Source organism: Anabrus simplex, chromosome 1, assembly GCF_040414725.1.
Source record: "Anabrus simplex isolate iqAnaSimp1 chromosome 1, ASM4041472v1, whole genome shotgun sequence".
Classification (NCBI taxonomy): domain Eukaryota; kingdom Metazoa; phylum Arthropoda; class Insecta; order Orthoptera; family Tettigoniidae; genus Anabrus; species Anabrus simplex.
The window spans coordinates 564,655,348-564,727,436 of record NC_090265.1 but is presented as its reverse complement, the minus strand read 5'-3'; positions in this window follow the sequence as shown (position 1 = coordinate 564,727,436).

Sequence of the window (72,089 nt, the reverse complement as noted above, 5' to 3'; positions counted from 1 at the left end):
ACAGCTGCTCTATTTTGTGACATCGTTGTGTGGGACCAAGGAACTTCGAATACTCAACGGTGTGGGACCACGTGTGGGACACACATATATTACCTCAGCTACTCAGCGGAATTTTTCCTCTCCGAAAGTCTCTTCTCATGAATTCCTCTCACTCCCTCTCAGGATCAGGAATAGAAGCAAATAAGTTATAACCTATTTGATAGAAGGCAGACAGAAAGTAAAGCCTGAGACGTGCAATGGCATGCAAGGAAAGTCAGTATTGGGTAAAGGATATACCGTAATGTCGATAGCGTGAATCATATTGGCAAGCATGTAAAAAATGCGCGATTTTTATCATCGTTTTTATTCAGATTTATGGTATTAGATTTTGGGTGGATAATTAAATTGACTACTTCAGTCTCAAAGGAATTCTTTAACGAGATTAATCCCATTTTCGCCTGACTTAAACAACCTTCACATCACATGTAATTTGAAGTGATCTTATTTGAGGAATATTAAATTAGGTGATGAATCGAAAGCAAGAGTGTGCAAATACCTGTTAAACTACTGGGAGGTTAATATATATTCCTACATACTGATTAAAACTATAACTTGATTCTTAGGAATTATTGAGATCCACTGACTAATTGAATCATAACGGTGACAATTAATGGCACGTACTGGAATATATTTGCATGATGAGAGCAAACTCTTCTAGTTTATTTATATTACTAGCTGATGTACCCGTGCTTCGCTACGGAATTCTACATTGTATACAGAATTCTAGGTTAGATAGTGTACACATTGTAAGATTGTATTAAATTGCATCCTGGTAGCTCTTATCGTTACTCTAGAAACGCGACGGGGAAGTCACCAAATGTATTTCTTTTATGAGAATACTGGGTTAGGGAATTTTCGTTGTAATGGTAGGCCCTCTTGCCTACTATCAGTCACAATCAAGTTGGGGAATTTTCATTATAATGGCAGACTCTCACTCTCCACCTGCCCTTTTACATCCTCAGAAAGACTCTCTTAGTGGTTTTCCGAACTGATATCAACATAGGTCATTACAATGTCACCATCAGGAATGTCGCGATTAAAAGCAATGTTATCATATGAAATACACGATCAATAAAAATCCACACATTTTCTCACTTTTAACGAACAGTAGTACGCTGCCGACCTAACAGTCCAAAGTTCCAGAGCTGGAATGACCAGGCCGCAGACAGCCGTAAACAGTCCTCTACCATTATTCCGTTAAAAAAATCTGCACACTGCTCATTCCGATCACTGCCTCAGAGGAGGGATTGAATAGCTGGAATGCCATGATGAACCAGTGTGTTACGTACCAGTAGTATCAGAAAATGTATGCACCAGAGGAATGGGATCCTAGAGAAGAAAGTTATCTAACTCCCCAGCCACTTCCCGCCAATATTCAGGTAGGCTGTTATACTCGGTACGCATCAGTAATCCCATCTGTCGGAGATGAGTGGCAGCATAAGAGACAAAGAACGTCACAATAAACAATGGTCAACGTAATGCTATTGTTGATCAATTTTATGAGATTTCTATATTGTAGGCCTTCACATTTAGTTTTCTTCCGGCTCTGAAATACCACTCTTATCATAGTCGGTACGGTAAAACTGAACAAAACATAAATGATCGGAAATTGTATTCTCTACATATTCTGTTATGTAACTTTTCCATAGGACCAATAACATAGATACTGTATTTAAAAATTAAATCTTAGGCGCCTTCCCCTAAACTACCATTTCACCCAGGGTGAATAAAATTGTTTAAGTTTAGACTATAGTTTCTTATTTCCCGACACTGTATATACCGATTTTCATTAAATTCTGTTTACCTATTTTCTCGTGGCTCGGCGTTGATATGGACTTGGCAACAAAAATACAAATTCATGAATATTTCTGTTATAATATCCGGTACGGTAAAAATGTATGAAACAATTTAATTCTAGATAACTTTAGTTATGCAGTATTTATCGATAGGACCACTAATAACATAAATATTTGAGAATATATTTGAACTACCTTTTCACTGAGCGTGAATAAAATTATTTATAGCCTAGATTGTAGTGGCTCATACCTCGACTTTACACACCGATTTTCATTAAATTCTCTTCAGCCGTTTTCTGGTGATGCGTGTACAGACAGACAGACAGACAGACAGACAGACAGACAGACAGACAGACAGACAGACAGACAGACAGACAGACAGACAGACAGACAGACAGACAGACAGACAGACAGACAGACAGACAGACAGACAGACAGACAGACAGACAGACAGACAGACAGACAGACAGACAGACAGACAGACAGACAGACAGACAGACAGACAGACATTACGGAAATGTAAAAAAGTGCATTTCCTTGTTACTGTGGATATGACCGATACAGAAATACCATTCTTTTTAAATTCTGAGCCATGTACAGATAAAACTCTTATTTTATGTATATACTAGCTGATGTACCCGTGCTTCGCTACGGAATTATATATTGTATACGGAATTCTAGATTAGGTAGTGTACACGTTGTGAGCAAGATTGTGTTAAATTGCATAGCTTTTAACGTTACCTAGAAACGCAATGGGGAAGACAGCAAACGTCTTTTCTTATGTGAAGTGGGTTAGAGAATTTTCATCATAATGGTAGGCCCTCTTGCCTTCTATCAGCCACAGTTAAGCTGGGTAGTTTTCATCATATTGGCAGACACTCACTCTCCACCTGCCTTTTTACATCCCCAGAAAGATTGTCTTAGTGGTATTCCCAACTGAAATCAACATAGATCAGTACAATGACGCCAGTAGGAATGTCGCGATTAAAAGCAATGCTATCATATGAAATACTTGATCAAATGAAAGGCCACACATTTTCTCACTTTTAATGAACAGTACTACGCTGCCGATCTAACAGTCCAAAGTTCCAGAGCTGGAATGACCAGGCCGCAGACAGCCGTGAGTCGTGAACACTCTTTAATTTCGGGGGGCATGGGGGCGTGAAGGCGGAAAGGGGGGCGAATAGTGTCGAGTCCCAGGGCAAAAACTATGCCCTCTTACTCATCTGTTTAATAGGAGTACCCGATGAGTCGGAAAATCTCAATTCACTACACTGGCGGCGGAAAAATCTATCTATCCAAGCCAGAGAAAAAACCGGCTCTTCATTGCTAATACGGAATAAAATTAATGTAGAATTTAATAAAAGTGACGAGGAAGAAGCTTTTCTTAAGAAACGTTTTTTTTTTCAGGGTTGAATTATGAGTTTGTTTCGTGAATCGTGGTGCTATAATTTGGAATAGGCCTAATTCTAGACCATGTCATACTACTACTATTACTACTACTACTACTACTACTAGACTTCAGTGAGCCTCTGCCTTAAGTGTGCACACGGCTCATTCAGAACGGAGCGTCAGAGTAGGGATGGAATAGCTGGAATACTGTGATGAACCAGTGTGTTAAGTACCAGCATATCAGAAAATTTTTGAACCGGAGTAATGGCATGCTAAAGAAGAAAGTTTCCTAACTCCCCAACCATTTCCCGCCAATGTTCAGTCAGGCTGTTATACTCGGTACGCAGCAGTAATCCCATCTATCGGAGTTGAGTGGCAGCATTAGAGATAAAGAACATCACAACAAACAATGGTCAGCGCTTTAGATATTGTAGGCTTTCACAATTAGTTTTTTTCCGACTCTGAAATACCACTCTTTTTCATACCGGTAGTCGGTACGGTAAAACTGAATAAAACATAAATGATCGGAAATTGTATTCTCTATAACTTTTAATCAATCAATCAATCAATCAATCAATCAATCAATCAATCAATCAATCAATCAATCAATCAATCAATCAATCAATCAATCAATCAATCAATCAATCAATCAATCAATCAATCAATCAATCAATCAATCAATCAATCAATCAATCAATCAATCAATCAATCAATCAATCAATCAATCAATCAATCAATCAATCAATCAATCAATCAATCAATCAATCAATCAATCAATCAATCAATCAATCAATCAATCAATCAATCAATCAATCAATCAATCAATCAATCAATCAATCAATCAATCAATCAATCAATCAATCAATCAATCAATCAATCAATCAATCAATCCTGATCTGCATTTAGGGCAGTCGCCCAGGTGGCAGATTCCCTATCTGTTGTTTTCCTAGCCTCTTCTTAAATGATTGCAAAGAAATTGGAAATTCATTGAACATCTCCCTTGGTAAGTTATTCCAATTCCTAACTCCCCTTCCTATAAACGAATATTTGCCCCGATTTGTCCTTTTGTAGTACTTTTCGATAGGACCAATAACATAGGTATTTAAAAATTAAATTTTAGGCTCTTCCCCTAAACTACAATTTCATCCAGGGTGAATAAAATTGTTTGTGGCTTAGTCTATAGTTTCTTATTCCCCGACTCTATATACCGATTTTCATTAAATTCTGTTAACCCATTTTCTCGTGGTTCGGCATTGATATGGACTTTGCAGTAAAAATACAAATTCATGAATATCTCTGTTATAATAGGCGGTACGGTAAAAATGTATAAGGCATAAATGATCGGCAATTTAATTCTATATTACTTTAGCTATGCGGTATTTATCGATAGGACCACTAATAATGTAAATATTTGAGAATTAATTTTAGGTCTTCCCCTAAACTACCATTTCACTCAGCGTGAATAAAATGATTTATTGCTTAGATTGTAGTGGCTCATCCCCCGTCTTTACATACCGAATTTCATTAAATTCTCTTTAGCCGTTTTCTCTTGACGCGTACATACATACATACATACATACATACATACATACATACATACATACATACATACATACATACATACATACATACATACATACATACATACATACATTGCCTGCTGCCATTTCTTGATGGATACAGTACTTTTGCATCCATCTCTTGGCACAGGCCAGAGTAAAGTGTAGCTTCCACCGAAGTCCCAGTCTCATCCATGGCTGTGACAATATGGAAGCTGCTGGGGTATGGGTGGTGCTGAGTAATGACATTCAGAGCACGACTAGTGCATCTGAGTGTTATGAAAGGTGTTGCTCAGAGGGTCAGTCGTGCTGCAATAGCACTTTCTGACCCAGTGAGGAAAGCAATGGCAAACTACCTCAATCCTCGTCTTGCCTAGTACGCCTCATTTTGGTGCTGCCATTGGTTTTTGCGGTTTCCTTATAGCCGCATAACCTTTGGTGGTGCTATTTGAGGATCCAACCATCCTCTCGGCTGATGACCTAACAGACAGACAGACAGACAGACAGACAGACAGACAGACAGACAGACAGACAGACAGACAGACAGACAGACAGACATTACGGTGAAGTAAAAAGTGCATTTCCTTGTTACTGTGGACATGACCGCTGCAGAAATACCATTCTTTTCAAATTCTGAGCAATGTGCAGACAAAACTCTTATTTTATATACGAGGTTTGGGGCAAAAGTCATGGCAACTACTTTTTTTCGTGAACATACCAGTCCGGTTGGAAAATCCGACATATACAGACAAAAGGACAAGGTGTTAACTACATGTATGGACAATGAATAGCACTGAAATATCGTAAAACACTAATTTATTACGGTGGTATACAGGGCAATATGGCCTTCCCGGTGCAAAAGAATGACAACACGGTACACATAAAAAGTTGACATGACAAACCTGGGCCTAAAGACCCTCAAAGTAGTCCCCTGCTACTGACACCACACGCTGCCAACGATGTATGAGGCGCTGAATACCATTTGCCTCAGCATTTGCCGCATAATATGTGAATCGGGTCACCTGTTGGCGCACAGCATTAGCAATGTCCTCTCGTGTTGCAAACCACCTACCACGTAGTGGTTCCTCAATATTTCGAATGAGATCAAAGTCACAGGGCGAAATGTTGGGAGAGTACGGTGGGTGCTCCAGTTCTTCCCATCCCCAAAGTCGCAGTAAGCTGCCGTACACACTGTGCTTTATGTGGTTTTGCATTGTCGTTCAGGATTATTGCACTGTCCACAAGATCCAGACGTTCCTCCCGAACGCCACGTCGTACCTGTCGCACCAGGAAATCCCTTTAGTAGTACTGTGCGGCCACTGTTCTGCCATGTGGAACAAAGTGGCAAACAATGCCACACCTGACGTCATACGTGACGATCACCATCAATTTGGCTGAGAAAGGATTCAGATGGACCTTCTGCCTCTTGCTGATCCGGCATGTCGCCACCCCGCGGGCTGACTTTTCAGTTCTGGTTTGTATGCCCTGGCCCAAAATTCATCGATGGCGATTATTCGTGACAAGAACTGATCGCCGTCCTGTTGCCAGCGTGCAAGGGGGTCGCAGCATATTGCATAGCGCACCCACCTTTGAACTTCCGTCAGCGCATGCGGTACCCACCGCGATGCGAATTTGCTCAGTTGCAGCTCATTACGCAATACCCCGTGGACGGTGCGTTTCTCGATGCCAATTGCCCTCTCTAACTCCAGTAGCGTCCATCGTCTGTCTTCATCCAGGAGCTGCTCGATGACGGCACGTGCCACGTCGGTCCGCACACTGACAGGTCGTTCCGAACGTTGCTCATCCCTGGTTGACACACGTCCTTGCTGAAACTTCCCTACCCACCGTGCTACTGTACGGTATAGTAGGGCATTATTCCCAAGGGCTTTCACTAATTCACTGTGACTTTCCATCGCATTTTTCCCTCGGAGAACGGCTATTTTGATTTAAGCGCGCTGCTCAACACGGGTTACTTCCATCTCGCACGACACTCACCAACTGACTGATTTCACAGCCCTCGCTGCGCTACTACCAGCTATCACAGAGCCATCTGTTGTTCTGCATACACACTATGCCTGCAGAACTTCCACACGACACATATACGTTTGTGATCCGTTCACATATCTACAAGAAAAAAAAAATAGTTGCCATGACTTTTGCCCCAACCCTCGTATATAGATATATAGATAGAGACCGGAACTGTAATCAATGGACAGATAATAATTTCTAGTGTAGTCAAGAGCTTAGTCAAGAGGTTCAACATGAAAGTGCTTCAGTATTAATCATGATATTTAACCGTACATGGTCTCAGTTTGATACTTAAAGCGGACTGTCGTAAATACAGGCTACTCGAGTGTATTGGGAAGTGATTGTTTATTATGACTTATTTATTTAAATACGAGTAAACTGACCCTTATGCCGGGCTATTTGTTAATACAGTAGAATTCCATTAGTCCGGCATCCGACAGTCGGAACGCCCGATGGTCCGGCACCATTCCAGGATTTTTTAAAATGTTATTATCTCTTAAAATGATCTCTCGTGAACAATTTGATGCATTATTTGTCGAAACCAATCGAAGTGTATTTTTTATTATTTCAAATTTAATAGTGCAAATGTATCTGATAAAATCCATTTGTTATGCATTGATTTACTTAAATATCTCTACAGTATCTCTGGAAATATTCACCCTAGAAGGCTGTGTGCTATACTGAGTACTGGAAAGCCAACCATATGATTAAAAAAAAACAGATTTCAATAATTGTATGTATGGGCCACGTTCAAAAACGGATGGGAACATGCCTTCAAAAATTGAAGCGGACAGAACGAAAAGAGAAGTTGTAGATGGAAAGACTCTTAAATGTTAAAGGAAGACTTACAGATAAAAACATCGACGAACTCCGACATTATTATGGAATGGCAATAAGAAACAACACGTTTGAAAAGAGGAGTGTGTTATTAAACTAATGATTCTACTGATCAACATTTTACTGCAAAACGTCATGTTACAGCTGTTTTCGCTGTACGCCTTAACCTATATCGTAGTAAGAGGTACCGCCCGATAGTCCGGCATTTTCGGTAATCCGGCACCGGGCCGGTCCCGAACGTGCCGGACTATCGGACTTCTACTGTAATACTATGATGCTAATAAATGAAGACGTGAAGACATAAATATAAGTCGTAAGTGAGAGTGTTAAACGCTGGTTTTTAAAAAAAGTACCTGCGTACTATATATTTCAACCGTTACATTTTATACTGTAATGAAGTGGCGTATGAAGTTTAGTGCCGAGAGTGTCCGAGGAAATTTTCGGCTCGCCAGGTGCAGGTCTTTCTGATTTTAAACCCGTAGGCGGTGACCTGCACGTCGTGATGATGATGAAGACACATACACCCAGCCCCCATGCCAGTGGAATTAACCGATGATGGTTAAAATCCCCGACCCTGCCGGGAATCGAACCCGGAACCCCTGTGACCAAAGGCCAGCACGCTAACCATTTAGCCATGGAACCGGACACATTTTTATACTTCCAGGGAAATATCGCGGAACGCTATTTGTTACTTTTAGAAAACTGCATTAAACTATTCATTTTACTTGGTAGCATTCTGATATTTTTCAATCATCTGCCTTACTTAAAGAAAAGTGACTGAATTGTTGGTATACACCTATATAAAAATATGGTACGAGATAATATTGAAAAAGCGGATTGTTGTTTCGTTTGGAAAGCTAGTGTATTTGAGTGAATAATGTTTCATGCGTGTGATTTATTGGATAATAATGACACAGAACAGTGACACGCGAAACCATCTCGGGGCCACTATCTTATGGTTTTTGTAAAACACAGCATATGCTCTAATAGATAAAAAAAAACTGTAACCATTTAAGGAAATAACCATGCCAGGAACAGAAGACAGCTGCTTAACTACAATTTGTGGAACAGGCGACAAGAAGGTCAGAGATGATGATGTATCGTTGCAATGGAACGGAGCTTGGGGGAGTGGGCACCTCAAGGACTGTACAGGAATGACAACAGGGGAGTTCGACATGTTAAAGCGAAAGAACTGTAAATCCATATGGATGTGCGAAATGTACAAATGTAAGATCATTAAGAAAAATGAAGCAGATGATAAGAAAATTGAAGACTTGTCTCTCACAGTGGATTTAATTATAGTCTTCCTCAAAAACCAACTAGGTGCAATGAACGGAGAGAAATTTAGACAACCCCTCGTCAATGAAAACCCATACGCATTACAGAGGCAGCAAACAAGAAAAGAAATAGCAAGACTCCCAGAAGACCCCAACGTAGAGGAATTAAGTAAAAATCGGAAAATACCCTAGGTTCCAAGAACACCGGACTATGGAACAACGAACAACGTAGTATTGGAGGATTGAACCGAAAAAGAACATCAGGAGGAACGAGGAAACTCCACCCATCGATCACGAGTAAAAGGGAGACGACAAAGTAGTCAGCAGCACTCACCAAGTCCACAGTAATAATCGGCACAAAACAAGACGATTTACATGCTGGAAACAAAATTGAGTGGCTGTACTTACGACGATTGAATAAGAATGCCACGAAAGAAACCGTGATCCATTTCCTTATTGAAAATGGTATTGGAGACGATATCAAATGTGAGGATCCCAACACCAGAGGTAATTTCAAAGCGTTCAATTTTGTAATCCATTTGAAGGACTTTGATTTCACAAAGAAGCCGGAGTTCTGGCCAAAGGGCGTAATTGTGAGGAGATGCCAATTTCGGAGAGGTTATTGCAAAAGAGGACAAGAAGATGGAGGATATCTCATGTAAGACCATTAAAGTCCTGTTGTGGAACATTGAGGGATAAGAAACGCACTGCTATTCGTACCACAAGAGACATTAAAAGACAATGGCGCAATACTTCTTACTGCAAGGATTCTACGCCAGCCATGCATACGCCAGATCGACGGAAGGAAGACCTGCAGGAGGAGTCACTTGCTTCCTGAGAGGAACATTAGGAGATTTTGAGGTAGTGCTCAAGGAGAGAAATACGATAATTATCAGAAATGACCCGATCACGTTGATAGGTATCTACATCCCTCCAGGAGTACCCGCAGAAGATATAATAGAGACAGTATCTAAGGTTACTGATCGAACCAGAAATGAGAAAATTGTAATCCTTACTGGAGATTTAAACGGCCGAGTCGACAAACCTAACACTAAAACGGACTTAATCATGGAAACTCTAGGTTTCAGGAAGGTTTCAGACTAGTGAACAGGAAATAAATACCAACGTACATAGCACTAAATGGAATGAATGTAATCGATCTCGTTTTCTACACAGGAATCAGACTAGACATAAACGAAAAAAAAGTTTCCATGGACATCTAATGAAGCCCCATAAGAAAATACATACCAATAGTCACAGAGTTATTCACACACATAACTCATGCAACAGAAAAAAATTAGTATGGAAAACAGACCCTCCAAGAAGTTGGATCAAGACATGCCGAAACAAGCCACCGGAGAAACTGAAAATGCAAGAGAACTAATAGAAAATGGAAACCTTGACGAATCCATGATGGTGCCAATAAAATTAATTCAATCAGCCACCAAACCAAGGAGGAGGCACCATGCACAAATAGGCTATGGTTCGACAGGGAATGCTACATGGAGAGAAAAGAAATACCACGGGCTGTAGATAAAGTCAAAACAATAAACGGCAAGAAGGCCTAACCTACTACGTAGAGAAGAAGAAAAGCTACAAACAACTTAAAGAGGAAAATAACAGACCCACATGGCGAAAGAGGCAAAGAAGTTGGCAGAAGGAGTTAAGGCCGACCCCTTCATAGCACTTAATAAGAAAACCCCACTCACTACAGGAGAAACACCAGTGCAAAAAGGGGAGGCATATTTCACAAGTATTTAAAATGACTAGCAGAGAGACGAAGCATGTGCCATCTCTACAACAGACTATATGCACAACACAATAACTAAAAAGAGGTACAGATAGCAATACGCAATAAAACATGGGAAATAAAACGGCTACAGGACCAGATAACATCTATGCAGAACACCTAAGGGATTTCATGGATGTGATGCAAACCGAGCTCGATAGTGCAGTCGCTTAAGTGCGGCCAGTATCCAGTAATCGGGAGATAGTGGGTTCGAACCCCACTGTCGGCAGCCCTGAAAATGATTTTCCGTGGTTTCCCATTTTCACACCAGGCAAATGCTGGGGCTGTACCTTAATTAAGGCCACGGCCGCTTCCTTCCCATTCCTAGGGCTTTCCTATTCCATCGTCGCCATAACATCTGTCTGTGTCGGTGCGACGTAAAACGAATAGCAAAAAAAAAAAAAATGATGCAAGATCTCTGCATGGATTTAATGAACAAGTGTCTTGAAGTAGGGGAGATACCTGAAAGCTGAAAAACAACAACTATGAAGATCCTCTATAAGGAGAAAGGAGACACTGAAAATCTAAACTCGTTCAGAGGCGTAGTATTGGAAAATAGTACACTTTAACTGTCCACGAAAATCTTCAACAGGAGACTCCTATCGACGACCGACCAGTATATACCAGAATGCCAGTTCTGCTTCAGGAAAGGGAGAAGCATCCTTCAAGCTGTTGTATACCTATTGGAGCAAATAGGGGAAGAGCTTAGACACCCCAGAGGAAAGTACTACGTGGTCTTCGTAGATTCTTGAAAACTTTTGACCTGATAAACAGGAAAATAATGATGGGAGAATATTATAATACTAAAAAAAGTTCTGGCGTATAATCACGTACAAATAAATAACAACGTCGCGACCTCAAGGAAAGTCACTCGAACACATGGCGTGCTGCAAGAAGCCTAGCCAGTCCTAAACTGTTTATTATTTACAGTACATGACATACGTCGCGAACATTAAAACAGCAGAATCGAAGGCAACTCTAATCTTATATACAGACGACATGGTGATCGTATCTAAAAGCAAGAAGGAAGTACAAATAGCAATTGACCGAGCTCGATAGCTGCAGTCGCTTAAGTGCGGCCAGTATCCAGTATTCGGGAGATAGTAGGTTCGAACCCCACTGTCGGCAGCCCTGAAAATGGTTTTCCGTGGTTTCCCATTTTCACACCAGGCAAATGCTGGGGCTGTACTTTAATTAAGGCCACGGCCGCTTCCTTCCCACTCCTGGCCCTCTCCTGTCCCTTCGTCGCCATAAGACCTATCTGTGTCGGTGCGACGTAAAGCAACTAGCAAAAAAAGAAAAATAATAAAAAAAATGCAATTGACGAACTCGAGAAATGGGCTTCGGAAAATGACCTCCCGGTCAACCAAGAGAAGACTGTACAGGCGACCTTCAGGAAGGAGGGTAAACTGCAGCTGGAGACAACATATCACTCATTGGTAACCCACTAGAAATTGTAAAGAAATATAAAGACTTAGAAATCACACTGCAGACAACTGCAACATCCTAGAGAGTAGTGTTGGCTACTGAATGCATGATTCGAAGCAGTGTATCGATTCATTCAAGTGTCCGAGTGAATCGATTCACAGGAACGGCGAGCTCACGGCACACGATTCAGCTTACTCCCAGCAGACAGTGTTGAGTGGCGCACTCACTGGACGTTGACGGGGGAGCCGAGCTTCCGCTGCAGCGAGACAGTGAACCATGGCACATCGAAAGAATCGTGAATGAACGCGGCTCAGTGAGACACATGATACACACGGCTCCTTATCGGCTCACTGGACACGCGGAGAGCCGAGCTTCCGCTGCATCGAGACATACAGTGAGCCATGGCACACGGAAAAAATCGTGAACGAGCACGGCTGAGTGAGACACAAGATACACACGGCTCCTTATCGGCTCACTGCAGCCAGACATGCAGTGAGCCATGCTACACTGAAAGAATCGTATGCTATAATGGACTCTCGAGCTCAGCTCATTTAAAAATAATACCCATTTGCATTCACTGTCCTCTTCTTACAGGGAGGTTTAAATAATAGGTGGATTTATTTGCAGTGTTAAAAAGGTAGTCACAACATAATTCTGAAGTAGCTAGTAAGTAGGTAGGCTATTAGGTTATACTATTTATTAGTTTAATGAATCTTAGTATTATAACTTAATTGACATTTGACAATTACACTCGACTCTATCCTGCCCTATGACTATGAGTCATGCTCATGACCACTCTAAAGTACCTGTTTTATATTGGGAAGAACGGCTCAGTATTTTCCCAGTTCATATGTCACATCGTTGCACAAGACTTCAATCATATGTGGACAGACGCAATAACAGTATGTTGAATCAGAAAACCAGCGGGTTACTGTACATCTCGGGTAGCCTATACAAAATATGACGATTTAAAAAATCCTCAGCTGATAGAAAAATGCATATTTTCAAAAATGACTGAGCGAGTTGTCGTGCGGTTAATATCGCGTGGCTATGCGCTTGCATTCGGGGGATGGTGGGTTCGAATCCCACCGTCGGCATCCGTTAAGATGGTTTTCCGTAGTTTCCCCATTTCCACACCAGGAAATGCTGGGACTGTACCTTAATTGAGGCCATGGCTGCTACCTTCCTGATCCTAACCTTTTCCACCCTGCGTCGCCGGAAATCTTCGATGTATTAGAGTAACTAGCATTTTTTCTAAGAAAGGAGTTCATAGTATGAAGACCAGATGGCAGCTGAGAGCACTGAATGCTGTTGCTGCTGTCTTAGCAGCACATACTACACAGATGCAGTAGGAGCGGTGACCAATGAGCCGTGAATCGGATCACTGTATCGATTCAGTAACGTGAACGGAATCAAATGAATCGATTTAGTGAAATGAATCGAATGTCCCATCACTACTAGAGAGGCCAGCAGCATTTAACAGAGCCACGTACAACTTAAAAAGCATAACCAATCCCTCTATCAGCAAGGCAGTGTCACTATTCACCACACTGATAGCTTCTATCGTAACTTATGGAATTCACATCTTATGGTAAAATCATACAATCGATGATTTAATCAAAATTGGAAAGGTCAAAGCAATGTTCATCAAAAGAGCAACGCGGGTATGAAAAACAGCACCCCCGTGCCTAGTAATCGAGCGTATGAGAGAAACCTACTTCCTACACCATCTACCGTCCACAAGACCATACCAGCACGTCTGCTGTGCTGGAGAGTGCCTGGACCAGGAAGTGCCAAGAACAAAGATATGTGACTAGACGACTGGCCATACACGGTTTTCAGCATAAAATCTGCGTAAATACAAGATACCACAAACCCGACAAATACTGTGTTTATGTGCTGTGCGGAGGGAGATGTGATAGGTATCATATAAAAAAGTTCAAAAATAGACTACAGAAAAATCAATAACTGTTGAGAATAAAGAACACAGCCTACACCGACTACCGTACACACACGCAATAAATATGGGTATGCATAAAAACAGAACACATTTTACATTGTTATTGAACAATTTCCACGGGCTTCGTAGATGTTCTGTCCCCTGTTTCAATTCATTTGATAATAGTCCTTATATTTGAAGAATATCTAAACATATTTTAGATATTGGATAGCCCAAAGGTGGCGCACTTTAGAAAAGAACCTTTATGTACCGAATAAGAAGACTGAAAAATACACTACCAACAAAAATACATATATAAATAAACACATGTTTTAAATTAGGAGACATGCACTTAAAACCTAGGCTCTGCTCTTTAGCTTTCTTGAAAACACAAAGACATATTCAAATTGCTCCTGTTTACAACTTAAGTATGTTTTACAGATCGTGAGGGAAAAAAGAAAACAAAAAAAAAACTGTCACTCAGGAGAGTGGAAAGCACATTAATCAAATTTAGAGTAGTTACAAGCTGCTGCACCGAAAGCAAGAACCTTCAAAATCGTATCATTTCCTGGATATAAAGTAACATAACTTGATTATTAGGCTACCTCTGTATGATATTGCAGGCCTAGATAATTATCTAAAATATGTTTAGATATTCTTCAAATATAAGGACTATTATCAAATGAATTGAAACAGGGGACGGAAAATCTATCTATTGTTTCATAAAGTGAATCGATTTAGTTAAATGCTGCCTGACAGTCTTTACACTGGTGCTAGTCTACCTCTTCTACCTCTATTGTAAGTGTGTTTCTTAAAATGGAATGTATATCTAGCTTAGTTTGAGTTTCTCTGAGTTAAAAATTATTTTAGCAGTGGTTTAGACTTATGTAAGAATGGCATAATTTAAAATGTAAAACCCTCCTCATAATAATTATCTTCTTACAAAACCCATTATATCCCTGTAGCCCTGTAGGGCAAGGTCTTCCTACCATCTGGTAGAGGTAGCTCAGCTGAGCTCATCGGGTGAGCTAGTTCCTGTGAGTTTATTTCTCCTTTCTTACGTACCAATGTTACTGCTTTTACAAACTCAAACTGAAAGAAAATTATCTGAGCACAAGTAAAAATTGAAAGTGTGTTCTTATTTTTCTAAAATAAGAGGTATATGATTCACATAAGGAATGAATAAGGAAGTTGAATGTAAAGCACTTTAAAAAATGAATATCGTAGTTAAATAGGTATTTTAGTAGTATTTGCTAGTGTTTTAATTAACTTTATATAGACTTAGGTATAGCCAAAATTTTATGAAATGGCGTATTTAACAATTTTATTCTTCTATTATAAAGCAGGTGTGAAAAAGGTAGAATTAAGATATACAGTACCAATGAATATTTTTTCAGTTACTTTCTAATAATCTGAAACAATACTTTACCCTAAAACCAGTTTAGCACACAATTTTTCTCCATGGCCCTAACGTTATGGTACTGTTCTTAGTAAGGATTGAGGTATGTAGCACGTCAGGAACTCCTATCTTATACATCACCTCGTACTGTGAACAGCTTACTGAGGGTTGCGAATTAGCCTGCCCTTTTACATCCTCAGAAAGACTCTCTTAGTGGTTTTCCGAACTGAAATCTACATAGGTCATTATAATGTCACCTTCAGGAATGTCGCGATTATAAGCAATGTTATCATATGAAATATACGATCAATAAAAACCCACACATTTTCTCACTTTTAACGAACAGTAGTACGCTGCCGACCTAACAGTCGAAAGTTCTAGAGCTGGAATGACCAGGCCGCAGACAGCCGTGAACACTCTTCTACCATTATTCCGTTAAAAAAATGTGCACACTGCTCATTCCGATTACTGCCTCAGAGTAGGGATTGAATAGCTAGAATGCCATGATGAACCAGTGTGTTACGTACCAGCAGTATCAGAAAATGTATGAACCAGAGGAATGGCATCACCACCACCACTTACAAGTTAGTTCGTTACCATGACAACTGAATGATATTTCCACGTCGCATGCTTGCTGTCGCCTGGCTTAGTAATAGAAATCTAAATTCTTTTCTTTTTCTTCGGAAATTGCTTTACGTCGCACCGACACTGATAGGTCTTATGGCGACGATGGGACAGGAAAGGGCTAGGAGTGGGAAGGAAGCGGCCGTGGCCTTAATTAAGCATGTGTCTGGTGTGAGAATGGAATACCACGGAAAACCATCTTCAGGGCTGCCGACAGTGGGGTTCGAACCCACTATCTCCCAAATACTGGATACTGGCCGCACTTAAGCGACTGCAGCTATCGAGCTCGGTAAAATACCGTCGGAATCAGGAAAGGACAAGGGTTAACTAAGGGAAGTCTGATAGGAAAGGAAACCCATCGCATATCTGCTTTTCCTTCACGCAATATTAAAGATATTTAAGTTGTCCACCTCAAATTCAGTAACTCGTGAACCGTAAAAAGATGAAACCTGAGCTAGCTGTTGATATACGGAATTCTTTCACTTCTGACAGCTCCACTGTGCCCATAATAACCCTGTTAGGCATGTGAGGGTCACGAGCTGAGTGACAGCTTTGCGTTCATGAGAAACAGCTGCTATGGGCGCTAGCCCAGGACGTTTTCGGATAGCGCAACATTACACGTTCATAGTTACGGTACTCACCCAATACATGTACATACACTGAGTGGCCAAAAGTCATGGGAAGGCACTGAATGTGATGTTAATAACGAGTTGCTCCTCCACGAGCCCTCAAAACGGCAGCAATACGGCGAGGCATCGACTCTACAAGGTGTTGGAATCGTTCTGGAAGGATCTGGACCCACGCATCTTGCACTGCTACCCACAATATTGGTCTTGTGTAGTTGGTGCGAGTTTCATGGAGCGTACACCAGCATGAACAGCATCCAATAAATGCTCGATTGGATTATGATCGGGGTATCTGGAGGGGCAATCCATGGTCGTAACTTCACTGGAGTGCTCCTTCAACCACCTGCTTGCCACCACAGAGCGACGACATGGCGCTTTGCCCTGTTGAGCATGGCATCTTCATCAGGGTACTCTAGGGCCAGAAAGAGATGCAGGTGGTCTGAAAGAATGTCCACATAACGTGCACCTGTCAGCGCTCCCTGCAGCCGGACAATGGAGCGTAATTGCGACCATGAGAACGCCGCCCAGACCAGAACTCAGTTACCTCCAGCCAGGACACAACCTTGTTGACACGCAGGATCCATAGCTTCATGGTGCATACACCACATTCTCACGCGCCCATCAGCTCGATACAGCTGGAACCGGGATTCATGGGACCATACCACACGCCGCCAGTGTTCTATGGTCCATTGTCGATGTTCGCGGGCCCATGCACGTCGTTGAGTTCTGTGTCGAGGTGTCAGCAAAGGGACACGAGTTGGTCGTCTGGCTGGTGTAGCCTATACGGTGCAGTTGCCTCCTTACAGTTCTGGTAGAAATGGGGTCCTGACTCTCAACATTCAACTGGGCGGTGATCTGACTCACAGTGGCCCGTCGAGCGCCCAGTACGGTTCTGCGGAGGCGACGTGATGTCTGTTCATTAAACACCTGTGGTCTTCCTGTGCGGCGGTTTACGTGGGTGGTAGCATTCTCCCTACGATATTGTAGATCCATCCTCGACAGCGTTGACCTCGCAAACCCAAATTCGCGTGTAATCTCCTCAATGCTATAACTCATGCGTCGTACGGCGATGATCATCATACGTTCAAAGTCGGTTGACTCGCGACGTGTTGCCATATTCACGACACTGGTGTCTGTGACAGACTGCTCAGCTACGCCGCAGCTAGCAGCCACGCTCAGGGGTCATGCACGGCACATTTTCTAATGGGACGCCCCTTCCCGTGGCTTTTGGCCACTCAGTGTATATTCTTTCATATAAGGACATTCATAATTAAATGTGTTCAACATGGCGTTTACATAAAATTGGTGAAAATCATGCTTTGTAATCACCGTGTACTAGAAAAATAAGTAATTACTTCAAAGGTTGCCAAAAAATGCAAAATAAAAAGTTTGTTTGTTTGTTTGTTTGTTTTGGCTTAACATGCTCAACTCTCCTATGACTAATTTTATTATGAAGCAGAATGATATCGAATAGTATACGCTCAAAACGTCATGTTTTTATAAATTTAAGCAAAGGAAAATAGGCTTCCATTAAAAAAACCTCTCCTCAAGCAACCGTACTGATACGAAATTGCACAAATATAAACGCTCACTAACAAATTACTGTGCCATTCCTTATGCTACAGCCTATGTATTTGTATGTTTCGACCATTACGTGTAGACCAAAGCAAGTAACTGTAGCCTGTTACCGCTAGGCGTGCACAGCCCTGAGTCAGCAACGTGGGGAAGTAGAAGCCGCCTGCGGGGAAGAGACTTGGGCTCGCGTGCACAGGTATTTCCTAGCACGGGCACTGCGCTTACGGTGGGCAGGTTTTGACACCTGTGCTGTATATTGCAGAAATTTTATCATGCACATTTTTTAGGTACAGCTAATATAACGAAGCAGTATTTGATATTTTCTGTTTTGGTCGCCCTAATATTGCTATGCCACTGTATAATACTTAAATAATATATTATTATAGCTATCATAGCCTAGTGCACAACTCATTTATTCCTGAACTTAAAATCCTGTTTAGCTGTTTCCCGTTACAGACAGACAAACAGACGAAAATTAAACCGAACCTATCATTGATTTCTGCATAACTAATCTACATCGTAATTTTGCCTGTAAACTTCAAATTTTGACCATACTTTGTACGTATCTCGGATTAGGCATACAAAAGTCGAATAGGTCCTATAATATGTTCAGTTGAAATTTTGCCTGTTCGTCTAGATGTTTGACTGAACATCGCGGGAAAAATTTCCGTCAGAATTCCTTAAAACTCCGTACTTATGTTCAGGAATATTCGGAGAGTGGCATATGGCGATAGTAGGGGGACAAAAACAGGAAATGCCGAATTTCTCCGTTAATATTAGCTGTATAGACAAATCTGTGAATGATAGAAATTGTGTGAAATATAATTTCCGATCTTTTATGTTCTGTGCACATAAAATAATAATAATAATGGAAATATTCGTGATTATTAGATTATCAAAAAGTTCCAAGATAAATTTAACGCGGTTGTCGTGGAGGGGAGGGGGGGGGGGAGAGGTGACATGCTTTAACTCGCGTTATAGCTTAACAGCGGTAAATGGAAAAGGATAGGGCGACAGAAGAATGGGGAAAAAAGTAGGCTATAAGAGAACACAATTTCATGAAAGACACTGCACCTAAAACACACACATTCGATATTCGATTCTTCACACGATCGATTATGTTCAATTTACCGTTCAGAGAGTACGCTTTTCTTTTCTGTGACATCACAGCACCTGCATCGAACTCACGAATTAACTAGGAGATTGTCTGACAAAAGGTAAAAACCAACACAGTCACTTGTTTTGTTAGAGCAGGTGCAGTCAAATAAGCTTACGTTGTTGAGGAGGATGAGGGAAGTTCATTTTGAACTTTTCCCTGTGTACACAAAAGCTTGGCCAATAATATTCACGTTTCGTTGTTTATGTGAATAGACAGGCACGCAGTTTCTACAACTCCATCCAGTCATCCCTTGAATTTCTGTTTAGCGCGGAGTCGGTAACAGTTATAGATTCCCCTGAAGATGATTTTCCGTGGTTTCCCAAAATGCTGGGGCTGTACCTCAATTAAGGCCGCTCCCTTTCCATTCCTAGGCCTTTCCTATCTCATCGTCGCCATAAGACCTACCTGTGTCTGTGCGACGTAAAGCAAATTGTAAAGAAAAAAAGACCAAGAAAGGAAAAAAAAAGTTACCGGTATAGAATTCCTCTATTAAACAAGTACAAATACCTATCTCCGCCTCTATGGTGTAGTGGTTAGTGTGATTAGCTGCCACACCCCCGGAAGCCCGGGTTCGATTCCCGGCTCTGCCACGAAATTTGAAAAGTGGCATGAGGGCTGGAACGGGGTCCACTCAGCTTCGGGAGGTCAATTGAGTAGAAGTGGGTTCGATTCCCACCTCAGCCATCCTGGATGTGGTTTTCCGTGGTTTCCCACTTCTCCTCCTGGCAAATGCCGCGATGGTACCTAACTTAAGGCCACGGCCGCTTCCTTCCCTCTTCCTTGTCTATCCATTCCAATTTTCCCATCCCCCACCAAGGCCCCTGTTCAGCATAGCAGGTGAGGCAGCCTGGGCCAGGTACTGGTCCTCCTCCCCAGTTGTATCCCCGACCCAAAGTATGAGGCTCCAGGACACTGGAGAGGCAGTAGAGGTGGGAAACCCTCGCTAAGTCTGAGGGAAAAACAAACCATGGAGGGTTAAGAAGAAGAAGAAGAAGAAGAAGAAGAAGAAGAAGAAGAATACGTATTATTGATGTTCTTTTTCGGAGACATGCTTTGTACCACAGCTCGCATGGTGGCCATGATCGTTAAGGGTCAAGTCTATATAGTCTGACACGATAGTTAACTGGTTCTAGACTGAGTTCGATAGATGCAGTCGCTTAAGTGCGGCCAGTATCCAGTATTCGGGAGATAGTGGGTTCGAACTCCAGTGTCGGCAGCCCTGAAGATGGTTTTCCACTTCTTTCCCACTCCTAGCCCTTTCCTGCACAATTTTCGTCATAAGACCTATCTGTGTCGGTACGACGTAAAGCAACTTGTGAAAAAAGAAATGATTCGAGTCCCGTTGGTCGAAAAATGTTTCATCAGAATGTTGGCCGGCGAGGTAGGAAAGGTGGTGGTACACAATTGCTAATCACTAGATTGCGTACCTAAAGTCTGGATTCAATTCCAAAGCAACCCATAGCGTTTACATGGTGTGAGGGCCTACGACGCTGTTGATAGTGATTCGTCTGTCGGATGGAGATGTTAAGCCTTGAGTAGACCCCTTGGTGCTGGGCTATGTGCCGGCACTTCCTAATACCATATATTACGTCATTCATTTCGTTCATTGACTCTTCTAATGAGACTGACGTCAGAAAGGGCATCTGGTCGTAAAACTCGCTACGAAGATTCATCACACTTCATACCCGACCCCGAAGATAGAGTATATGGGACAAGGATTAGAGATACTCATACTTTGTATCGCGTACAATCCGAATCTGCGGTGAATCGGACCGCGTTTAACCGGGGCTTATGTATCTCCGGAAATATTAATTCTGCATCAGTGGTGAACGTCACTGACGTGGAAATATTATTCAGTAGTCATAATAACGAACCATCAGGCAATGGTGGTAGTTGTAGTGATTGTTGTTTTCATAAGACGAACAAGCCGTATGTTCATTATCCCTTATTGATCAGGAAAAACAATGTAGAAGACTATCGAAAAGAAAAGAAAAGAAAAGAAAAGAAAAGAAAAGAAAAGAAAAGAAAAGAAAAGAAAAGAGAAACATATTTGAACCACCTTTTAAATAAATACAATAAATACAAATAAATCCGCAAATCTGCATTACCAGTCTTGTCAATCTGCGGAATCCGCGATGAAAGTTGTCTCAAGACCTTCAGTACCAACTGCTACTCCAATTGACCTTGAGTGCAACGTCACATGTGCTAATTTCACTTTCACCGAGCCACGAGGAATCATTAACCACACTATTTTAAAGGACACACCTTCCATTGAGCGCTGGTAAGATCATTCGTGCCCCAATTTTGCTCTAATTGGTGTCAAGTAGGACTACACCTAGCGGTTCTTGCGGTAGTTTTCTAGATTACCATTTACACAAGCTTAATTAAAGCAAGTTATTATGTCGACTTTGAAAAAAAGAGATAATAACTACTGTATGCCTCATAATCTGAGAAATCGAAAGCTATCTGCAGTATCTACCTTTGTTGCGTGTTAACTGACTCTTCAAATTCTGATGGCTAGCTCTAACTTATTCGGAGATTTAAGGTTCGAATCCTGTCGCGCTAGAAATTGCTATTCTGAGTGATTTTTATTCCAGGTAGATACGGGGTTTCAAATGCAGGCTCACTTCTGCCTGACTCAGACCCAGATCAGTTATGGATTTTATGACAGACCTCACAATAACACACGTTATCAAATCATTATGAAACGCGCAAGTAAACGGGTTGATAACTATTGATATTAAAGTGAAACAAAGATCTGGCACAACCAGGACATCGCTTCTCCACGCAAGGTCTCTTTTTGTTCGGCCGGGTGATTCCACAGCTCTACTATTTCACCCCGCCGATCCCAAACACGCATAACGGCCTGACACCTCGTTGGAAGTCGGTCTCCCACCATGTATACCTGTATCATCGAAGAAGTCAGCCTTGCTCTCTCCAACGACGACATCCAGACCGCCCTCCGCGGGACCGGGGTCCATAGCGCCTCACGGCTCTATGATGGCCCCGACCCATCTCCCGATGTACTTCTGCATTTCGCCTTAGAAGACGACCGCAATCGCCTTCAAGCAACCGGAGCGCTCATCCATGGCTGCCGACACCGAGTGACCTCTACTCCATCATATATATTAGCCCAGCTGCCAGAAGATGAACCTGCTACGCCTGTTACAACTGCTTCGCCCGTCGTAACCTCACCCCCTCCTCCATCGCCACCGTTGTTTCCTAGTCATACCAACCCTGTTACCACCACAACTACTACCACCACCGTCACCACCACCTCTGCATCCACCTCCCCAACCCACCTTACCACCACTACAACTCTATCCCATCCTTTATCCATTATGATGTTTACACTCCCTAACCCTCCCACCACTGATCAACCAAGACCTCAGTGCATAACCTCCCAGCCACCTGCCGAGCGAACAAACACCGGGACTTCTACAAACATGGCCAATTCACCATCACCACCACCGTCGCCCAACCGTACTAATAACTACAGCTGTATTGCTTGCGGGATGGACCCAAGCATTCCTACTGACGACATCGCTACTCACCTCCGTCAGCAAGGACTACCCGTACAACGAGTGTTTCGGATACACAACGCTGATGGTCCAACGTTTCTAGTTCGCCTCCACCTGCCGACGCCCGAAGACGTGAACCAACTCATCACTCATGGGATCAAGCTATATGGCCGTCACCATCGTGTGGAACCCTCCCGTTCGCATACCCAACCTTCGACCCGATTTACCTCTCCTCGTCGCCGACCCCGGCCGGACCCTCCTCCTGTTTACCCATTTCCACCAGTTTGTCCTCCCCTTCCTCCGACTGGTTTCATCCCCCCAACCGTCCCAACGTTTGAACTCCTTCGACTTCTCATCACTTCACTTAATCACATGACAGCCACCCTTCATCTCCTTACCTTGCACCGTTACCCTGACACTTCCTTCTACGCTTCATCTCTCCCCCTTACACACACCCTTATCCCTCACACCCTTTCGTAAATCATATATGTTTTTATGTATCATGTACTTATGACTTAAATAAAGCAATTGTGTAATACCCAGGCATAGGCACGATTCCTCTCCCATCTCCTACCTCTCCACATCCTTTACCCACCTCCTTCTTCCATCGCATCTCCCCAACCCGCCCGCATCTCTTGGCCAGAGAGAGGGCGACACCCTCTAGGTGGTCCGCCCCACCCCTTCAGGGTGGGGAATGAAAGCATTTGATAGATAGATGAAACAAAGACACAAAATCAGAGGTTCATTTTATAACATTCTATGTTTTGTCGCCGGCATCGTGGTGTGGGGGTAGCGTGCCTGCCTCTTATCTGGAGGACCCAGGTTCGATTCACGGCCAGGTCAGGGATTTTTACCTGAATCAGAGAGCTGGTTCGAGGTTCACTCAGCCTACATGATAACACATGAGGAGCTATCTGACGGTCAGATGGCGGCCCCGGTCTAGGAAGCCAAGAATTACGGCCGAGAGGATTCGTCGTACTGACCACACGATACCTCATAATCTGCAGGCTCTCGGGCTAAGCAGCGGTCGCTTGGTAGCCACAACCTTCGGGGCTGTTACGCCATGGGGTTTGGTTCTATGTTTTGCCGCCTTAGGTGAGTTAAACTGATCACAAGGGTATCTTGATCTTCTTCCTCTTGCTTAAGCTCCTCGCTTTAATCTTTTTTGCTGGGCCTCTTTTGGTTCAAACAGATTCAATTTGTCCTTTCTTTCTCGTCGTCATACCTGCCAAACGTTTTTATCCTTTTCTTGAATTTAAAGTGGACCCTTCTAACCCTTCAGGGTGGGGAATGAAAGCATTTGATAGATAGATGAAACAAAGACACAAAATCAGAGGTTCATTTTATAACATTCTATGTTTTGTCGCCGGCATCGTGGTGTGGGGGTAGCGTGCCTGCCTCTTATCTGGAGGACCCAGGTTCGATTCACGGCCAGGTCAGGGATTTTTACCTGAATCAGAGAGCTGGTTCGAGGTTCACTCAGCCTACATGATAACACATGAGGAGCTATCTGACGGTCAGATGGCGGCCCCGGTCTAGGAAGCCAAGAATTACGGCCGAGAGGATTCGTCGTACTGACCACACGATACCTCATAATCTGCAGGCTCTCGGGCTAAGCAGCGGTCGCTTGGTAGCCACAACCTTCGGGGCTGTTACGCCATGGGGTTTGGTTCTATGTTTTGCCGCCTTAGGTGAGTTAAACTGATCACAAGGGTATCTTGATCTTCTTCCTCTTGCTTAAGCTCCTCGCTTTAATCTTTTTTGCTGGGCCTCTTTTGGTTCAAACAGATTCAATTTGTCCTTTCTTTCTCGTCGTCATACCTGCCAAACGTTTTTATCCTTTTCTTGAATTTAAAGTGGACCCTTCTAACCTTAAGGGGGCTCAGTCATGCTCACCTCAATCGTCCGAGGCACCTTTAGGTGATAAGGTCATTTGTTTGACACTTACCTTACAGTACGCCTTTGCTGGCAGGACCTAGTGTTTACAGTGCACTATGTCTTCTGGTATAGGCTAGAGCAATCTTGTTACTTTCATAATCTGCCTCTGTCTTATCCTTGGCTTTGACAATATGAAAGTGACTGAGAAATGAGCGGTGCTAGTAATGCCAATCCTTATGCAGCCAGTCCCTGCTATGAATGGTGTGAAAATGTTGCTCATAGGGTCGGTTGGTGTATGCATTTCAGTGGGCTTGGCAGACTGATATGTAATAGCTACTCTGGCTCGGTGAGGAAAGCAACGGGAAACTACCTCACTCTTCATTTCCCTAGTACGACTCTTTAGTGATGCCTAGGCCATCTATGACAGCTGATGGCAGAGCTGTTGAGGATCCCACCAGCGGAATCGCTGACGGACTGAAACATACATACATACATACATACATACATACATACATACATACACTTAAGAAAATGGAAATTGCAACACTATGAAGGCATTGGTCGTTTGTGTTGATTTTCAACATATGGAACGATGCCATGTAGGTATGTACACGATCAAAGTTTCAGACCCATTGGATTGTTGCTACAGGTCTCCCTACGTGATTGGTCGCGGAAGAATCAACTCCAGTATACGGACTCTGGTGTAGCGTAGTTGCAGTCTGTGCAGTGAAGTGTTCCCCGTCAAACATGCCTCGACGACAGAGAAGAGCACGCTATCAAAAACTGTCGCCGTTTGAGAGGGCTCGGATATTGGGCTGTGTGAGGCTGGATTATCGCTAAGGACTGTCGCTGCACGTGTTGGCCGACAGGCATCTACGGTACAACGTGTATGGCAGCAGTGGTCAAATGAAGGTACCCACACTCGTAGACCTGGCACAGGCCCAGCGCGACAGACAACTGTGAGAGAAAATCGCCGCATCATTCGGATGGCCCGGATGGAACCCCATGCAACAGCAGCGCAAATTCGAGCAGCTCTGGCACCCCCACGTTACACAACAAACAGTTGGTAATCGCCTGCGTGCAGCCGGCTTACGAGTCCGTGTCCCTGCAGAAGGTGTTCCATTGACCCCACAACAGCGACGTGTAAGGCTGGCCTGGTGTCGAGAAAGATCGAAGTGGGTCGACAAATGACATAAGGTCGTCTTTAGTGATGAATCGCGCTTCTGTCTAGCCCACAATGATCGCCGGAATCGTGTGCGCCGACGTACCGGGGAGGATGGCCGCCCATTTCTTATTGTCGAGAAGCACACAGGGCCAACACCAAGCATTATGGTCTGGGGAGCTATTGGCTTTAATGTGAAATCAAAATTAGTGCTTGTTGAGGGCACTATGGCTGTTCGACAGTACGTTGATAGGGTACTCAATCCAGTGGTTGTCCCTATGATGACGAACATTGCTAATGGGATGTTTCAGCAAGACAATGCCCGGGTTCACACTGCACGCATCTCCAGAGAAGCTTTCCACGACATCACAACCTTAGAATGGCCCGCCAGATCCCCGGACCTCAGTCCTATTGAGCATGTGTGGGACATGATGGGTCGACAACTGGCCAACCGTCCTCAGCCACCCACAACTCTGGAACAACTGACCCGTGCAGTGCAGCAAGCATGGACCACAATTCCTCAGGAAGCGATCCAGGGCCTTATTGACTCCATGCCTGGACGAATTCATCAATGTATTGCTGCTCGTGGTGGGCACATCCTGTATTGATTGTTGTCCAAACTTGCAATCAGAGGGACCTGAAAATGTAATCATCGAAGCACAACCGAACACTCGTCCTGCATGTTCAATTGCAGCAATGTAGCACCACTCCTTCTGGGTGTTGCAATTTCCATTTTCTTCAGTGTACATTACCTTACAGTAGATTCCTCCGTTACACAGACAGTCATCTACCTTTCACCTTTGCTTCCCAGGTTTAAATCTCGTTAAATCCATGCGAAATTCATACAGGACAAAGTAAATAAGGGTCAGGCTTTCTCCAGTTTTCCTGATTCCTCTATCAGTTTAATTTCAGTAACATTCCATAATCATTTATTTTGTCATTGTCCCGGAGGTCTGGGACAAGGCTGGGCTCAGTAATTTACACAGTATAAAAGTTGGCCTTCTGAGCCCAAGTTATCGGGTTCGATCCCTGCTCAGTCCGATGGTATTTGAAAGTGCTCAAATAAGCCAGCCTCCTATCGGTAGATATACCAGCACGAAAAAGAACTCCTGCGGGAAAATTTTCCGGCACCTTGACGTTACTGAATGCCATAAAAGTAGTTAGTGGGACGCAAAACCGATAACATTATTATTATTATTATTATTATTAGGCCTATTATTATTATTATTATTATTATTATTATTATTATTATTATTATTATTATTATTATTATTATTATTATTGTTGTCTAGGACTGACCTCGTCTGCCGGCACGCTCATCACCTGACCTGGCAGTTGGTTAGAAACATATGTGGTAGCTTTATTTGGTCCTTTCTGTTCAACCATGCTATTTTTGGACAAGTTTAAGGTATTTTTTCATTCGACTGAGACGTTAAACTACTAGCGTAAAGATAAGTATGAGAGGATTTCGCTCTTAGACTAGACTTGCTTCTCATGCCCTCTTTCGCACCGGTACTATGTTTGTAAAATTGTGAACGTTAGTTATGGGCTAAGTGTCAAAAAGGAAAAGCCATTTGTCCATCAGAACATAGATTCTCGAGAAGGTATGAACTCAATTTCGATAAGAATAACTCTGAATCCTTTTTACGAAGTAAAGTTTACACAAAACATTGGAGTCGGGCGGAGCGCCTCAGACGGTAGAGTGTGGTCTTCTGAGCCCAAGTTGGCGGGTTCGATCCCGATTCAGTCCAGTGCTATTTTATGATGCCCAAATACAACAGTTTCGTGTGGGTACATTTGCTAGCCCATAAAAGGACTCCTGCGGTACAAAATTTTGACACTTTGAGATTTCCATAAATCGTAAAAGCAGATAGGGGGCTCAACACATATAACATTTTATTCTTTAATCATCGGATACGTCATTAATTAAAACAATCCTTATTGTGACGGAAAATAAATTGTATAGTAGCCAGTTATTTAGATAAAATTTTGAAAGTCGATCTTCAGACACATTTTTACTAAATATACTGAAACTATATTTATGGTTCTGCTCCTTGTCTGAATGGTCAGCATAGTGGTCTCGGTTCAGAGGGCCCCGCGTTCGATTCTTGGCTGGGTTGGGGATTTTGACTGCGTACGGTTAATACCTCCAGCTCGAGGTCTGGGCGTTTGTGATCGTCTTAATACATATGTTCACCTACATGAAACATATCACACTAATAGCCACTACAGAAACACGTAATAGCGAATACATCCATCCACATAGACTTGGCGTCGGGAAGAGCATCTGACACTAACACAACCCTTAGTCCACATTACAGCCGATCCCAGATAACCGGAAAAAAGAACAGGAAGGAAGGAAGGAAGGAAGGAAGGAAGGAAGGAAGGAAGGAAGGAAGGAAGAAGAAGCACTAACAATATTTATCTGTATGGTTTACTATTGGTCCGCCTCTGTGGTGTAGTGGTTAGTGTGATTAGCTGCCACCCTTGGAGGCTCGGGTTCGATTCCCGGCTCCGCCACGAAATTTGAAAAGTGGTACGACTGCTGGAACGGGGTCCACTCAACCTCGAGAGGTCAACTGAGTAGAGGTGGGTTCGATTCCCACCTCAGCCATCCTGGAAGTGGTTTTCCGTGGTTTCCCCACTTCTCTTCCAGGCAAATGCCGGGATGGTACCTAACTTAAGGCAACGGCCGCTTCCTTCCCTCTTCCTTGTTTATCCCTTCCAATCTTCCCATCTCCCCGCAAGGCCCCTGTTCAGCATATCAGGTGAGGCCGCCTGGGCTAGGTACTGGTCATCCTCCCCAGTTGTATCCCCCGATCCAGGGTCTGAAGCCACTGCCCTTGAGGCGGAGGTGGGATCCCTCGCTAAGTCCGAGGGAAAAACCGACCCTGGAGGCTAAACAGATAAAGAAGAAGAAGAAGAAGAAGAAGAAGAAGAAGGAGGAGGTTTACTATTGTCCTTTGCTTTATAGTGTTTCTCTAACTAGTTTTATAACATGTGGACGCTTCCAGTCCGTAAGAGCAAGGCAGAGGTTTTTAAAATCTGTGATAAATGTTAAACCGGACAAAAAGATACAGCAAGAAGTATGCGCAAGTTTACTCATAGATATGAGTGATTTATGACAGCAGTTTTCGCGAATATTGACATATGAAGATAACTTTGGAATTAAAAAGGAAAATTGTGGCAGATATACCTTTCTAGTCAGAGGAATTATGGACTGAAATAATTTATCAAAGGGAATGTTCGATCAATGTTCAAATTCATTGATATTTAAGAAACAATTGATACGGAATCTGCCATCTGGGTGACTAACCTAAATGCAGGTCAGTGATGACTGATAAAAACAATAAAGAAATGTTTAAAATTTCTATTTTAACATTCATTAGTTTTGAAGAAATTACACGAGAAAAAGGTTGAACTGAGGTGAATACTAATTATTCAGGAACGTAGCCTGAAATTCTTTTTTTCATCTTTATGGCCTAAATAACTTTGACGCCAGAGTTTTCTAATCCTTACAGATTCCTGTGAACAGGTAGATCATTTCATGTGTATTCTCCCAGGATGGTAGTTAATGACATTGAATCAAAGTACAGTAAAGCTAATGTAATGACTAAGCAATTGCGATGAACAGCATTCTGTAAGAAAGAAATCAATTCCCGTGTGAAACTATCTTTACGCCGGTCTGTTTACGGACGGAATTTGCTGTACGGTAGTGAAAGCTTTATGGACTCAGGATATGTTATTCATAAGTTATACTTTTTATTTTAATGCTATTTGCTTTACGTCGCACCGACACAGATAGGCCAACTCGCCCGGTAAGTTAGAAGTAATATATATAAAAGTAGCGAGAATGATCGTTGGTACAAGCAGGTGGGAACAATGGCAGGTGAGTTTTTGGAATGAGGAGATGACGGCTAAGTTAGGATTGAACTCGATGGATGAAGTACCGAGTGAGTGGCTCTGCGGTTTGGGTCACGTAGCTATCAACTCGCATTCGGGAGATAGTGCGTTCGAACCCCACTGTCGGTAGTCCTGAAGATGATTTTCCGTGTTTTCCCACTTTCACACCAGGCACATGCTGGGGCTGTATCTTAGTTGAGGCTATGGTCGCTTCCTTCCCACTCCTAGCCCTTTCCTATCCCATCGTCACCATAGGACCTCTTCGTGTCGGTGCGACGTAAAGCAGATTAAAAAAACAGATGGATGAAGCTGAACTGATAGATCAGCTTCGGTTGTAGAACCATGTGCGGTGAATGGAGGAAGATAGTTTACTTTTGAGAATAATGGACTCTGTCATGGTGGGTAGGAGTAGTAGAGGGATACCAAGGTGGCGCGGGTTAGACTTAGTTCCTAGTGATTTAAATATAAGGGGTATGGAACTAAACGAGGTCACGGAGCTAGTTGCGAATAGAGGAAAATTCACAAAAGCTTCCAGACTGAACGCTGAAAGACATAACAGTCTGTAATAAAGATGCATGAATGCAGTTCTGTTGGTGTTTGGAAATAGGAAATAATATTTCATATTTTTGTTTAAATAGAGTATCTGTATAGTTTTGTTGATAAGAGACTTATAAAGACGGGTTATTATCCCAAGTTGTACATTCTGCAATTTCTACATTTACATTCGTATAGGTACTAGGTACGATATTTCGTTGCACCTATCACGAAAGAAACAATGTCTTTAAATAAACAATACGATACCTGCAGCATTGCACATTTAGAAGAAAATAAAAATACTTGAAGAGAATATACAGTATTTCATTGACAGGATAGTTAACTGTCTTTGCAACGTTGGTGATTACTGCTGCTCTTCGTATTCAAATATTTTTCTATTGGCTTGCGGTCGAGTAAATCAACTGATTCGTATATTTTGATATTTTATAGTGAGTATCCGAGATAAGTTTCGGGAGCAGTTATTGAGTCACTGGTTTAGATATATTTTCTTGTATTTTCGATATTTCAGTTAAAAGGGAACTTTTAACTTCTCTTAGCATGCAGTAGAAAATATAATATTATCTCTATTAAAAAAATCAGTTCTATTCAGTTCATCTGTTGTAGTTAGGATTCACTAAGTGCGTTTAGAATAATTCTAGTGCAGTTATTTTATAGTAGTGTCTTAATAACTTTATTGATGTGTAATCCTTTCAATATTTCAGCATTAGGTTAAAATAATACTAATAAAAAGAAGAAGAATAATCTGTCTACGTATTTCGTATAAGCTCCATTTATACAGTTTCAGTTACTCTGTTATTCCTATTATTTTATAATCAGGACTCGCTGGAGTAATACTGTAGTGTAGTTATTTTATTAGTCTCTAGCTTGATTTACTGCCGTGTAGTTTTTTTCTTTCCTTCGATAGTTTTGATTTACAAAATACGTTGTTTTATTTTGTTTATTTGTTTCATATTTTTTCATATTGCTGTCAAGAAGATTAAAGAATGGCTGAGAAATACAGGCGCCGGAGTGTGAGCAGGCATTAAATAGTATGAGGGAAGTGGTAGAGAGTTTGAGAGATATAATTAGGATTCTAACGGACAGGAATGAAGATAGGTCTCCTTGAAACAATGTACTGGCTACAGTTGGTAGATATGAAGGAAAGGAAGGAAGGGCCAAGGGGTTTAGTATGGGTGATGATGGTGGTGATTATTGTTTTAACAGGAAGTACAACTAGCTGTAAAACTACGTAGCTATCAGAAAGAGGTGAAGGCATTCTGAATGTCAACAGCCAGCTCATATTTCAAACGCAGCGCGAATCGAAGACGGCAGCCCCAGCTAGCAAATGAAGCACGTTTGAATAAATTACATTTCATTTTTTCATTTTTTTTCGAGAATTACCCATCCGATTTTCAAACTAATCACGATGATGAATTTGTAATGTCTGTAAGTTTAAGACTAAGTGTAGAAAGCAGCGTAGTTTCATTTTAAAAACGAAGTTAGCACCATTATCATTGAAGATATTGACACCATGAGAAAGTCCTATAAGTATGATTGTGAGCCCCATGGTACCATTGCTGAAATTGAAAACACATTTTCAATATCTTTAGCAGTTCACGAGTTATTTTAAGTGGACATTTTAGATGAATAATCCTGTATATACGCATAGTTAAAAGTGATTTGATAGAATCTGTGGATGTTCTTGTAGAGCAAAACATGTAATTATGTTACTCTTATTTTTTTACAGGTTTTTACAAGTTTTATTTTCGTGTTTCGACATAATGGAAAACCATGTGTTTTATCGTCTGTATCGACAATGGGAAGTTATGGCCTCCTACTTAACAAATGAACAGATTATAGTGAGGAAGAGGCGTATTATTTCGAAAATTGATTTCGTTTCTTTTGTTCGAAACGTGTTACTATAATTATTTGGAACTAATTCTGGGATACTATGAGGAAGAAAAAACCTGTGATAGTCACCTTCATTACTGGTATTCGAACTTCAGATTCCCATTTCTACCGTGGAACATTTCTTAGAGCGGAGGCTACACGGGCGGGTGCGGTAGATCTGTTCACCGGGGCAATTTTCTTTCGAGTCTCCATGGACGTGATCGACGAAGAGCAGGGTTGGTGGGAGGGTCCAGGAGTCCTTCCTTCACAGGACGTCCTTGGTTGTGGATGTCGGATACGACACAAAGCGTTTTCTTACCATAATAACAGGTGCTGCTCGTGAGGCTGGGAACTTGTATTATAATTAAAGAAACTGGTTTCTGTCAAATACTTAAAATATGTAGGTCAGGCTACTGTTCCAAGTGACCTTTCAAGAATATTGCTCACAGCTGCTGGATGGCTTGCTTGACAAGCGAAAGGGAAAGTAGCAGGCCAAAAATAGTGCACCTGCTTCAGTTCTGCAAAATTAAGAAAATCCGATGCTTTTTCATATAAAAGTCTCGAGGTAATGAATTTCGAAAATTTCAGTTCTTTTAACTGGTATTTTTCAAAGTCCACGTTGCTAGATTTATACTCTGTCTCTTGTATATTTCCGTATTAATTATCAGATTACTGTATCCATGTGAATGCTTCCTAACGTTTGATTCTACAAGGGGTAAAATAAGATAATAATAATAATAATAATAACAACACATAGTCTATTCCGACTTCGGGAGTGAGGCAAAGAGATCTTAATTTCACGAGAACCCCGAATGTCCTTAACTACATTTGACTCAAATTTTCGTATGCTCTTGACTTATACTGGGAATGGTACGGATTCGTTCAAATCTGCAGGAAATGAGTCGCTTAGTAGGCCTACACCTCCAGTTTTCGCATACAAAATATTGTAAATTGGTTTACGGTACAAAAACAACAACAACTGTAGTCTTATTCTACTACTACTACTACTACTACTACTACTACTACTACTACTACGAATTTAACACCCTTCATTTACTAGATTCTAAGAAATATATCTTTTTCATGAAAAGTGGTTCTGGGCCGATGACCTTAGATGTTACGCTCCTTTAAACAAACATCAAACGTGGTTTTTTAACGTAACGTTGTCTACAGCGCTCTCTCACATTTTATAACTTTAAAAAAAGATATTAAATGTGTGTCCTTGTCCCGTGCTAGTGCAGCTCTTACCTTTTTAAGCACATATTGGCCATCCTGCCAATTTTAAATTTCTGGCAGTATTGGGAATTTAATCCGAGCCTCCGAGGACGGCAGGTAATAGCGCTAACCTTTACACTGTGGATAAGGACATTTAGTAAGTCTTAAATTCCCAAAGGTTGTACCAGAATTTGATCTCGCAACGTCTGTATAGAAGGCGAACGCCTCAATCAAATACGCTACACTGCCTGTCAGGTGGTAGACGAATGATGCCATGTAATTCGATTATGAGGTCTAACATTAAATAAATAAATAAATAAATAAATAAATAAATAAATAAATAAATAAATAAATAAATAAATAAATAAATAAATAAATAAATAAATAAATAAATAAATAAATAAATAAATAAATAAATAGTCCACCTCTGTGGTGTAGTGGTTAGTGTGATTAGCTGTCACCCCCGGAAGCCCGGGTTCTATTCTTGAGGCTGAGTGGACTCCGTTCCAGTTCTTCTATCACATTTCAAATTTCGTGGCAGAGCCGGGAATCGAGAGCCCGGGCCTCTGCGGGGGCAGCTAATCACATTAACCTCCACACAACAGAGAATTTGAGAAACATTGAGAGTTTCGCCTTGTTTTCTTGGCACGGCATAAGCCCAAAAGCCTATAATGTCTACAAGTACGGGCCGTGAAAGCAACAATGTTAACATCAGTTTCTTACTATTTTCACTGTGTTTTTGGGGGTCATGGTCATGTTGGAATACCACTATATTTTCTGTGTATTGCACATTTTGCATAATTTCTTTCAGATGCTCAATAATGATGCGTCAGTACATTTCCTTGTACATTTTGTGTTCTGGGTCGGGCTGCGTTATGGCGTACAGTACCCTCGCATCTTGAGGTTGTATGTATGTTCAGTCCGTCAGCGCTTCCGCTGGTGGGATCCTCAACAACTCTGCCATCAGCTGTCATAGATGGCCTAGGCATCACTGAAGAGGCGTACTAGGGAAATGAGGAGTGAGGTAGTTTCCCGTTGCTTTCCTCACCGAGCCAGAGTTGCTATTACATATCAGTCTGCCAAGCCCACTGAAATGCATACACCAACCGACCCTATGAGCAACATTTTCACACCATTCATAGTAGGGACTGGCTGCATAAGGAATGGCATTACTAGCATCGCTCATACCTCAGTCACTTTCATATTGTCAAAGCCAAGGATAAGACAGAGACAGATCTATGAAAGTAACAAGATTGCTCTAGCCTATACCAGAAGACATAGTGCACTGTAAACACTAGGTCCTGCCAGCAAAGGCATATCTTGAGGTTACCACTACCATATTTCACAGTTCAATTGCAATCCTTCGCTGGTTTGGTTCTTCTTGCCTTTTCCGGTCCGACTGGCGTTCGTCGATGCTACATAAGTTAACTTCAGTTTCATCCGACCAAATAACCTACATCCACTCGTCCTCTGTCCTTGTTTTATATCTGTCTGTTATGTTTTCGGCCCGGAGGTTATGCTGTTATGCGGAAACCGTAAATTCCTATGACGGCACCGTAATGAGGCGTAGGCCTACAAGGCATGATGATGAGTAGGGCTCGGATGTTTAAGATCTAAAAATAGCCCAAATATGCAAGCAAATATGACCTCAAAAGTGATCTAATATGGCCTCAAAAGTGATGAAATATGACGTAAAAACTACAAAATATGACTCGAAAATAGTTGGCGAGAGTGTTTTGAAGATTCCGTTTTACATTCTCGCCAACTATTCCATATGATTGTTGTACTGGATTTCAATACTTGCATGAATTTCTAAGCTAGCAATTTCTAAACGAGTAATTGCGCTCGATATAATTCCAAAGTTCGACTATATACCGTATATATGCCAGACTTTCTAACAAACTGTTGGAAAACAATTCCTGTTCAATCTTGATAGAAGAGGCAGAGTATTCCACTTGTATTAACTGCAGCTGTGATACCAAGAAGCAGTTTTGTGAGCACTAGTTCGCATTCGGTAAGTTAAAGATGATTTTGCACAGCTACAGCTGTCGTCAAGCCGCCAAAATATTACGCTTCTACGAAAACAGCTCAAAATATGAGCTTATGACAAAAATAGCCAAAATATGCATTTATATGACAAATAAAAATCACTTAATTTCTGATTTGCACCAACATCTAATCAGGCAAGAAAATAGAGGCAAAGAAAAAAATATGACTTTTCCTAAACATCCGAGCCCTAATGATGAGTGAGTGAGTGAGTGAGTGAGTGAGTTAGTTACGAGTTTACCGTTGTTTTCCTCATTGGGCCAGAAAGTGGTATTGCTGCACTGCGGTTCTATGAGAAGCACCTTCCATAACATATAGTAGCACTGGTTGTCCTCAAAATGTCATTACTCAGCACCACTATTGCCTCAGCAGTTTCCATACTACCATAGCCACAAATGAAACAGAGGGGAGCGTGGGTGGGTTGGTGACCTCAGTTCCTTTAGCTGTGTCTGTAATTGTTTCCACTTGTGTCAGGCTCCTCATTTTTGTCTTTCCTTGGTCAGTTATCTTACGATCCTGGCGGTATTAGGTTTATGAAACCTAGGGAATCTTTCATTTTCACGCCTCCCCCTATGGATGGGGGCGATAGAATAACACACGCGGTATCTCCTGCCTGTCGTAAGACGCGACTAAAAGGGGCCCCAGGGGTTCTTAACTTGGAAGCGTGGGTTGGCGACCACGGGGTCCTTAGCTGTGTCCCGGCATTACTTCCACTTACTTGTGCCAGGCACTTCACTTTCATCTATCCTATCCGACCTCCCTTGGTCAACTCTTGTTCTTTTCCGAACCCGACGGTATTACACATGGAGGTCTAGGGAGTCTTTCATTTTCACGCCCTTCGTGGCCCTTGTCTTTCTTTGCCCGATACCTTCATTTTTCGAAGTGTCGGATCCCTTAATTTTTTCCTCTCTGATTAGTGTTATATAGAGGATGGTTGCCTAGTTGTAATTCTTCTTAAAACAATAATCACCACCACCATCACTCTTGGCTTTTACTGTATTTTAGTTCTCGTTTTATGTATTGTCTTAACACGCTTTCCTGTGAGCGCTTCATTGATATGCTTTAATAGATTTTTCAGATGTATTTCAGTCTCAGCTACCAATGCGATATCATCTATGAAAAATATTATACTATACAATTTTTCGTTTCCTTTCTCTTTTTCAGAATAATTTGTTTCTGAGAATTCCTTTTTCCGTCTTCTGCGGTGTATTGATATTAAAAATTAAATAGTAATAGTGACAACCAATATTCTTGTTTTACACCATCCATAACTCTTACTTATTTCTTTTTATCCAAAATGCTGTTTAGTTCTTGCAAAGTTAATACAGTGGATTATTCCTTAACTAGGATTACAATCCTTCATACTTACTTGCATTCCTAAGTCTAAACGTTAGACACCTTCTGATTACTAGATTTTAAGTTCCAGTCCTTCTACCAAATATGTTCTACATTCTTTAAAAAAATAGAGCATAAAATATTGACTTTCTTAATAACAGGTAATATGTTGCGTATACTTTACTTTCACTTCATCTACATAATTAAATTAAATATCTATAATTTTAGATGTCAGTCTGTTACAGGCTGTTACGATCGGCAGTATGACCGACAAATGGTACACGCTAATATGAAGGTACTAAACGTTATGCGCTCATTAGCAGCCCGCATTTCATCTGAGAAGATTTCGTGTTTGGTGAGATCAGGCATTCCACACGTTTAACGAGTGAACTAACGTGTACTAGGTCACCCATGGACAGTTTACGGGAAGTATAATAAAGTAAAGTAAAACAAAGTCATCTACGTACAGGCCATGAAGGCCCTGGGAAGGGTAGAAGACAAAGGCTTAGGTCGGGTAGAGTGGTTAGCTCTACGCCCGGCCGCCTTTGCCCCCGGGAATTAACCTGGTACTCGTTTTTGGTGTAGACTGAGTGAACCTCAGGGCCATGTGCACGTCCGGAAGTGGAAATCTCGTTTCTTAATTTTTTTAACTTCCTGCTGGGTAATCGAGCCCACGTCCTTCCGGGTGAACCCAGCACGCCTATTCCGCTTTGCCCACGCCGGAAAGTAGTTGTTTGTTATTTGTCGTCAGTTAAATACAGTATGCGGCAAAACAAATAATACCAGTACTAAAATTACAAACATGTTCTGAACTACTGAATGTTGCCAGAAACCTGCCACGACAATGGACGTGTCGTCTCAAAACTCACGAGTTTCAAAACTCACGAGTTTCAAAACTCACGAGTTTCAAAACTCACGAGTCTCAAAACTCACGAATTCCAGGAAGAGGATTAGTAAGAACAAGTTTCTCTACCTGGGCCAGTCTCAAAACTCACGAATTCCAGGAAGAGGATTAGTAAGAACAAGTTTCTCTACCTGGACCAGTCTCAAAACTCACTAGCAGGGTCAGTCCTTCTTTGAATGGAGTCCAACCTATTAGCGACGGGATAATCAAATACTTTTAATAATCAAATAACTTCCATCCGATTATTTAAATAATCGAATGAATAATAAAATAAAATAATCGAATGAGTTTCAAATATCATTCGGTTATATCGCGCGGACTAATAGGATGCGTCATGGATATTTATTTTTCGGTTTAAGTGTGTCGGGTAGAAAACCGATTGAAATAAGCGAACAGATGAACGCTTACGAAAATTAGAAATACGCCTTTTTCCGAATGAATCTCCAAATGTTGAAACTAAATGAGTGAATTAACTGCCTTGGCCTCTAATATCTCTAAATAAAATTCCTTATTCAAGTAAATGCCGCCTTCTGGCCGCATTATGGAACTAAGCCCCAGTACTAACAACTGGCAGTTTCTTTTAACTAGCAGAGGACAATATACCTACTTTAATTTTATGTCGCCCGGTTACACGCATAAATGGTGATCATGCTGGCCTTTGGTCCAAGGGGTCCAGGGGGTCCGGGGTTTGGTTTCCGTTCGGGTGGCAGATTTTAACTTTCATTAGTTAATAGCTATGGCTCGGGGTCTGGGTGTTCGTGCCGTCTTCAGCATTAGACTTCATCTTCGGTAGGGCTTCATCCTCACAGACGTGCAGGTCGCCTATACGGTGTCAAATCTAAAGACCTGCACCTGACCTCTCCGAAGGCCACACGTCAGTATTTTAAATTTATGTGAAAGGTAAGAAATTCATTATATTAACTTTAAGACAGCAGCAAAATATTTTAAAAATAATGATAATAATACACCTCGGTCTCTTTCATTCACTAACCATTATTTTTTCCCCGTGGATTGGGGTGGCAGAACAACATTCACAGCATCCCCTGCCTGTCGTAAGAAGCGACTAAAATGGGGCCCCAGGGGCTCTTAAATTATTTAAGAAAACACTAGATGAACAACTGATAGATAATCTGCTACCTGGGTGACTGCCCGAAGTCGGTGGAAAAACATGGGTTGAAAGGAAGCGTGAGTCACCGCGCACTTCATCCCTCCTGCAATCATTGCAAGCACCTGCTGTCTGGATTCGTGAATTTTGAGACTCATTAGAATGTTTGTTTTAGCTACCAGTTTGTAGTCGTGAGTTTTGATACTATTCGTTACAGTAGTATAATTGGATGGTTCGGCCGCCTCCTCCTCCTCCCGCCGCCTCCTCCGCCTCCTCCTCCTCCGCCGCCGCCCGCGGGAAATTTGAATTTTGGCGGGAAATTCGAATTTTGGCGCGAGATTTGAATTTGTAAACAAAGCCACGTGCTTTTTGACAGCTGTCATCGACAACAACGCAACGCTAACCTCACTGCTGCCATCTTGACGGACCTAAACCTCACTAGTACCAACCTAACCTAACTAGCGTGAGGTAAACAAACCCACGTGTTTTTTGACAGCCACGTGCTTTTTGACAGACAACAACGCATCGCTAACCTCAGTACTGCCATCTTGACGGGTCTAACCTTAGTGGTACCAACTTAACCTAACTAGCATGAGGTAAACAAAGCCATGTGCTTTTTGACAGCCACGTGCTTTTTGACAGATTTGTAAACAAAGCCACGTGCTTTTTGACAGACAACAACGCATCGCTAACCTCAGTACTGCCATCTTGACGGGTCTAACCTTAGTGGTACCAACTTAACCTAACTAGCATGAGGTAAACAAAGCCATGTGCTTTTTGACAGCCACGTGCTTTTTGACAGATTTGTAAACAAAGCCACGTGCTTTTTGACAGACAACAACACATCGCTAACCTCAGTACTGCCATCTTGACGGGCCTAAACCTTAGTGGTACCAACTTAACCTAACTAGCATGAGGTAAACAAAGCCACGTGCTTTTTGACAGCCACGTGCTTTTTGACAGCTACCATCCGCCATCTTTAAACTACAGAGCGCTGTGCTGCCCTCTTGCGTCACCTGTCATCGGCAGTGCTGCCATCTTGGCGGGCCTAAACCTTAGTGCTACCAACTTAACCTCACTAGCTCGAGATAAACAAATCCACGTGCTTTTTGACAGCCACGTGCTTTTTTTTGACAGCTGTCATCAGCCATCTTTGAGCACCGTGCTGCCCTCATGCGGGGCAATTTCGTCAGCTGTCATCCGCCATCTTTAATCCAGAGAGAACAGTGCTGCACTCTATGTGGTGGCGGCAATTTGAAAAATTCTATGTGCTCTTGTTGGGAAACAAAGCCACGTGCAGCTGTCATCGGCCATCTTTAATCAATAGAGCGCTGTGCTGCGGGCAATTTCGTCAGCTGTCATCCGCCATCTTTAATCCAGAGAGAACAGTGCTGCACTCTATGTGGTGGCGGCAATTTGAAAAATTCTATGTGCTCTTGTTGGGAAACAAAGCCACGTGCAGCTGTCATTCGCCATCTTTGAGCGCTGTGCTGCGGGCAATTTCGTCGGCTGTTATCCGCCATCTTTAATCCAGAGAGAACAGTGCTGCACTCTATGTGGTGGCGGTAAATTCCACGTGCTTTACAAACCTATGCGCTTTTCTGACAGCTGTCATCCGCCATCTTTGAGAACAGTGCTGCACTCTATGTGGCGGTAGCAAATTCCACGTGCTCTACAAAGCCACATGCTCTTTTGACAGCTGTCACCCGCCATCTTTGAGCACTATGCAGCTGTCATCCGCCATCTTTAATCACCGTGCTGCCCCGGTGACGGCAAATTCCACGTGCTCTTGTTTGGAAACAAAGCTTTTAATCCAGAGAGAACAGTGCTGCCCCGGTGGTAGCAAATTCTACGTGCTTTACAAAGCTATGTGCTTTTTTGACAAAAAAAAAAATTCTGCTCTCGAGATACTTACCGAACTATACTTACGAAACTGCTCATCACCTTCTTTCTTCCATGAGTAATAAACAAAAACTCTATCCTGCAAATAAGGAGCGGGAGGAAGGTGATACCTAACCTAAAATAAAAGAATATGCCAATTCTACATTATTTATTTACATCTTGTATGTACAAGTTTTATCTCGAATCATTTTACCCTAGCGTACTTCTCGATGCAATTCTTGAATGTACAAGTTTAGACTTGCCGTACCAGCGTTCCTCTCCCGAATTGTGATGTAAGACAGCGTAACGTAAGTACACACACACCTCTAGCATAATGTTTATGTAAAGTAGTACTTATCAATACTACTATGCCCCCAGGCTAGCGTGTTGGTAGAATTTGGGATGACAAACCGTTTACAATCATCGCTATTAAGGGCTACCTTACTAATTAAATGTGTGTACAACTGGTGCTTCTTGCTTCTAATGACAGACATTTGCTTATGCAAAACAGGTGGATTACTTTTAATGCAATTGTTATAGTTTTCAAAACTTAGCTGATTCTGAACGACATTCTTTTTAACCCCCTTCAATCTCTTTATTTGTAATTCATTTAAGAGTTTTATGCAATATGACTTGGATTTAGTACCTACAAATGAATCGATAATATTCCCAGCACATTCATCTTTCATTTTACCTAGAACCTTTTTGTTCACTAGCGGCAGATGATATTGATTATCTGCAGGATAGTTACTCGTATCAAACCTACCCAAGTCAGGCTTTATATCATTGTAATAGTCATCAGTTTTGATTTGATAAATAAACGAAGCGGTATCTGTGTAGAGCAATTGCGCATTATGCGCGTACTTCTTCATCATATAATCGTAATGGAATTCATACATGAGTGTTTTAGCCAATTCAAGTACTGTGAAGCCGGCGTAGGTAGGTTTGTCATACTTAACCTTGACACGATTCATCTGTATAATAACTAAATTCTCATGTATGATGGTGCAGCTGTGGAAATTTGGTTTACTTATTAAATAGTTAGCACCATACCTTTTCTTAATATTATCCCAGTTTGTAATCAATTTTACATCAACGCGTTTGTCAACATTCTCCATAGTCTTACCAAACACACTGTTATTCATGAGCTTGTAGAAATCTTTTTCAAACTCGTTAACCGCATTCGTTCTTAAATTATTGTTCAGATCGATATATGGCTTTAGCCACGGTGACTGATTAAATTCTAGTACGCGATGAATTTTGGATAACTTCAAACCATGCTGCAAACACTGTTTTAAATTTCGGTAATGAATGATATACTTAGATTTATCGCATAAATTAGCAATGAGCATTTTCGTCGTTGATGCAATGTACGGGGACTTCATATTTTCAGGGCAGAACGGTAGGTCATTATGAGAAGTGTGTAACTCTTTAGGATACTGTAAGTCAACTTCGAGGAAATAACCTTTATCAGCTTCATCACCTAGGGCGTGTAGCTGTAAAGCATCAATTTCGCACTGCGTCAGCCAGCGGAAACCACTCACCGGTAGATGCTGACTCATCGCCCACCCATACTGATTATTAGCATCGAGGTAAACGATATACCGAGATTCCTGACTGGAATCGAAACTCGGCATGTACTTATTATTAGCACTCGAATACCGGCCGCTGCACTGACTCAGACCGCCTCGAATGGATGCTTTTATAAAGTGCACCATATCGATATCGGACAGCAGTTCCAAATTCACACGCGTGTATTTTAACATCGCGTCCCAACTTAACCCAGGTGCAGTAAAATACTGACATGGGTCAAGGCTGTAGGTGTTCATGCAAACACAGCGAAAATTTTCAAAAACATCAGCTAACAAAAGTACATCTGTCTTTAAATATAAATCAGAGTATTCACCCAGCGTTTGAATGTGGAACTGCTCCCAGATATGTTGCGCATGTAAATAGTCATCATCACTAATATCTGCTGAATTCAGCGAGCTGTAAAAGGATTGTTTCGATGGTAAGGCACGTTCTTCGAGGCGGTCTAAGCAGTCGAGATATTCATAACAAAAAACACCCTTACGCCGAAGTAAATTAAACTGCGCTTCTTCAGGGAAAACGCGTCGAATTTCTGTAAATTGTTCAGGCTGTAAATGACTAGAAAGTTTATCGAGGCTACTCGCCATAAAGCGAAACGAGTCAAGGAATCTCAGTTTTATAGAATGCTCAGCATCTACTTTTACAGACTTTGCAAACGCAATGTACCGCTCTTTATTCTGAGGGATTATATCTACTTTTTCATCCGAAGCTCCAAATTGTGAAATGATGAAATGAGAGTCGTAACCAGATAAGTTATGAAAAATTACAGGGATAAATTTAGGAACTCTATACTTAAGATTACAGCTATAATGAGCGGCACATCTGTAGAAACCAGTTAAATGATCATGATCAAAAACTTTAGGGTCATTTTCGGAAAATTCCCCATCACAAATGCTACACTTTGTAGCACGTTCATGATCATTTAACTGAATTTCGGTGAGTGGCTTCATAGGAATATTACTATTCAGAATACGACCGAGACGAACTGCATCACTTTCAAGTCTTTCTAAAAATACTTTAGCAGCATCATGTCCTCGATACAGCTCTAACTTGTTAAGCGTACTATCGTAACTACACTTGATGTAATACGCGAAGCTATACGGGACATGCATGTGCGTAGTATTAGTGAAAGAGTTGTCAGGATTAGGTGAGCATGTGTTGCATGGCGTGAGGATGGCTTCAAAGTCTGCATAAATCACGAACGGTACCCACATCTGCTTGTGAAAATTTGTAAATTTTAAAACATTATTGCCTGTAGTAGGTATCTCTGTACGTACATGATTGCAGTCATTCTTGGAATGCTTCGTTAACTGATCTTCATTTCTCAAATACTGCAAGCATCCATCACATAGCCACTTTTTGTTACACCTGTTTGACAACTGACTGCCAACAAGTCTACTCAGATTTTTAATCCAGCAAAAGTGGCTATTCACACTGTTTTCAATATAGAGTAAATTAACGTGAGTACTCTTCTTATGACATGTATAATACAGAGGACCTACTACAGACTTTTTCTCTACACCATACACATTAATACTAATGTTATTTAGTTCCTCAAAGCGCTTAATATCCTTTATCTGCACAGGAAATTCTATACTATCGAAATTTAGCTGCGTTGAATAGTGCGGATACGATGATGTTCTACACGCTACATTCGATTTAGCAGGATTTAAAGCTGACATCACCGCCCAAGCAAAGCATGCTTCGTCATTGTTTTGGATGTTTACAACAGCTTCTTTTCGCTGAATCCATGTCGGCAGCTCAATGTGCGAAGATCCACACATAGGATTGTACTTATTGATGTTAACTTCTAGATACATTATTTCAACTAAAGCCCACCCTGATTCCTTTTCCTGAAATTCCTCGCTCTTAGTTGAAATAATGTTAGAGACATCCCTAAGTACATCACCAAAATTAGTCGACTGACTTATGATAAAATTCTTCGTATTAAATGATTTAATGTCCGTTATTTCGGATTCATCCGTGCTTTTAATGTACAAGGCGAAAAGTTCAAAATTAACTTTAAATAAACTATGATTGGACAAAGATTTAGCAAGAAGCTGTTGTACATCCGGTTGAACGCAATTTAAAAAGTTTGAAGTGCTCTGAAACTTTTGACTCGTGCGAATTCGGTAACTAGCAATCCTACTTTTAAATGCTGTATTAATTTCCTCGATGTTTGCGTTACTACCACTTCTACACGCATTATTTTTATGCGCATTACTCCGTAAGTGCCCCTGAAAATGCGAAGATGGTACATCAGTGTTACAGTGCTCGCAGTGAATAGTTTGAAGTTCATGATTTTTTCTAGGTTTTTTACTACTAGTACTTTCTACAGCTACATCAGTAGCTGCACGCTTTTTCCCTACTACTACCTGAGGGCAAGTAGATATTTGATGTACCTCTGCTAAGTGGTCCTCATATCGCTCTACGTTAGCGAAATACACACTACAAACTTTACATAAAGCAGATGTTATGCTAGGGTGTTTTGATTTCATATGGCGCATGAAGTTATCACGCCTTGAAAACGTTACATTACATTCCTCACAGCAGGGGGACATCTGTTCATGATTTTTTCTAGGTTTTTTACTACTAGTACTTTCTACAGCTACATCAGTAGCTGCACGCTTTTTCCCTACTACTACCTGAGGGCGAGTAGATATTTGATGTACCTCTGCTAAGTGATCCTCATATCGCTCTACGTTAGCGAAATACATACTACAAACTTTACATAAAGCAGATGTTATGCTAGGGTGTTTTGATTTCATATGGCGCATGAAGTTATCACGCCTTGCAAACGTTACATTACATTCCTCGCAGCAGGGGAACATCTGAAAAGAGAACGACCGATAGAGATTAGGTGAAAGTTACGGAAGAAACCAAGTTTCAGCGTATAGAGGTTGGACATGGCTGTGAGTTAGGCCTATAGCATGAGAATTGAAGGGAACAACTAAAGTTACGATGTTCGGAAGAAACCAAGTTTCAGCCCGTTGAGACTAGACATGGCTATGTATACGTGTTTGAAATTATACCACGTCTATAGTATGAGGATTGAAGAGAACAACTATTTATCAATACTCTAAAGTTACAGAAGAAACCAAGTTTCAGCCCGTTGAGGGTAGACATAGCTATGTACACGTGTTTGAAATTATACCACGTCTATAGCGTGAGGATTAAAGAGAACAACTATTTATCAATACTCTAAAGTTACGGAAGAAACCAAGTTTCAGCCCGTTGAGGGCAGACATAGCTATACCTCGTCTATAGTATGCAAGAACAACTATTTATCAATAGACTAAAGTTACGATGTTCGGAAGAAACCAAGTTTCAGCCCGTTGAGGGTAGACATAGCTATGTACACGTGTTTGAAATTATACCACGTCTATAGCGTGAGGATTAAAGAGAACAACTATTTATCAATACTCTAATGTTACGATGTTTTAGAAGAAACCAAGTTTCAGCCTGTTGAGGGCAGACATAGCTATGTGTGCGGGTGTTTGAAATTATACCACGTCTATAGCACGAGGATTAAAGAGAACAACTATTTATCAATAGACTAAAGTTATGATGTTTTAGAAGAAACCAAGTATCAACCCGTTGAGGTCAGACATAGCTATGTGTACGTGTTTGAAATTATACCACGTCTATAGCATGATGATTGAAGAGAACAACTATTTATCAATAGACTAAAGTTACGATGTTCGGAAGAAACCAGCTTTCAACCCGTTGAGGTCAGACATAGCTATACCTCGTCTATAGTATGCAAGAACAACTATTTATCAATAGACTAAAGTTATGATGTTTTAGAAGAAACCAAGTATCAACCCGTTGAGGACAGACATAGCTATGTGTACGTGTTTGAAATTATACCACGTCTATAGCATGATGATTGAAGAGAACAACTATTTATCAATAGACTAAAGTTACGATGTTCAGAAGAAACCAGCTTTCAACCCGTTGAGGTCAGACATAGCTATACCTCGTCTATAGTATGCAAGAACAACTATTTATCAATAGACTAAAGTTACAATGTTTTAGAAGAAACCAATTTTCAGCCTGTTGAGGGCAGACATAGCTATGTGCGCGTGTTTGAAATTATACCACGTCTACAGTATGCGGGTTGAAGAGAACAACTATTTATCAATACTCTAAAGTTACGATGTTTTAGAAGAAACCAAGTTTCAGCCTGTTGAGGGCAGACATAGCTATGTGTGCGCGTGTTTGAAATTATACCACGTCTATAGCACGAGGATTAAAGAGAACAACTATTTATCAATAGACTAAAGTTATGATGTTTTAGAAGAAACCAAGTATCAACCCGTTGAGGTCAGACATAGCTATGTGTACGTGTTTGAAATTATACCACGTCTATAGCGCGAGGATTAAAGAGAACAACTATTTATCAATAGACTAAAGTTATGATGTTTTAGAAGAAACCAAGTTTCAACCCGTTGAGGTCAGACATAGCTATGTGTACGCGTTTGAAATTATACCACGTCTATAGTATGCGGGTTGAAGAGAACAACTATTTATCAATTGCTTAAAGTTATGATGTTTTAGAAGAAACCAAGTTTCAACCTGTTGAGGGCAGACATAGCTATGTACGTACCCCGCGTGAGGATTAAAGAGAACAACTATTTATCAATAGACTAAAGTTATGATGTTTTAGAAGAAACCAAGTTTCAACGAATAGAAGTCAGACATACCTTAAAATCTTCGCGCTGCAAACTGTTACTCGGATGTATAAAATGCGTGCGTTCAAGCCTGAAACTTGAATGATAATATTCTGGTCGAATCTAAAAAGAAAAGAACAAACATATGTGAATGCAGTGTAGGGTGTATCAGCTAGCCTAGTTATCTTTACAACTCAAAGTTCGAAAACATACCTTAAAAAAAAAGAATGTGCTGCAGACTGTTACTCGGATGAATAAAATGCGTACTTTCAAGCCTGTAACTCGAACGGTACCTAAAAAAGAAAAGAACAAACATATATGAATGTAGTGTAGGGTGTATCAGCTAGCCTAGTTATCTTTACAACTCAAAGTTCGAAAACATACCTTAAAAATGCATGTGCTGCAGACTGTTACTCGGATGAATAAAATGCGTACTTTCAAGCCTGTAACTCGAACGGTACCTAAAAGAAAAGAACAAACATATATGAATGTAGATGTCTATTACCTAGCGTAGAAGTTGCTTTGCAGACAGTAACTAACAGTTCTAGCTTACCTTAAGATAAAGGCTGAAGAATAATATTCACAGCAGACAGTACTTAGACGGGAGATGTGTACGTGATAAACGCATACAGAGAACTGTGAGCACTTCACGCAGACTGCGGCGAGTAAATATGCTGCTTGTTACCAAGCGGATGTGAAAATCGCTGACAACTGCAGTACAGTCGGAACGAAGTGTTTATGCAACAAGAGCACTCCTGTAGTCCCGCAGGCTGACGTATTTAAGCCGGAATCGAACCTCAGAATTTAAGAGTTCTGCAGTGGATCGAGCCTTGGAAAGTTAGCGCGCGATCCTCGACTTCTGGACTTAAACGGGAGGGTACTAAGCTACATCCGCGGTATTCCTTACCTGTAGGCACTTAAAGGTATTGGGCTAAAACTACATTTAGCTAGATCATGTAATGACGATTGCGCAGGCCCCTCGCCTAGCATTTACGGCTTCTAGTTCGAACCCGCTATCCCCGAAGTAGCGAGAATGATTGAAGAGTGTTTGAGGGTGATTCATTCGTCGGATGGAGGCGTTAAGCTATGTGCAGGCTTCTTCTAGTCGGGGTACGCGATTCAAATCCTGGCAACTTATACTGTCGGGAAGGGCATCCGGCTAGATCATGCAATGACGATCGCGCAGGTCCCTCGCCTAACATTTACGGCTTCCAGTTCGAACCCGCTATCTTCCGAAGTACCGAGAATGATTGAAGTGTGTTTGAGGGTGATTCATTTGTCGGATGGAGGCGATAAGCCTTGTGCAGGCTTCTTCAGCGGGAGTAGGCTATGTGTCGGTACCGGGATATCTAGTTATAAAACCCGCTACAACAAATTTATCACGTATACTGCGATTTAAAATCCTAGTCAGGAGGGGCAACCGGTCGTATAAAACTATGGTGTGAGGCGGGGTGTGCAAGAAAGCCAGCATTAAGTAAGGGCTGTTGATGGGGACGTTAAACCTTGTGCAGACTCCTTGGAAAATGATTTTTTGAGTACAAGTCTTGACGGTGATTCATTTGTCGGATAGAAGCAATAAGCCTTGTGCAGGCTTCTTCAGCGGGAGTAGGCTATGTGTCGGTACCGGGATATCTAGTTATAAAACCCGCTACAACAAATTTATCGCGTATAGTGCGATTTAAAATCCTAGTCAGGAAGGGCAGCCGGTCGTAAAACTATGGTGTGAGGCGGGGTGTGCAAGAAAGCCAGCATTAAGTAAGGGCTGTTGATAGGAGGCGTTAAACCATGTGCAAGCTCCTTCACCAGGAGAAGCCTACATGCCGGTACCGTGCAGGTTCTTTCGATAGGAGTAGGCACTGTGTGTGTTTTAACCTCTCCGTACAATCATGATATTTTACGTTAGGAACTTACATAGGCTAAATGCTACACATTCCGTGGCAGAGCCAGGAATCGAACTCGGACCTCCGAGGGTAGCAGCTAACTACTGCACTACAGAGGAGGACTATTTCAGAATATTTTACAACCTTAATTGGTACTGTGTTTTAAGAGCTTGAATGGTACTCAGCTAAGAAGACGTTCGCGAGTTACAAGCCGCTTATCAGCATGTAGTGTCCTCGTTCAAGGTCGAGCCGGAAGATACGTGTACAATTTCAGCTAACACACGCATTCCACACAACTCGCTCAGAATGACTGTGCCGATACTTCGAGGACTGTAGAACAAATCTATAGCTTACAGTATGCATGCCTCTCACCCGGTAGTCTCGGGTTCGATTCTCTTGGGGGTAAAAATGTGTTTAAATCACATGAATGTGTTGAGTTGTCCTTCCTGATGCAAAACTAGCAGTATCTAACCTCATACACCATAGTTTTACGCCCGGTTGCCCTTCCTGACAACTCGGATTAAGAATCTGTTTTACAACGTCTAACACGGGGAATCGGGGATTTACAGCTAGATGCACTTCTTAGATTTTAAATCACGAACTATTGTTTTACGGCCGGATGCCCTTCCTGACGCAAAACTAAGATTTTAAATCGCAAGAATTTGTTTTAAGACTAGTCACCCTTCCTGATGCAAAACTGGCAGTATCTAGTCTCTCACGTCATACACTATTGTTTCGACCGGTTGCCCTTCCTGACGTCAAAGAACTCGGATTAAGAATCTGTTTTACAACTTCTAACACGAGAATCGGGGATTTACAGCTTAAAGATGGCGGATGACAGCTGTCAGAAAAGCATATAGGTTTGTAAAGCACATAGAATTAACCGCCACCACATAGAGGGCAGCACGGTGATTAAAGATGGCGGATGACAGCTGCACATAGCTTTGTTTCCAAACAAGAGCACGTGGATTTTGCCGTCACCGGGCAGCACGGTGATTAAAGATGGTGGATGACAGCTGCACATGGCTTTGTTTCCAAACAAGAGCACGTGGAATTTGCCGTCACCGGGGCAGCACGGTGATTAAAGATGGCGGATGACAGCTAACAGAACTTTTCAAATTACCCGCTACTACAGAGAGCAGCATGGTGCTCTGTTCATTAAAAGATGGCGGATGACAGCTAACGAAATTGCCCCGCATGAGGGCAGCACGGTGCTCTGTTCATTAAAGATGGTGGATGACGGCTAACGAAATTGCCCGCAGCATAGTGCTCAAAGATGGCGGGTGACAGCTGTCAAAAGAGCATGTGGCTTTGTAGAGCACGTGGAATTTGCTACCGCCACATAGAGTGCAGCACTGTTCTCAAAGATGGCGGATGACAGCTGTCAGAAAAGCGCATAGGTTTGTAAAGCACGTGGAATTTACCGCCACCACATAGAGTGCAGCACTGTTCTCTCTGGATTAAAGATGGCGGATAACAGCCGACGAAATTGCCCGCAGCACAGCGCTCAAAGATGGCGAATGACAGCTGCACGTGGCTTTGTTTCCCAACAAGAGCACATAGAATTTTTCAAATTGCCGCCACCACATAGAGTGCAGCACTGTTCTCTCTGGATTAAAGATGGCGGATGACAGCTGACGAAATTGCCCGCAGCACAGCGCTCTATTGATTAAAGATGGCCGATGACAGCTGCACGTGGCTTTGTTTCCCAACAAGAGCACATAGAATTTTTCAAATTGCCGCCACCACATAGAGTGCAGCACTGTTCTCTCTGGATTAAAGATGGCGGATGACAGCTGACGAAATTGCCCCGCATGAGGGCAGCACGGTGCTCAAAGATGGCTGATGACAGCTGTCAAAAAAAAGCACGTGGATTTGTTTATCTCGAGCTAGTGAGGTTAAGTTGGTAGCACTAAGGTTTAGGCCCGCCAAGATGGCAGCACTGCCGATGACAGGTGACGCAAGAGGGCAGCACAGCGCTCTGTAGTTTAAAGATGGCGGATGGTAGCTGTCAAAAAGCACGTGGCTGTCAAAAAGCACGTGGCTTTGTTTACCTCATGCTAGTTAGGTTAAGTTGGTACCACTAAGGTTTAGGCCCGTCAAGATGGCAGTACTGAGGTTAGCGATGTGTTGTTGTCTGTCAAAAAGCACGTGGCTTTGTTTACAAATCTGTCAAAAAGCACGTGGCTGTCAAAAAGCACATGGCTTTGTTTACCTCATGCTAGTTAGGTTAAGTTGGTACCACTAAGGTTAGACCCGTCAAGATGGCAGTACTGAGGTTAGCGATGCGTTGTTGTCTGTCAAAAAGCACGTGGCTTTGTTTACAAATCTGTCAAAAAGCACGTGGCTGTCAAAAAGCACATGGCTTTGTTTACCTCATGCTAGTTAGGTTAAGTTGGTACCACTAAGGTTAGACCCGTCAAGATGGCAGTACTGAGGTTAGCGATGCGTTGTTGTCTGTCAAAAAGCACGTGGCTGTCAAAAAACACGTGGGTTTGTTTACCTCACGCTAGTTAGGTTAGGTTGGTACTAGTGAGGTTTAGGTCCGTCAAGATGGCAGCAGTGAGGTTAGCGTTGCGTTGTTGTCGATGACAGCTGTCAAAAAGCACGTGGCTTTGTTTACAAATTCAAATCTCGCGCCAAAATTCAAATTTCCCGCCAACATTCAAATTTCCCGCGGGCGGCGGCGGCGGAGGAGGAGGCGGAGGAGGCGGCGGGAGGAGGAGGAGGCGGCCGAACCATCCAATTATACTACTCGTTACTAATTATAGCCCTGAGTTTTGAGACTCGTGAGTTTTGAAACATAACCGACAATGGATGCACCAAGATGGAGCTACGGCCTAATCTGCGAGATCGCTTTATTTCCCGTGCTCCGTATATCACGGCCCCCAGATGCCTACATATGGGGCATGCTGAAAAAAAAATCCGTTTTCCAGGAATGTTCCCGGTTTATGAGAGAAGATACATTCATATAAGTGTCCGTGAGGTATTCATATACGTTTCATTTAAAAATCCATAATTTTACACCAAAACTTTTAAAATTTTATTAGTAGTTAACAGGAAGGTAAATGAAGACTGTTATACTATAAGATTGCCCAATTGATCATTTAAGAGCTGTCCAAGAATTCTTTTGTTAACAAAAATGGCACTTTTTTGAGACTACCTAGCAACTACAAAAATGCATTTATTTTAATATTTATTTCGCCGAACTATTATTGTTAGTGTTCTTGATGCCCCCTACTAAATGTATTAGTTTATCACGATTACACAAAGAATTATAACACATTCTTTCAAAAATTCAAGATTAAAAAAAATTTTCATTTCTTCGTACTCAGTTTTTGAACGGGGATATATTTTTTCTCAGTTCTAGTACAGGACATTCCTAAATTAAGTATCTTCAATTTGAGACCTTTTTGAGGTACATATCTGAATTAGAACTCGACTTATTGTTGTTCGAACCTGAAAAGAAAACATAATTTTTAGTTTGAGTAAATTAAGTTTAAAGTTTTGTATTATGATTAGATCTCTTTCTTTTTACCTGAAAGTATTAGAATTCTCCTGCTTAATAGGTGCGACCTTCCTTTTCAAGTTTCTTGTCCTATTTCAGCTTTTTTCTTCCCCTGAGGTACCTCCTTCTCTGTCTTCTTTCAGCAGTGCTCTGAAGCTGACTTCTGCGTACACGTGCCTCATTAGCTTGTGTGACACTCCTGATGCTGAGTACATATCAGGCACAACCTTCATTCTTTTTAAAACCTCTATTTCAACCTTGTTTCCACAACTGAAGTTTAAAACTGCATCCATGACATCCAGTTTGAGAGTGGACAGCCCCACATACGTATCTTTTCTACACCTCTTCCATACCGTACCGTTGAATGACTCATTGGTATTTTGAGTCAAACCATGATGACATTTTAATAACATTTTTGGATTACAGAGTCTTTCATACACAGGCTTCATTGCATGTAGGACTTCTAGTGGTATTCCTGCTTTATGCTTATAATTGTCAAGTATATTGCCAGCTTTGGCTCGTTGGTGTGAACACTGTCTGTTCCTATTGACGTCAGAAAAGTTGGATGGCGCAGCCACGCGGTAGAATGTTGAAGCTGCAACATAGTGACTGGTGAGATTTATTTACATGGCAAAGCATTGACGTCGTGATGGAAACAGAAAGAAAATTGTCAAATTTGAGGAGGTACTGCTCTGTATACGGTTGCAAATCGTATAAAACAGATGCGAAATCTGTTCACTACTTTCCTGTACAAAAGGTTCAGAGAGAAAGATGGTTTTCCGCGCTGTCAATTCGAAAACGCGTTAAGCGATACATGACAGTGTGCAGTCTGCATTCTCGTGAAGACGACTTCTTTCCACAGCGTAGGTACCGGTACTGTTTATTGTACTCATTGATAGTTATTGTCTCTAATTTGTATTCACAAAAATTTAGCTACATCAAAAATACTGATAAACTTGTAGCCTAATACTTCTGTGCCGCACATAGAATGTAATCCGCTCTTTGTAAACTTCTCCATATGTGTAACAGCAGACAGTAAATGAACTATCTACATGTGAGTAATATCTTTAACTGGTAGTAATTAAGCGCTGCATTTAAATTGCCTATAAAATACTTGTAACAATGAAAGAAAATATGTAGTATTTTTCCATCATAAATTAACTTTTTTTGCTATTTGTTTTACGTCACACCGACACAGATAGGTCTTATGGCGACGATGGGAAAGGAAAGGTCTAGGAATGGGAAGGAAGCGGCCGTGGCCTTAATTAAGGTACAGTCCCAGCATTTGCTTGGTGTGAAAATGGAAAAAAACCTTCAGGGCTGCCGACAGTGGGGTTCGAACCCACTATCTCCCGGATGCGAGCTCACAGCTTCACGATCCTAACCGCACGGCCAACTCGCCCGGTCATCTTAAATTAGAAGCCATAACCTAATTATTTGGTAAAATGGGACAAACCAAGTATTCTTCAACCCCAAACAGCTGTGACTGTAGAGGTTATAGTACTCTTAAATTATAATTTTCCAACTTTGGTCTGCATATTCTGTAGGTAGTTATAATTTTTATACTTATTATTGTCGGTTCTAAGTTCTAAATTTTGTGCTGATGGTAAAAATGGAAGAACATTAAGTTTATGTGGGCTGTTCCAACACAAGCCTGTATAAAGCCTAGGATTTATTTGCTTTACAACATTTACTTAGTAGAATTATTATTTTCTTTCTTCCCCAAGATTACAGTTTACAAAACAGGTAACTCCCCCGTCACCTGGCTAAGGCTTTGGCATGGACCAAATCAACAAGAAATTACTCCATAACCTCTAATAGTGGAAAATTACAGTAGCTTAACTGTTAAGGTGAATCAGCGTGTCAACGGTAACATTTCTCTGACAAACTCGCTTTACATATACAGTTGCACTTCACATTTTCACCCCCTTGTTCAAGACAACATTAACTTTGTGCGGTTTTGAATCGATGTGGGATGATTGTAAACACAACGCTACAACACCAGTTTCATCTTCGGTTTCAAACTTTTTACCTACACATATCAAGTAATTACGCTTGAATATTTCTTCCCCTTCCACCAATGGACGCGTGAAATCTCCGACAACTCTCAACAGTTGCGCATACGACACCAAAGACATTTTGAATACTTAATAAATCCTACAGACGCACACCCGATCACTGTCATGTTTACTTCCCGTCACTATCTCGCCGCCATATTGAAAACAGCTGACCGTAAGCTCCTCCACCGTTTCGGACGTCAATAGGGCACCTGTGATGGGAAGGCCTGTCTTTATGGGCAGTCAAATGATACAATGTTGCCCACATAGCATTTGTCATATATCTTATGAAACTGTAGTTGGAACGCAAAGCAATTCCAAAATACTTCTGGCACTTGTCTATCAATGCTCCAATTAATTTGCCTCTACCACCCATCTTTTTGTTATGTTGTAGTAGTTTTTGGTAGTGGCCCGCACGTTCCAGTTTACTGACTTCTTTACTATTGTATGGATTGGAATCCCACACTGCCTTGTAACTTTTGGAAACCCCATCCCATAGAATGCTACATACTGCAGACCTTTACTCTCACTTGAGCGAGAAAATATTTTTACTGTTCCCACTGTAATTTCTGGCACAGACTGCAGCATGATCAGCCTTCCAACCTAAATAGGATGGGGAATGCTTATCATCATTTGAATGCTTCTTACATCCAATACAGTTTCTGGACATTATCTCAACAACGAATATACATCCAAATGCATACAGGTAAACAGGCAACGTGACAATATTTTCACTCAAAACATGCAGTTATGGAAACCATGGAAGCTGTCATTACCAAAGAGTATTACTGCTGCATTCAAAGAATATGTACGTGGAGCCATCTATGGAGAGCTATTCTGTAACAACGAGCGCCGAACTTGAATTAAAAATCGAAAGTAACCATGAAATTCTCCGTGCAGCGAAGCCACGCCCACCTCAGACCGAGACGCGGGTGCACTGTTCCCTTTAAATCAATTTTCTGAGCATATTTATGCACGAAACATGTAAGAACTATACATTTTCTTAAAGAATTAAGCTTTCATCACGAAACAAAAATGAACAAGTGAAAATTCCATCCAAATACGTCTTTTCATACGTATATGAATACCTTGAGGCAACTTCCGTTCATCAGCATGTTCGACAATCTACAGGACCGTTGAAATGAAATGGCGTATGGCTTTTAATGCCGGGAGTGTCCGAGGACATGTTCAGCTCGCCAGGTGCAGATCTTTTGATTTGACACCCGTAGACGGCCTGTGTGTCGTGATGAGGATGAAAAGATGATGACGAAGACGACACATACACCCAGCCCCCATGCCAGCGGAACTAATCAATTATGGTTAAAATTCCCGACCCTGCCTGGAATCGAACCTGGGATCCCGGTGACCAAAGGCCAGCACGCTAACCATTTAGCCATGGAGCTGGACACAGGGCCGTTATGAACAATGCATGAGACGTGAGGGTGCTTATTTTTAACATATGCTGTACCTACTCAGTTTTTCCGAGTCATTGGCTGAATGGTCAGCGTTGAGGCCTTCGGTTCAGAGGGTGCCGGGTTTGATTCCCGGCCTGGTCGGGGATTTTAATCGCCTCTGATTAATTCTTCTGGCCCGGGGACTCTTCATATTCCCATAACACACTACACTACCAACCACCACAGAAACAAGCAATAGTGATTACATCCCTTCATATAGCGTTGGCGTCAGAAAGGGCATCCGGCCATAAAACAGGGCCAAATCCGCATGTGCGGCACAGTTCGAACCCGCCACCTCACAGGTGTGGGAAAAGCGGTAGAATAATAATAATAATAATAATAATAATAATAATAATAATAATAATAATAATAATAATAATAATAATAATAATAATAATAATAAGAAGAAGAAGAAGAAGAAGAAGCTGTACCTACCCAGTTAGATACGTGTTGCCGTCACTTTGCATGTTATAATAACATAGGCCTATCTGATGTTCAGAATCTGTTTATAATTTGCAAATTGTCTTTGTTTTGCCACATACTATACTAAGAAAAGAATTTCAAGTCTGAAACATTAAATAATAAATAAAGTTATATGATATCGGCAATAAAAGTTTTCTATTGAAACATTTGATTTCTATTCTTCTTCTTCTTTATCTGTTTACCCTCCAGTGCCGGTTTTTCCCTCGGACTCAGCGAGGGATCCCACCTCTACCGCCTCAAGGGCAGTGTCCGACCAGTACCTCCCCCAGGCGGCCTCACCTGCTATGCTGAACAGGGGACTTGCGGGGGTATGGGAAGATGGAAGGGATAAACAAGGAAGAGAAAAGGAAGCGGCCGTGGTCTTAAGTTAGGTACCATCCCGGCATTTTCCTGGAGGAGAAGTGGGAAACCACGGAAAACCACTTCCAGGATGGCTGAGGTGGGAATCGAACCCACCTCTACTCAGTTGACCTCCCGAGGCTGAATGGACCCCGTTCCAGCCCTCGTACCACTTTTCGAATTTCGTGGCAGAGCCGGGAATCGAACCCGGATAAACGAAGTCATTTGTCGGATGTTTCAAGCCGACACTCTCATTCAATTCATGTCACTACTAGCAGCTAATCACACTAACCGCTACACCACAGAGGCGGACACATTTGATTTCTATTCACCAAAATTAATTAAAACTCAGCCATTGATCACCCAACACAGTTATGATTTACTTTGCCATCTGGTAGACTAAAACAGAACGTCGAAGCTGACGGGCAGGCAGCCTGAATAACATCAAATTAAAATGCCTGCACGTAATAGCTGAGGCCATATTATTATTATTATTATTATTATTATTATTATTATTATTATTATTATTATTATTATTATTATTATTATTATTATTATTATTACTACTACATGAATGCCAACGGCCGTAGCCGTGTTGAAACACCGGGTCCCGTGAGATCTCCGAAGTTAAGCAACATTGGGCGTGGTCAATATTTGGATGGGTTGCCACGCGCTGTTGTTGGGGAGTAAGGGAAGGAGGAGCGGAAAGGAACTGGCCACCCTATCGTCCGTGACCTCCGACTCAAGCACACCTCTGCGGAGGTTCGGAACTGGCTTCGGGTACCTTTTATTACCTGAATTAGCACCCAGCCTTTATTGTCAACATGGGATCTGGGAGAAGTTGACAGAAAAGGACACTCGCTACCAACCACATTGTACAGAAATCTACAAGTCCTTCCTCTTATAAGCGTAAACTCTATTACCTTCGCTACAAGAACAGTAAAGATGTATTGCAGTGTGCAATTTTCTAGTGGTGAGACCTCCTTCCATTAAGAAGAATCGCCAGAAGTTCCAGAAAGTGTAAGTCACACCTGCGACTCTCATTGTATTTAAAACAGCAAGGCGGGATTCAATTGCCTAAGTCCTGCCCACTATCGCCGCTCCCGATCGGTTTGGCAGCAATCTCAATCGAGACCGGTTCTGCTTTGTTATGAATCAGATTGACCAAGTTACCTCATATAGTTGACCATTTTAATATCTGCTACATGCATTAAATAAATTTAAGCCTCATAGGATTTGTTTCTTGGCGCCTGCATGCCGCCGACAGCCTTTCCTTCGCTGGGAAACACGTTCGAAGGAGGAAATACGTACGAGGGTTTTGTATATGTACTTGACATCAGTGAAGGAGAGACAACATTTCCGATCTATTCATTTTAGTATATTCCATAATTATATTTTGTTGCCGCCTTTTCATCCTGCACGTTGGGCTTCATCCACTGACTGGGTACAGGTTACTGAATGTTAAATATATATTATAGTCAGGTTATGTTTTTGTTCTTTGACGTCGCACTGACACAGACAGGTCATCTGGCGACGATGGGATAGGACAGGGCTAGGTCTAGGGAGGAAGTTTAGGAGGCCTTAATAAAGTACAGCCCAGCATTTGCCTGATGTGAAAATTGGTAACTACATCTTAAGGGCTGCTGACAGTGGGGTTCGAATCGTAGTCAGGTTACTTCCGATCTGCAGAACCTCTTGAAGTGACGTCACATGCATATCTGGAAGTTTATATCAGTGAACGTAAGGAATTCCGAGCAGGACGTCTCTTATCTCCAAAACTTGTCATTGGTTTTCAGAACCACACCGAGCAGAAAGTCCAGTGAATGCTGAGTACTCGACTACTGTCCGGCTCCATGGCTAAATGGTTAGCGTGCTGGCCTTTGGTCACAGGGGTCCCGGGTTCGATTCCCGGCAGGGTCGGGAATTTTAACCATCATTGGTTAATTTCACTGGCACTGGGGCTGGTTGTACGTGTCGTCTTTATCATCATTTCATCCTCATCACGACGCGCAGGTTACCTACGGGTGTCAAATCGAAAGACCTGCACCTGGCGAGCCGAACATGTCCTCGGACACTCCCGGCACTAAAACCCATACGCCATTTCATTTTACTCGACTACTTAGTGGAAAATTTTCTTGTCTCTAAACCTTATGCTTGATTTTCAGTCCTATTCCGAGTAGAAAATGCTGAATAGGCCTACTACATGGTGGAAAATTCACTCACGCAATATAGACACGGAATGTCGACTTTGATATACAAGTAACTTGAAATGAAACGGTGAAAAAACTGCAATGCGCTATCTTTAGTCCTAAGGATAAACGAAATCATTTGTCGGATGTTCCAATCCGATACTCTCATTCAATTCATGTCACTACTAGCTATTGAGGAAGCCTTAAGAGGTGACCTCGATCCTCCGTTTCCTGTTTCGTGATCGGAATGAACTGTTTACAATAAAGGAAGGGCTTTCACTTTCAGAAGAGCACGTGCTTAAAGTTAGAAAAGTGCCAATTCAAAGATGTATCATTGGAGTCTAAGCGTCTGCTTCCTCTTCTATTTTTTCTTGGTATTTGCTTTACGTCGCACCGACACAGATATGTCTTATGGCGACGATGGATGGATAGGAACGACCTAGGAAGTGGAAGGAAGCGGCCGTGTCCTTAATTAAGGTACAGCCTCGGCATTTGCCTGGTGTGAAAATGAGAAACCACGGAAAACCATCTTCAGGGCTGCCGACAGTGGGGCTCGAACCCACTATCTCCCGATTACTGGATACTGGCCGCACTTAAGCGACTGCAGCTCTCGAGCTCGGTCCTCTTCTTCTAGTAACGAGAAAACATTCTCTGTTTAGACCGGCGGCACTCATTGCGAATATACAAGATGAATAAAATAAACATTTCGCAGTAGGGAACATTAATTTAATTTCACCGAAATATTCAAGGTCTTGAGGCTTTTTCAATCATATAATTACCAACGTTCCGCCCCAGTATGGCAGCGGGTTCATAAGCTGGAATGTCACACTTCTCCGAAACAACGGTGGCAAGTGTGTGGTTGAGATACCACGACAAGTCTATTTTGAAGCATAATACACGTTATATATTGTTGTTTTGCCTGCTGCCATTTCTTGATGGATACAGTACTTTTGTATCCGTCTCTTGGCACAGGCCAGAGTAAAGTGTAGCTTCCACCGAAGTCCCAGTCTCATCCACGGCTGTGACAATATGGAAGCTGCTGGGGTATGGGTGGTGTTGCTCATAGGGTCAGTCGTGCTGCAATAGCACTTTCTGACCCAGTGAGGAAAGCAATGGCAAACTACCTCACTCCTCGTCTTGCCTAGTACGCCTCATTTTGGTGCTGCCATTGGTTTTTGCGGTTTCCTTATACCGCATAACCTTTGGTGGTGCTATTTGAGGATCCAACCAGCCTCTGGGCTGATGACCTAACAGACAGACAGATATTGTTGTTCTGTGATAATACAGTAACAGTGCACTAAGGAATATTTGTATCACTGCAAGTGTCTTCCCAAATAGGGAATAATTATTGGAATGGAGAGTCACCGGAGCACTAGTTACCTGCGTTTTCCAGCTGATGAAGGCGCTGCTGCAATGGAGCGAAACGCTGTCATTTCATGACTGCGATCGCCCTGAACAGCTTGAATATTTTCCATTCTTGTTGATATTTTATTTGCTATCTCTGAAATTAAATTATGGTTCCCCATTGGAAACTTACATTTTTGATATAAAACCAAAGGCTGGGCTGGCATTTATACAAGTGGAAACAGGTACCTTCCCCAGTACACACTCCCTGCATGGGCTTCAATGGAGGCGTGCAGTGGTGTATCAACGGCGCACTAGCCGCTTGCGTTTAGGATACGGGTGACAGTCCAACTGATGAACCCTCTGCTACACTGGGAAAGCTGATAATTTCATGATTGAAAAATCCTTAAGTGCTTCAATATTTTCAATTTTTGTTGATAAGATGAAGCATATTTCGCCACCAAATACTGTGGCACTATTCACTTTTCACCCGTTTCAGATTTTTAAAAATCAAGGCAAAGTCATCTCAATACAGCCCCTTAGAGGGATGAAAGGTACTAAGTCGGATAAAGTGGTTATCCCTACGCCCGGCCGCCTTTACTCCCAGGAATAAGCCTAGTACTTATTTGTTGTGTGGGCTGAGTGAACTCCAGGGCCATCCATATTTCGCTCTAGAACTGGAGATCTCATTTCTAAATGTTTCGACCTTGACGGAGAGTCGAGCCCTCGCCCTTCTATGTGAGCCGAACATGCCTTTACTGCCTAGGCTAGGCAGTCCCCTTAAGAACTCACCAGCCATTTTTACAATTATTGGCTTTACGTCGCACCGACACAGGTAGATCTTATGGCGACGATGGGATAGGAAAGAGTAAGGAGTGGGAAGGAAGCTCCTGTGCCCTTAATTAAGATTCGAACTCACTATCTCCCGAATGCAAGCTCACACCTGTGCGCCCCTAACCGCATGGCCAACTCGCTCGGACAACAGCATTTTACACGCAACTAGATTTTCACTTGCAAATCATACAGGCAGACTGCCAAAGTCGGGAATAATCTCTTTGGAACACTTTGATAAATAATCATTGTAATTGTGCTTCCGTCCGGCTACTTGGCTGTATGGTCAGTGTAGAGGCCTTTCGGTTCAAAAGTATCCGGATTCATTTCCTGACAGGGCCGTGGATTTTAGCCACGTCTGGTTAATTTCCATTGCTAGAAAGCTGGGTGTGTTTGTACTTCTTACTTCACATCCTCATTTACATACCGCACACACCGCACTACCAACCACTGTAGAACACACTGTAATGAACACTTCCATCCATATAGAGCTGGTGTCAGGAAAGGTATCCCTCTGTAAGTCTGGGCTTAATCCCCATGAAGTGCCCAGCGCAAAACATTTGAGAAAACGTCAAGAAGAATAAGAAGGAGAAAGAGAAGAAGAAGATTTGTCAGGGTGTGTTCTATTAATAGAAGGTTAAAAAAATCACGTAACAGTCCTTAGTTCCCGACATAACCGAGAGTGAAAATTATCAGCACAACATACGCGCTATTCAAATTGCTCACCCGTTGAGCTCAATGGGGCGTGGTCCAGAAGGCAAGGTGATTGAATCTTATGCATCTGACTGTGACTCACTCTCGGGTCCCTTTGTTTCTTTAATTACAATCAATCAATGTACATGGAAGATAAGCCCGTCTTGTGGCCATGTTGTGTGGCAGGATAAGATAATTGGTGGTATACAATGTTTTTTTGCTAGTGGCTTTACGTCGCGCCAACACAGATATGTCTTATGACGACGATGGGATAGGAAAGACCTAGGAATTGGAAGGAAGCGGCCGTGGCCTTAATTAAGGTACAGCCCCAGCATATGCCTGGTGTGAAAATGGGAAACCACGGAAAACCATCTTCAGGGCTGCCGACAACCCACGAACCCACTATCTCCCGATTACGGGATACTGGCCGCACTTATTAAGAAAGAAAGAAAGAAAGAAAGAAAGAAAGAAAGAAAGAAAGAAAGAAAGAATGTGATCAGTGAAGTATGTTGTAAGGAAGGTTTTAGCGTGCTTTGTCATACGCAGACCTATACGTGGTGCATATATTGTGCACATGAGACAAACATTTTCTTCGTCATGAAAATATTTTTTTCATTAAAACATAACCTGGTAATACGAATGGCCCCTTTCCCCGGTCTGTTCGGATTATCAAGTCCCTTCTTATAGGCTTTACTTGTTCAAAATATAATTCTACTCGGCCATGCCAGAAACTATTGTTTACGTCCGGTGCTCTGCCGTTCAGCTCTGCCACCAGTGTCCGACTCCATGGCTGAATGGTTAGCGTGCTGGCCTTTGGTCGCAGGGCTCCCGGGTTCGATTCCAGGCAAGGTCGGAAATTTTAACCATCATTGTTTAAGTTCTCTGGCACGGGGGCTGAGTGTATGTGTCATCTTCGTCATAATTGAAGACATGGATGGAAGAAGGGCTTAAGTCAGGTTGTGGCGTTCTTCGGTAAATTGCATATATACGTTCCTTGGAGGCTGTTCTAGATTCTACCTAAATGGCTTCTCGGTAGTGTCAATAGATGGCGTGTGATGTGCTATATTGAATTGCGCCGTTCTTCCAAATATTGCTCGTGCCCGACTTAAAATACACTCCAATGCTGACTTACGGCGAGCCAGCAATCATCACTCATCAGAAGCGAAACGGCTGACGCAGAAGTAATGTCAGGAGGAGAAACATGTGATATTTCAGCAGATGACAGTGAATATATTCCAAGTGAAACCTCAGATGATTCGGATACTAAATCCTTACTATCCGAATGTTCTGCCGTTCTCAGCCCAGTGTCATTTGCAACACCACAAACAAAAGGAATTAAGTTTTCTATTCCAAAGTATATCATACTATGTCACTCTCCTGGAGGAACTGTATGAGGAAGCCAGACTTATAATATTACGTTTCATGATAAGTTTCAGTTATTGAAGGATATGAGGACTGTAGATACTTTGGGTAGCTTTCCAGTCCCTCATGTAGGTACTGAACCCGGGAAATTAAAATATGTTGAGCTTTCTATGCGCAGGTGTACGTGCATGGTTTGAAAATATTTTCTGGGGAGCTGAATCTGTAAGAGTAGGAAATTCTCGATATAGTGAGTCCCCTAATAATATGTTGTGACCTGTCAAATGTTCTAACCTGTAAAACTTGTCTACGTGCTTCCAACAATGTAAATAACATTAATTTTCAATGAAAATGATTCTTGAAAATGGAATAAGGGCGTAACTCCAAATTACAAAATTGACAACAAACCACAAAATTTATAAATATTTTTGATGTACATATTATGAAATAATCAAGAATGTAGTTAAGTATAATATTCCAAAATTCTGTATATCTGAGAAAAGTGTTTGATGTTGTAATACTTTAAACTCATTTATCTCAAAAGAGTGTTTTTTGAGTTACGCCCTTCTTCCATCCATGTCTTCAATTTCATCCTCATCACGACGCGTAGGTCGCCTGAGACCGTCAAATCAAAAGACCTGCACATGGCGAGCCGAACATGCCCTCGGATACTCCCGGCGCTAAAAGCCATACGCCATTTCATTACCAGGAACAGTAAAATGCTAAATGTGTGACTTTCAGTTGGACAGGCGGTCAGACCTCGATAATACAGTGATTCCTTTTTTCTGTAAAATTACTAGCCCCCTGAACGATCAACATACATTCCTATTTTCGCATTTCTAGCGCTCAGCAATTCTTCTCTATAATTCGTCTGGTCCTGTCGGTAGTACAAGACTCATGTGATGACTGCCTCATATACCTTCTGCTCGCCCACTGCGACAAGCAAACACCAGCGCCGCCTCACCCAAGTTTTTTGCTAGGGGCTTTACGTCGCACCGACACAGATAGGTCTTATGGCGACGATGGGATAGGAAAGGCCTAGGAGTTGGAAGGAAGCGGCCGTGGCCTTAATTAAGGTACAGCCCCAGCATTTGCCTGGTGTGAAAATGGGAAACCACGGAAAACCATTTTCAGGGCTGCCGATAGTGGGATTCGAACCTACTATCTCCCGGATGCAAGCTCACAGCCGCGCGCCTCTACCTCACCCAAGTGAAATCGCATTTTTCATATACAGTACGTACAGTGAAGCCTCCGCGGCTAAGGGAGCAGCGCGCCGGCCTCTCACTGCTGGATACCGTGGTTCAATCCCAGTCACTTCATGTGAGATTTGTGCTGGACAAAGCGGAGGCAGGATAGGTTTTTCTCCGGGTACTCCGGTTTTCTCTATCATCTTTCATTTCAGCAACACTCTTCATTAACATTTCATTTCATCTGTCAGTCATTTATCATTGCTCCGGAGAAGTGCGATAGGCTCTGGCAGCCGGCGCATTTCCTATCCTCGCTGCTAGATCGGGCTTCATTCATTCCATTCCTGACCCGCTAAAATGACTGGGGACAGGCTGTGGATTTTCAATACGTACAGTATTTACCGGTGTCTTAAACTGGCATTAATTCTCTAATGACCAACAGAACAGTTACGTATTTATTTCTTTTCGTTCGTAATCTGTTTTCCCTCCAGGGTCGGTTTTTCCCTCGGACTCAGACATCGGGTCGGGCGATACAACTGGGGAGAATGACCAGTACCTCGCCCAGGCGGCCTCACCTGCTACGCTGAACAGGGACCTTGTGGGAGGATGGGAAGTTTGGAAGGGATAGGCAGGGAAGAGGGAAGGAAGCGGCCGTGGCCTTAAGTTAGGTACCATCTCGGCATTTGCCTGGAGGAGAAGTGGGAAACCACGGAAAACCACTTCCAGGATGGCTGAGGTGGGAATCGAACCCACCTCTACTCAGTTGACCTCCCGAGGCTGAGTGGACCCCGTTCCAGCCCTCGTACCACTTTTCAAATTTCGTGGCAGAGCCGGGAATCGAACCCGGGCCTCCGGGGGTGGCAGCTAATCACACTAACCACTACACCACAGAGGCGGACTTTATTTCTTTTGCTTGGTAAAATTGTTTCGTTCGACGTCTCCTGTCATCTGACATGTTTGTAATTCACCTGTGCACCATATGGAAGCCTTGAAGCGGCCACAAGCATATTTAATGACTGGAATTATCCGGACTTGATTTAACTTTTGAAATAATGCTAACAATGTCGATCACATTTAAAACACTGTTCCTTTTACAGTTATCGTCATTGCTCCTGCCTTGTTCTTGGCAGTCTAGTTTGGAGATTTCCAGTTAGTCAGATGTGGGTCATGTGACCCACGAAGAGGAGGACAGCTTTGTTAAGTATCACATTATAATATCTGGAGTGAGAGTGGCCGTGACGAACAAGCAACCTTGACTACATTATGTAAGGGGACATCTGATAAACTCGTTAGAGAATCTGCAGGCGCAGGTATTTGTTTCGCGGATACATCTATCTAACAATGCCGTGAAGGTAGCCGGTTTGGTTGCAGCAGCTATCTTCCTTTGTTCCTACACAACCTGTTTTCTTAAGACACTTGAATCCGCTGCACTTCAACTTACAAGGGAGCATAAATTATAATTCTGAATTTCCACCAAATATAGAAATATAAGAGCTGCTTACGAGTCATTTCCCTCGAATATCAACATAATCACTTATTCTCCTAAGCCAAATATTTTTACATTTATTAACTTGATGAAGAATATAAAAACTGACACTTATGTGACAATTTGCAGTAATGTCCTCAGGAGAAATGTACTACTATTAAAAGAGACCTTCATTTAGAACTCAGGTAGACTGACGTAATAATGGGTTCTTATCTCGCCGAGACATTGTGACATCAGTTACTTTAATACACCTACCACAAATTTGCAAATTTGTTTAAAAAAACAGTCATGGTGGGGGAGCTCTTTGATGGTAAAATATTGTTTTACACTTTTATAATAAGAATCTTAAAGTTGTTACCCTGAAAAATATCAAATTGAAGTATACGGTATTTGAACTTAAATATTACTGTTATTCTTAAAACCCACAGAATGATATTTCCTATCCCATCGTCGCCATAAGACCTATCTGTGTCGGTGCGACGTAAAGCCAGCAAAAAAAAAAAAAAAAAAAAAAAAAAAAAAAGATCTTAAAAACACAAAAGGGGTAATTCAATTTAGAAGCAAATTGCGTTTTGCTATAGCAGAAATACCGGGCACTCCTACTAACGGAGAAAGGAAGAATACATTGCTTGATCAAGTCAGACATTATCTTTGGAACGGAGGTCAGTTTTAAATTCAAAGATGTTTAAGATCGGACGAAGAGGTTTTTGTACCCGAGGAAAAGATATTGTGGATCACCAGATGACATGAGAGTGTTTATAGCATTTCTAGTGAGGTTTACCATCTTCAGCAGTATCTAATAAGACGCATTTTAACCAGTTATGTGCACTGTTTCGAATATTTATGATTTTATTCCAGCATTGCAAGTTCTTAAGGCCGTCTGACTGGGCATCAGTCGTTTTGGCTGACAAGGCCCTCAGTAGGTTATATGTGGCACGTGTGTATGTGCGTCTCTCTCTCTCTCTCTCTCTCTCTCTGTGTGTGTGTGTGTGTGTGTGTGTGTGTGTGTAGGAGGGTATACCATTGAAAAACCATCTTCAGAGTTGCCGTCGCTGGAGTTCAAACCCGCCATCTCCTTATTTAAGCTTACAGCAACACAACCCGCTCTGCGTAGCCAACTCGTTACGTTTGTAGCTAGTTGATATGGCGCTCGTATCATAAGCTTATTGTAGTAAGATCAAATTCCAACACCATTGCTTGGCATTTGAGTGCTTAAATGCGAGAGACCTAAATTAATAGACCTCATGCGCGCTAAAAACCCAGCATCAAGGCACAATTTTGGCGTCTCTCAAGACTCCTTTCCCCATTTCATACAAATGATTTTTAAAATAAGAAGTATGGATTAATAAATGAGAACATACAGTTTCCTTTAGCTGTTTATGGAGCATCGTACGATGTAGTATATAATGTATATATAAAAGACAGGTTTTTGTATGCTTACAAAGGCATTTCTAGAAATTGCTGGACAGGACTGATAAAGAGGGCTCATTGATTTAGCTAGGTAGAGGAGTGTCTGTTCAAAAGGTGTCATACTGTTTTTGTAAAAGTGGAGAAATCCGGAAAATTTGTAAGTTTGGGAATTGTCAGCCCTTTTAACAATGAAGCTCACCCACCATGCGTATTTAGAATTCAGTTTTGTACAAAATATAGTTCGTATGGATGTTTTCCTAACTCTTAACAGTTTTACAGGACAACATGTTTTTCTGCGTGTAAGCTAATGCATTATTGGATAAAAAACAGCTTAAATAACAAGTGAACTACTACAGTAATCTAGTCAAAAGAGGAGCACACATTCAGGATTTAGAATTGCATTTCCTATAAAATATTAATGTACAATTTATTTATAACTAAAGATTTGCTGGAAAATTGCACTTGCACGTAGTTTTGTTTTCCTTGTGGTTTAACATGGCGCTAACTCGTACTGTAAAGGTTTTTGGGGACGAGGGAATAGGAAAGGAGTTTGACTGGAAAGGAAGCGGCTGTGACCTCAAATTGCCTGCTGTGGAAATAGGAAACGACGGAAAACCATCTTCAGGGCTGCTAGTTCGAACCCACCATCCCTCGTAGGCAAGCTTACAGCTACGCGACCCGTACCGCTCAGCCGACTCGTTCGGTACTTCTACGTGTTGAAGGAAATTTTCGAGCATGTTCTCCAGAGGGCACGCTCATCAAGTGCGGTACAGCACGAAAATCAATGTTTGTGTCCACTAGTGGTGCAAGTTCAATGTCCGGATCCTTGGCTAAATTCTCATTGTAGTGGCCCTCGGTTCAATGGGCGACGGATTCGATTCCAGGCTGGGTCGGGGATTTTAAATTTGGTTAATTCCTCTAGCTCGGGGCTGGATGTTTTTATTCAACTTAATGCACATCGTCAATTACACGCAACACATCACATTACAAACCACCACAGAAACACGTAATAGCGAATAGATCATTGCGTCGGGATAGGCATCCGACCGTAAATCCATACGAAGTGCCGAACTCTGGTAATTGGGAAAAGGGCAGAAAGAATAATAAATAAATAAATAAATAAATAAATAAATAAATAAATAAATAAATAAATAAATAAATAAATAAATAAATAAATAAATAAATAAATCTTACTATATATAAAAATGTATGTATGTATGTATGTATGTATGTATGTATGTATGTATGTATGTATGTATGTATGTTTGCATGTATGTAAATGGCACATCTCCTCCTAAACCACTGGAGCAATTTCAATCACATTTTGAACACTTATTATTTGCTATCCGGAGACGAGCACTGTGGAGGTAAGCCACCTCTAACCCCCTTAGGAGTGGGGGGTTAGGGGGATCAGGTAAAAAATAATCGAAAATAGTGTCGAATCCGTAGTTTTTGGGATCGCTGAGGTGAATAGTGACACTCCCGATTTTTAAAAGTCAAATTTCTGCTCCCATTTGGGTGGGGGGCGAGGGGGGACTGATGATGGATGTATGTGTGTAAATGACCCATCTCCTCCTAAACCACTGGAGCAATTTCAATCAAATTTTGAACACATATTATTTGCTATCTGAAGACGAGCGCTGTGGGGGTAAGCCACCTCTAGCCCCCTAAGGGGTGGGGGGTTAGGGGGTTCAGGTAAAACATAATCGAAAATAGTGTCGAATCCATAGTTTTTGGGGTTGCTGATGTGAATAGTGGCACTCCCGATTTTTTAAAAGTCAAATTTCTGCTCCCATTTGGGTGGGGAGCGAGGGGGGGGACTGATGATGGATGTATGTGTGTAAATGACCCATCACCTCCTAAACCACTTGAGCAATTTCAATCAAATTTTGAAACTTATTTACTATCTGGAGACGAGCACTGTGGGGGTAAGCCACCTCTAGCCCCCTTAGAGGTGGGGGGTTAGGGGGTCAGTTAAACAATTAATCGAAAATAGTGTCGAATCCATAGTTTTTGGGGTCGCTGAGGTGAATAGTGACACTCCCGATTTTTAAAAGTCAAATTTCTGCTTCCATTTGGGTGGGGGGCGAGGGGGGACTGATATATAAAATTAAACGAAAATAGTGTCGAATACATAGTTTTCGGGGTCGTCGAGGTGAATTGTACACTCCGGATTTTTAGTATCAGGAGACAAACCACGTGGGGATAAGACAGCCCAGGAAACCTTAGGGGCGGCGGGGGGGGGGGCAAGGGGGTCAGATATACAAATTAACGAAAATAGTGTCGAATCCGTACTTTTCGGGGTCGCTGAGATGAATAGTGACACTCCGGGTTTTTAAAGTCCAAGTTCAGCCCCTTTGGGGGGTGAGGGGGGAGTGATATATAAAAATAAACGAAAATAGTGTCGAATACATAGTTTTCGGGGTCGCCGAGGGGAATTGTACACTTAGGATTTTTAGTATCAGGAGATAAAACACGTGGGGGTAAGACAGCACAGGAACCCTTAGGGGCGGGAGGTGAGGGGGTCAGATATACAAATTAACGAAAATAGTGTCGAATCCATACTTTTCGGTGTCGCTGGGATGAATAGTAACACTTCGAATTTTTAGTATCAGGAGAAAAACTACGTGCGGGTAATATACCCCAAGAAACCTTAGGGGCAGGGGGGAAAGGGGGCTCAGATACAAAAGCATCAAAAGTAGTGTTGAATCCATACTTTTCGTGGTCGCTGAGATGTATGGTTACATTCCGGATTTTTTTTAAAGTCCAAGTGGTAGGGGGCGATGGGAGAGTGATATATGAAAATAATGGAAAAGAGTGTCGAATCCATAGTTATCGGGGTCGCTGAGATGAATAGTGAGACTCCGGATATTTTATAAGTTCATCCCCCTTTGGGGTGGGGGGAGAGGGGGGAGTGATATATAAAATTAATCGAAAATAGTGGCAAATACATAGTTTTCGATTTCGCCGAGGTGAATTGTACACTTCGAAATTTTAGTATCAGGAGACAAACCACGAGGGGGTAGGACACCCCAGGAACCCTTAGGGGCAGGGAGGGGGCGAGGGGCTGAGATATAAAAATCATCGAAAGTAGTGTCGAATCTATACTTTTCGGGGTCACTGAGATGAATAATGGCACTCCGGAATTTTTTAAAGTTCAGCCCACTTCGTGGTGGGTGACAATTGGAGAGTGATATATAAAAATAAACGAAAATAACGTTGAATCCATAGTTGTCGGGGTCGCTGAGATGAATGGTGAGACCCCGGATATCTTACAAGTCCAAGTTCATCCCCCTTTCTGGTGGGGGTTGAGGGGGATTCAGATTGAAAAATAATCGAAAATAGTGTCGAAGCCATAGTTTTCGGTGTCGCTGAGATGAATAGTAACACTTCCGATTTTTAAAAACTCAAAGTTTAACCCCCTTTAGGGGGGGGTGAGATATAATAATAATCGAATATACTGCCTAATCCATAGTTTTCCGGGTCGCTGAGATGAATAGTAACATTCCGGATTTTTAAAGTCCAGCTTCAGCCCCCTTTGGCTTAGAAGGTGAGAAAGGGTGAAAAAAATAAATTGTCAAAAATGCCTCCCTTTGGCATAGAGGGTGAGAAAGGGTGAAAAAATAAATTGTTAAGAATGCCTAAGGTAATATACGTGTGTATGTTCCAGTATGACTTTCAAGTATGACTTTATACCTGGAAAACATGTTGTGGGAGTAAGACGCCCCTAGAACCACTTCGGAAGCGGGTGAAGTATGTAATCCATATCAATAAAATAATATAAGTCAGTTTGGCGCGATCTATATATACTGTACTATAATATATAAATTAAGGCATGAAAATGAAAATAGACGTGAATTAATGAGACCATTCTAGGCATCCTAGAAACTTAAAACTTGGTACCAGACAACCTGATGACTTCAGGATCCCTAGAAAAATCTAAAATTCTCAAAATTCTCTGAGAGGGACACGTTGGGAGTTTCAAAACTGCATAAGAACACAGTCGGTGATATTTATCCTAAACGATGACCTATAGGTTTCATGGGCTTAAAAGTTTCCTGAAAGTCCTAATTTTTAACCCCCTCCCCCATATCAAGATGGCAGCACAATCTACCAGACGAGTTAGAAAATAGAAATTTGGCAAAATTATAGCTTTTTGCCTGTAACCGATGGAAAATTTACAAGATGTTAAAAAAATTATGGTTCATGTTTGTGGGTTACTGTAGTCACGTCCTAGTTCGTGAACCATGGGCAACGGCTGAGTGACCTAGTAAGTGGTCCTGAGAGTCGGGATACCAGTTGCTATGGAATGGGAGTGGGCATCTCGGACATATTCTGAGTCGTGGCCCTCCTTGTGCTCAAGCGGCTAGGACTATACAATTCACCGGTGGTCCATAACCCGTTAGAGGAGAGATCCTCACTTGGACTATGTGCAAGTAGGGCAGCATCCTGCTTCATGAATTTACCGAGCTCAGAACACTTTAAGCAAGCCTCGGACCTATGGGAGTAATGGAGTCCCACTCCCATTTGACAGGCGAGGGACTCCTTGGAAACAACTTGGCGAACGAAATGGAATTCGATGGGGAGCTATCAATATTAATGGGGCTTATGGAAGAAAGAAGGTAGAACTGGCTGAGTCAGCAAAGAGGATGCATCTGGATGTGCTAGGAGTAAGTGATATTCGGGTAAGGGGAGATAAGGAGGAAGAGATAGGAGATTATAAGTTGTACTTGACGGGTGTTAGAAAGGGAAGGGCAGAGTCTGG